The following is a 72,089-nucleotide window of genomic DNA, read 5'->3' as shown; positions in this document are numbered from 1 at the left end:
AAATACTTCTGTTAGTCTTAAAGGTGCCACAGGACCCTCTGTTGCTTTTTACCATAGGGATAATTACTCCAGCCAGGACAGGTTAGGCATTTTAGAACTACTCAAAGAATTAAATGTAAGTGTAAGAGAGAAATAAAAATTATGAAATGCACAGGCCAGTCAAAAAACTAAAATAATAGAACTTTGAAAGAATAAAATCACAGAGAATATATGTGCAGTGCAGGAAGTAACAACAACAACAATACAAGTATGTGTTGGGAGGTGTGTGTGTGTGCATGTGCATGAGAGAGACACACAGTGTGGTGTGTGTGTGTGAACGAGAGAGAAAGACATGCACTGTCCCTTTAATTCAGTGGCTGGGAACGGCGAACCGCAGACACTGGTACCTGCGGGGGGCCATGCCTGTGGACGGTCAACATCAGCAAAATGTCTCGCAGCCCGCAATCAGATTACCCTGATGGGCAGCAGGTTGCCCGCCACTGCTTTAAGTACTCTGCCCCTTTAAGTAGATCTGCACTCACCAGTCTGAAGCCTGTTTGTTCAGACACAGCAGCAGCTGCCAGCAAGCTCCATCCCATGTCCCACTTCTGAGCCCTGTCATGTCCCTGTCCCCCCCACCCCCCGCTCTGCGAAGATGGGGTAGAGAGGCAGGGGGCATGGGGGGAGGGAGACACACTGACATCAGCACCCCTCCTTCTCCCCCACACTCTGCACAGCAAGCAGGAGGCTCCTGGGAGCAGCCGGCCAGGGGCTCCAAGGCAGAGGGCAGAAGCAGTGCAGCAGTGGGGGGAGGGGCACCTGAAGTGCACTGGTGGGCGGCCATGCAGCTTAGAGGGAACGTATGCCCTAAGTGGCTTGTCCAAGACCACAGTGAATAAAGACCAGAGCCAGGGCTAAAATTCAGGAGTGCAACAACAACTTCCTTGAATCAATTAACATCTGAATAATGCTACATATTGTTACGTCCCAGGGGACGGTGATAACAGCTGGTTTTAGGAGCGGGCGAGCAGTTCTGATTAGCTTTTTTATGTTTGCGGGGCCACTGCAGGGGTGGGGGGGCACCGAAAATGTTTTCCACCCGGGCCGGCAAAACAGCTAGTGTTGGCCCTGATGGTGCTCTTTATATTAACTAGCCATCTACATACACCCAGAGAGATCTCTTTTATACAGCACTCATGTAACATACACTGCAGTTTCCCATGATGTATCAGTTTGGTGGATAGATGACTTTACTCCCTAGGTGTGTAGCTCCAACACTTACAATAATATGAAATTCACTTTAAAAATATTACATAGATTTTTGTGGGGGGTGAGAACCCAATAATTATGTTGGCCCTTCAGGGAATAAGTGGAAACCTTGGGAATTGGCTCTTATAAAAGTTTATGGGTAGGTCACGCTGGGAGCATTAATATGGGGAGGGCTTCAGGCAGCTGGGAGGTAAAGCTCACCTCACTCTGCCTGCTCATTACTAGAATACCTCCCTAACCCCCGGCATGCCCTTCCCACCACCCCACTGCTGGCTCCTAATGTGAATGCAGCTCAAGTAGGCAGTTATTTTGGGAAAGGTGGGGGAGCCACTGAAAGGAAAAAGAGGTGGAAAGATGGCATCATGGAGCTGGGTGGGACGAGGGGGAGGAAATTAGAAACTAGTTGAGGAGAGACGTGACAGCTGGGAGAGGGGGAATGGAGAGAGATCAGTAACTGAAGGGGGACGGGGAGTGCCTCGGAGCAATTTACAGAGAACAACGTGTGCTTTGAGGGCTAAGAAACCATTAGCTTGCAGACGGGCAAAGGAAGAACCACTCAAAATAGACACAAACAGTCCACTACTAGGTCTAAATCAATGCCTGAAAGGTTTGCTGGCCTTCCTGGACTAGGGGAATGGGGATGAAGTTCTTCTTTTCCTGGGTGCCTTCCGCACAGATTATCACCACACAAACAGCCTGTGTTTCAACCTCTGCGGGGCTGCCAGGTCCTCCTCCTGAGCCTGCCGTCTGAGCTCTTAAATGCCATTACCTCAAGAAAACTGACATTTCTAAAAATAGGCTTTTACCTATCTTGAGATAATTACAACCCTGGAGAATTAGAAGCATTAGGCATATGTGGAGCCTCATGAAGTCCTCGGGGTATGATTCATTTCCTAACCACGCCCCTGGCCTGTCTCTCCTGGCTAATTATCAGCTTTCCTTCCCTGTGTGGGACATTGAGAAACAGAGGGGTAATACAAAGGAATAAGAAAGAGAGCTTTCAACTTCCCAGGGTTAAGTTTCAGTGGGAAGAGGCTGTGGGTCTTACAGCGTGTGAGAAAAACCAACATTTCTCTTGCTCCCTGTCATCAACTTCATAGTGTTGGCAAAAGTTAGGTGCTGCCGGAAATAAACCGTAAAGAAAACAACAGAAAATGAAATTAATGTAATAACACGGTGACCTAATGAGGCATTAGCTGCAGTTCCCTTGTACGTGGGGAAGGGCAATGGCATCAGTGGGAAACACCTCTCCAAAGGCTCGATCCTGAATGCTTGTGTGAGGTGCTCTGCACCTTCAGCACCTGCTGAGATCAAGGGCTACCTAGGTACGAGCTGGTATGGTTAGACCTTTTAACAACTGACACTCATCAGCCCCTTTGACTGCAGTTTCAGCAGGGACAGGAGGATGAATTACCTGCTCACCTCCAGGGCTGGGGTCCCTCCAGACACGGGCAGGACAGGGTAAGGAACCTCACAGAGATGCACAGGCAGGACAGGGTAAGGAACCTCACAGTGCTGGGGCCTGTTCAGTCCATAGCAAACTTTAATTCGGCAATTTTCACAGGTGCCAAATTCACATAAAAAGCTAAGGCGTAGAAAACCCATGATGCTGCTTGTAGTTTCCAGTGTGCACCCTCACTACAAACAATATGAGTAGTTTTCTCAAAATTATTTCATAGAGGTTTAGTCAACTGCCATAAAGCATTACTGGAGCTAAGAGCTTGACATGTGTGTTGGGATGTGCATTGTAAGAATAGCTGCAGTTACATTAGATAGGATAACCATTTGTGTGGGATAAAAACCTGTATGCTTCTGGACAAGAGCCATTAAAAAAGTGCCTTAATTAGAAGGTTGTAATTGGCTATTATCATGATTTTACACCTTCTTCTAAAAGAGCTGTTCCAGGCCACTGTTGGAGACAGGATATGGGCTAGATGGACCATTGGTCTAATCCAGTATGGCAATTCCTTTTAGGTTGTAGGCTCATATAATTTTTTTCAATCCTGATAATTGTGAAAACTTGAGATACGAGCACAGTTTCTCTGATATGGGAAAGCAGTTAAATAGATTTACCCATTCTTTTTAATATGGCACACATTTATAGGGCATTAAATCTATATTTACATGCCTTCCATCTAAAAGACTGTTTTACATTTCCCAAAAAACCCAAGCCTTATGTGGAGAGTTATTGCCGAAATAGATCTCTAAGTTGTAATTAGACCTGCACACAGGCAATTACACTAGGCTTCCTTACAAGAGAGAGAAGAATATGTTCGAAGAGTCCCACCCATTTCAACTGACCCAACAATGGCGTTCAGAACATCCAGGTACTAGGTAGTGGGAGTATTGATATTGCAATAACTATGCATTTCCCCTCACTGGGAGCCAGCCAAACAAGTCTAAAATCCTGGTTACTGAAGTAGCTTTTTGCTCCCAAGGAAGCCTTTTGCCATTATTGAATTCGAATTGAGCTTTTTGCAAAACTTGCTCAACAGGCACAGTTCAGATGATTTCCTTATATTAATATATAAACTCTCCTGACTTTTACCCAGAACCCCGGATTATATCACTTTCTTGAATCACAAAGAAGACAGTCCATTCCTGTTACATGACTTCATGCCCCAGGGCTGAGAACCATGGCTGTGAGAAAGCAGCCCTGAAACACTGGCATTGTTGCTCACAGCCCAGTAAAGAGAAATAAAGTGAGAGCAATGAAGTCTTGTGGGTAGCAAGGGCACTGCCAGCATGGGTCATGAGGCACAAAGCTACTGGATATGTGAGATGCTGATTTCTTAGAATTCTCAAACATGTCTGCATCAGTGGCTGGCCCCTGTTCTCATTTTCTTTACCTCTGAGCACCTCTGTCATGGCTGCTCTCTGTCACCATAGCTTTCTCTTCTCCTCAGCTGTGGGCAAGTTAGCACAGGTACTGATGCTTTCTCACCTCGTAGAGTGCTATACACATTGGCGGAAGCCTGTCTGCATGGATGAGGGACAAACACCAAAGCCCTTGCCCTTTACACGTCTTTCAGCACCACTGAGCAGCAGGCAGACAGAGAGTGATCAGAAGTTTGCATTCATTTTCACACATTTTAGTAAGATTATAAAGATGCCTCTGGAACTGAAATACCGGATAGGCTTGCTTTCAATGACACTTGTTCAGTTTGAATATCTGCTCCTAGGATTCACTAACTCTCCTCTCCCCAAGTCGTTGTTCCATCCAACTGTCCATTATCTAAGTGTTTAATACCTGTTAATAGTACAGATCAGGTGCCTGGTGCTGCCAGAGCATTTCTGAACTGAAATCTACTGGTAAGAGAAGCAGTAATAGCCCACTCCAGGAAGTGCAGACCAAGGTATAGTATATTCAATGATCACTGGGTAACAGTGTTGTCATCTCTCATAATTTTATCACAAGTGATTAAATATTTTCATAAAGCCCCAGCTCCTGGAGTAAAGTGATTCCTGTTATGGGAGAACATATCTGTAAAAAGTTATGAGATCAAGTGCCAATAGATCACACTCAAGAATATATAGCATAGTTCCTGGGTTTTGAAGGACCAATAAAACCTATTGTTGTGCACTGTAAATGGCTTCCCCTGGGAAGAGTTTTACATCAACTCTTAAGAATTACATGAGAATCTCACTTTTCTTTCCCCTCCCACACACTTTAAAAAAAAAGTTTCTAGCCCTCTGTGACATTATTGACATAATCTGGGACCATATAGACCATTGTTGCAAACAAGGTCCTGTAGTGGCACCAAATCTGGTATAAAGGGGGTCAAATGAGGTGTCTAAGATGAGGTTATGGTTTGCTGGTTATGATTATGCTCTCTTTGTGTGTGTATCATTTTGTAGTTGAAGTTATGAATGTTGGCTCTGTACTTCAAACTTATGCTATGTTTCTGGGTGACATCCCAGACAAGTTGGTGTTAGCTCTGCCTAGCCTGCTTGATGGCTTATTAAGGATCATCAGCCATACAATTGACCCATTGAGAGAAGGCAGATATGCCTTGTGACTCAGCAAAGTATGCAGAAATTTGCCCATGTGACTCCAGACTCCGTTTTGCTGTAATTTTCCACAGTGAGAACAAAGATGTGTTCTTGCACCTGGAAAAGACTGTAAAAGGCTGATGCCTCATCTCCATCTTGTCTTCAATCCTGCTTCTTACCTCTGGAGGGACTTTGCTACAAACAGAAGCTCTACACAAAGGACTGATGACTCATCCCAGCTGTGGATGTACTTGAGACTTGATTTGAACCTGCAGTTTATTCTATCACTGCTACAAGCCTGAACCAAGACTTTGCCATTGCTATATGTAATTGATTCCATTTAACCAATTCTAGCTCTCATCTATATCTTTTTCCTTTTATGAATAAACCTTTAGTTTTTAGATTTTAAAGGATTGGCAACAGCGTGATTTGTGGGTAAGATCTGATTTGTATATTGACCTGGGCCTGGGGCTTGGTCCTTTGGGATTGAGAGAACCTTTTTTCTTTTACTGGGGTATTGGTTTTCATAACCATTTGTCCCCATAACGAATGGCACTGGTGGTGATACTGGGAAACTGGAGTGTCTAAGGGAATTGCTTGTGTGACTTGTGGTTAGCCAGTGGAGTGAAACTAAAGTCCTCTTAGTCTGGCTGGTTTGGTTTGCCTTAGAGGAGGAAAAACCCCAGCCTTGGGCTGTAACTGCCCTGTTTTAAGCAATTTGTCCTGAATTGGCACTCTCAGTTGGGTCCCGCCAGAACCAGCATCATTACACCCTCATCGTTGTGGAGAAGAACTTGAAAAGTGAACCCTAAGGGTTAATAAACAAAAAGCCAAATAAAACAAACCTAACTTAAGAACACACTATTTTTAAGCCAATCCCAGGATTTTGGGATCCATGATTTCTGATGGCTTGATGCCAGCAATACTAGAGCAGAATAACCTGTATGTTGGACCCTGTGTTACCTGTATCTCATGAATTTTCTGGTGCCTTTTTTCTTCCAGTATTTATTACTATTATTATTAACTATATGATAGCAGTGCCTAGAGTTACCAACCAAGGTGATGTCCCATTACACTAGGTGCTATACAAATACATAGTAAGAGAATCTCTGCCCTGGAATTTGCAATCTAAATAAAGAAGATATGTATAGAGAACAGAAAAAGAAAAAGCGAAAGGTAATCTATTGGTCCTCATTTTATGGATGAGCTACTGAGGCACAGAACAATGAAATGACTTACCTAAGGTCACACAAGAAGTCTGTGGCAGAGGCACTGAGTCCCAGTCCAGTGCCTTATCTACAAGGACATCTCTCTTCTTAGAACAACTTTTCTTAACAGTATTTTGGCATATCCACTTCTGAGCCATGCCATAAATGGTAAAGAAATGTTCTAACTTCTTCACTCTTCACACAGTGTTAAGCTCAGCCAGAAAGTCAAATGCAGTATGACACGCAACTTTACTGAGTCTATGCACTTACAAACAATACCCTATCCTTATATGCCAGTAGATCTTTGTATATATGACCTATTTACATAGGCAGGTTAGTACATAGAACCTGTGTAAGGGAAACAAGAAGTCCATGTGGTGGCAAGGCACCTCCTTCGCCTTGCTGGGCTCAGCGTTTCCCCCTCGGGTAGGGGGGCGAGGTGGGATGGGGGGCTGGAGCAAATCAGTCCCACCCCAGAGAGTTTTTATTCCCCACTCATTTTTATTTTTCAACATTTACAAGGTGGGCCACAGGGTAGGCCCTACCAATACTTTTCAGCCAAACAAACAGAAACAAATTCATAACACAAAAGAGAATAGCTACCCCCACCCCTCTCTGGGGTGTTGTGTTCTTGTGCTGGCCTTTGGGTGTCCGTCCTTCCCCAGTCAGTCAGAGTGGTTGCTTCCTCTACAGGGAGGAGAGAAGCCTTTCCCCCAGGAGAAGCCTTTCCCCCCTGCTGCAGCTTGTCTCTCCTCCTCCCCTCTCACCAGAAGAGGGGTTGTTAAAGGTCACCAGCAGCCCTTAAATGGACTCAAGTGTCCCTAGTTGACTTGAGATAACCTCTTTTCAGTTCATAGGGAAGATAGCCTTCACCATTCTAGGGGTAATAATCCTGTCTTCCACCACTCTCTAGTAGCTGTCTGGTCTGACTTTGTCATACTATAAATGAAAAATAATGGGGAAAAAAGTTAACCAAATAGTTTTCAGAAATCCTTAAAGATGTGCAAGTTACTAGAAGTGTGTTAATGTTTGGAAGACATATTTTCTCTGCGGCAGTCTGCTTACTAAGAGTGCATCATGCTGCTAAGTTCTTAAATTCTGTCCAGCACTGGGATTCCATGATGGTGGGCATGACATAAATAGACTAGTAGACAGATATTTCTTAATTTTTTCCAACACCAATAGTAGTGTGCATTATCGGACTTAGTAGGTTGTACAATTTCAAACAGTGAAGTTGCAAAATTTTGACGGAGGCTGAACTTTATTGGGGTCACGCTCCATTTAGAAGAGACTTAAAATGCAATGGGGCAAGCAATAAAATCCACTGAAAACATGAAAACCAGAAGTGTGTGGGTAGATGGAGAACAAATACAGAAGACTCATTAAAAGAACACCACAGCAGAGAGAATGGAAAAAGAATATTATATAGAGGTTGATAATACATTGTGTGGGCTTCTCTCCATCTTGACTAACACTTAAAAAGTTGAAAAATAAAAAATATGGGAAGAAAAGTCTGAAGAACTTGAACGGGTTTTCTTAGTCCAACAAACCCAGCCACAGGGCCTGATCTAATTTCTGTGGAAGCCAATGGAAGCCTTTAATGGGTGTAAGATCAGTCTGAAAGATAGCATAGTTGGCAAAAATTCTATAGATCGAATGCTGAGAGGTTCACCCATTCCTACTTATTTCTTCATTCTGATCTAAGCCCAGAGGTCAATGAGAACCTTTTAATGGAAGTTAGGGTGAAGTCCATTTTACGCAGCATAAAAAATATTCTCTGTTCCTCGGTGGGTGTTTTTTTGTAAGATCACATGCTAATTAATCAGCTACTAGAGCCCTGCTTACACTATCTGACCTTTCTTTGACATATTGGTTTTCCTATTAAAAAAAAAAAATCAAACTTTTTTATCAGAGATTAAGCAAGTTATCAACCAGAAAAGAGAAAATCATTACAACAGCAGGAATAACTAATGAAGTATAAACAGGGTTATGTGGAGTGGCTGGAAAAAGCGCCTCAGCACTGCTTCAGGGAGCTCTCTGTATGCCTTACACATTCCAAATGTTAGTCCATCGCAGTGGGGAAAATAGATTTAGTACTATACGATTCTGCACAAACTGCCAAGCAGAGGGGAGCCAAGGGATTTCAAGAGAAAAGCAGTCCTAGGAGTTTGTACATTTCAGAGACAACCCTTGTTTTAGACACAATGGCTGCACATGCAAGGTGGGCAAACCCTCATAAGAGTTTTAAGGTGGGATTTTCAAATCTAGATTCAGACACCTGTCAAAATCTCTAAAACAGCTTTGGAAATCTCAGCCTTAATTTTTATGTTTCTTTTTCAGAAGGGTTGTGTGCTGTACTGTGCTTATATTTTGAGGTCATTGATGCAAGAACAGGGTTTATTTTGAGTCATTGTTTAGGCTCTGGTGGTGTGATGACATATTCATTTCCACCTGCTTGATCAGAACACTCTCCTTACCTGTATAATGCAGCCAGAGTAAGAACTCGGATATCTGTAGCTAGTAATTCCACGGAGTTAAAGTACTTGGAATTTGTAAATGATACAATTAGTTGGTAGATGGCAACCACAATTAAACAAAAAAAAATTAAACAAAAGTTTTTCGCTTTGGGAATTTCCCAGCTTTTTGTCTTTCCTTAAATAAAAGGAAAGAAAGGTGCACCAGCTTATTAAACTAAAGGAATGTCTGATGCTAGCCAAGCTAATAATGATTGAACACATCTATATGCCTCTAACAACTTTGAAACGACCGTTGAAAGACTCTGTAGGTGAAGAGCACTGACTACCAGCAATAGACCCAGTAAGTTTGTATGGGCTGTGGAAAGCAATGATCGACGGGAGTGCACTGAGTACAAACAATGTATCTCCCCAGTATTTTTGCTTTGGTTGTTGAAAGATTTAGTCAATGACAGAATATATTCTCCACTGGCTTTTTCTCTTCTCTACCTACAGTTGACACACCGGTGTATGCATTAGTCACTCGTCTGACAACATCTTTCTCCTATCTCAACTCTCTCCATTTCAGTCTATCTTAGCAGCAGCACTGATGCTAAGATTCTATTCTACCATGGCTCTGTTCAGACCGTCCCCTCTTTAAGACCCTGATGAAGGAAAGCACTTAAGCACCTGCTTAGCTTTCATATGCAAGCTTAAGACCCATTGACTTCAACAGGACTTTAAACATGGGCTTTAGTACTTTCTTGAATCAGGACCTTAATCCCTTCATTGGCTCCTTATCTTTCACTGCATTAAGGTCAAGCTCTACAAAGTTTGGTCCTGCTTACACATCTCTTCTCTCCTCCTTTTCATCTTCTGGCTCCCTACACACCTGCAAACCCCCTCACCCCAAATCCTCTCACTGTTCCCTTTGGTCTTCTCCCACTCTTGGATCGGAGGCTTCTTTCATATAATCCCTTATGTCTGAAACTGTCCCACTTCTTGTCCATGAAGCCCCTTTCTTCCTTCAAACTTAATTCTTTTGCAAGGATGGAAACATTCTACCTTGTGAAAGATTCTATGTCAATAAACAGAGGCCAGCTTTGGGTCTAATGTTCTCCTGAGTTTGGACATGTACAAGTTTTGAGCTCATTCGTATTGATAAACAGAGTATTAAAGAGACCTTTGTCCTGAAAGAACTTGCATGGTGGATTTAGGTAGCATCCACGCATGGATCCAAAATGATCCAAATGCAATACAATAGCAAAAATATGAGTTTTTAAAACACACAACATTCTAACCCCAGTACCTGACCTTATGCCCCTTTAAGTCCATGGGAAAGACTTACACTGAGTTCAATAGCTTTTGATCACTCTCCTAAAGTGGAAGGAAGTGAAAGGAATAGTCTATAGTTCACAGCTTTCCAAGTTGTAATAACCCACCGTCTCTTGCCAGAAGAGGCAAGGCTAGAACAAGACCAGCCCAAGAAATGCATTATGATTTCCTTGTTTGTCTACCAGGAACACTGATGGTGTCATCAATAATGTCTGCACTTTAATAGGGTTTGTTAGTTAACTTGTGATTTCTCTGCTGGGTGTCTGGCTCTGCACCAAGAAAAGAAAAAGAGTCTAACATCAGCCATAAAGAGAGGCTATTGACAAAAATATCTTGTTGACGGAAGTGGTGTTTGAAACAGAGGACGACAATTCTCATCAGAATACAGTGTCTGTACTATGCACCTCTTCCAACCAAGCAACCTGGTCTTAAACAATGGCTTTCAAGCATCCCCCAAGATTTCCAGCAAATCTTGTATTGCCTTTAGTTAAAGGTCATCTCTGCTAGGTAACCAATATTTATTGGTCCCTTGAATGGTGGCTTAAGATAGGATTCACTGTATTTCAGTTGGTAGGCCAGATTTTGGGGTCTAAAAAGACAGGTTTTTTTAAAGAAAAGTTACTACCAAGGAATAAAAGGCAGGTTGTAAACATAGCTCGGACACAGCACATTTACTGTTGGTTATTCAAATTAAGAGAGATTGCCTATGCATTAACTGCATACTGAATGTACAGAACAGAAACTCAGAAGCTGATTCAGCAGTGTATCACCCAAAAAAATATAGCACAGTATCTTATTTAGAATATACAAGAAAAACATTAGTCAGAAAACGTCTCTTTCAAGACACACACATGTACATGCTTTGCAAAATCCTACTCACTCATCTCGGGCAAGTATTTTTTTCCCCCTCTGATGGCCAAATAAAGTATCTTTCGTTTTTTCATTATTGTCAATCATCTTGGGAAAGGCTAGGCAAGCAGGGTTGTTGTGCTTTTTTTTGCCTGGCATAGTAAATTGTCATGACCATTTTAAGTCTATATTTTATTTATAATATATATATACATATATTATGTTATATACACACATTATATAAATAGTATGTACTGTTATCATATTTCTAAGACGTTAATACACCCGTATTACCTGCCATTACCCGTAGTCACTTTTTTCTCCACTTAGCTTTGATGCTGCTGGGTAGGAGCTGCAGATGCTATAAAAATATTTTTTCAATAATGTGTCCACTCAGATAGACAGAATTCTCTTGCTAAAATATATATGAGAACATTCCTTCCAACCACCAGCTATGATTCATTTATTACTTGGCTTGCAAAAGATTGGGAAATGAGATCTCTCTTTTATGGTCTTGTTGGCTACTCTGGATTCATCGTTTCCTTCTTCGGAACTGATACTTTAGTTACATTCTGGGATGGACTCAAATATTTTTTTTACAGGTTTGAGAAAACAGTATTGACGTTAAGGAGATACAATAAGATTTTACGGAACCTACATTCATTTATAGCTTTCATAGAAGTCTCTTTAAATTGCTCCTCTCTATGTGTCAGGCATAATTCCAAAAAAATTATACCAGCATTCAGATTTTTTTACTGACCTCCTGTGCTCATATGTTACAATGAGTAATTCCACAATTAACCTTTTATTCCTATTATAAATAATACATCATAGGGCCAACAAAGGATAGCATAGAAAAATAATATTGTTAAGCCCTAGAGCAGTCTTTTTTTTTTTTTTTTTTTGAGCCTTCAGCAAACCTAATTAGGAAAGCTTGGCACAAAAGTGGTTTGTTTATATAGTTCTACATCAAAAGCCTTAGAATGATTCAGAAATCCTGATAAGCTGTAAGATATATTTGGTGAATTGAAGTACAGATTTACATTAAGATTTCATTATGGATCACTGACCAAACGACAAGTGGCCTGAATCTCCTGTCACTTTATGTCAGTTTTATACTGATATAATTATGTTCAAATCAGTAAAGTTATTCCTGATTTATATTGGTATAATAAGAGGAGAATTAATACCGCTCTCTTGCACAACTCTCAGAATACAAAGATGAATGGAAAAGTGGGATTGTAAATTAACATGGAGTGCAAAGCATGAATGTCCATTTATTGCAAACCCAACATTCCAGCTGCTTTTTCTCCCTTTTTTTTTTTTTTTTCTGAAAAGGACAAACTATAAGGTTAAATTTCACCCAGATTTCAGCCTAAGCCAATTTAGTTGTCAGAACTCAGAGCAAAAAATAAATAAAATAAAAGTGTGGCCTTCACAATTAGATTTGTATATTATTAAACAATAAGCACTAACAACATTCTCACCAACATTACTTAAAAATGCTCATCCTTTTCTGGAAGTCCTTACACCAATAATATATACAAAAGAAATATGTATCTTATGACATTCAGACCCACCTCACTGATCCTACTCACACTGAAGTCATTGACACAACTACCATAGGCTTCAAAAAATTGTGAAGAAGGCCTGAGGAACCTCCAGCTTAGGGTGACCAGATGTTCCGATTTTATAGGGACAGTCCAGATATTTGGGGCTTTTTCTTACATAGGTGCCTATTAGCCCCCACCCTCTGTCCAGATTTTCCACACCTGCTATCTGGTCACCCTTCTTCAGCTTGAGTACCTTAGCTAACTTCACATCTCTAGTAGCAGTATGAGGAAAGAAGCAGTCTGTAAGGAATGCAGCCCAGAATCTTTATATACCTGGAAAGGATATAATACAACAGGACACATACTAGCTGTTTCTAGCCCTGGCACGTCCTGTGACAGAGGACTTTAGTATGCAGTGTTATTGTAGCCATTTTCGTCCCCGGATATTAGAGAGACAATGTGGGTGAGGTAATATCTTTTGTTGCACCAACTTCTACTGGTGAGAGAGACAATTTTGCGAGCTCACACAAAGCTCTGAAGAAGCGCCAAAGCTGGTCTCTCTCACCAACAAAAGTGGATCCAATAAAAGATATCACCTCACCTGCCTTGTCTCTAATAGAGGACTTTTGGTACTTAAGGACTATTTGGGATGGTGCGTGATCACTGCCTACAAATATTTGAAAGGTTTAGGCAGAGAGGAAGATTGCATTTAGCAACTTAGACTTTTAAAAACAGCCATTCAATGGTGTGGTTTGATGGGATATACAGTAATTAGGGATAACGGGATGCAAGTTGTGCGTTTGAAACTTTAGGCCAACTGACAATGAAAGCTGCCCAGTTCTATAGAATAGCTTCCCAAGGCAAGTGTTGAGTAATTTAAAACTAAGCTGGAAAAAGAGGAAGATGGGTTGTGGCTAAGACAGTTGACTAATATTCAAGAGATTGGGGTTCAGTGCCCAGTTCTGTCATAGATGCCATGTGATGCTTTGGGCAAGTCACTTTATCTCTCTATGACTTAGTTCAACACCTGTAATTTGGGGAATAATATTTCCTTCCTTCCACCTTCTGTCTATCTTTTCTGTTTAGACAATAGGGCAAGGACTGTTGCTTTTTATGTGCATATACAGCCCCCAGCATAATGACAACCTGAATTTGGTTGTGACATGAGGTGATAGTGAAATGTATTGTTGAGAGCCATCCTACAATATCTTTGTGATGGAGCTAAATCCAGGGGCCATAGTCTGCTCTTAGTTATATTGCTGTACATTCAGATAAATGTTATTGCAGTCAGTGGACTAATTTTGAATTGAAATGAGAATAAGAGAGAACAGAATTTATCAACTAATCTTCTCTTGAGTCAGTAATGACAAATATTGGTTCTAGTCATGCAGTTCTTATTCAAACACAAACCCTTTGGACTTCCCAAAACTTTCATTGAGTTTTGCCTCAGCTAAAATCCCACCACTGGACTCTGATTCTGTGATGTTGACAAGTGGCAACTATATGAATATCCAAATTCCAAAATATATTTCTATTTGGGCACAGAGCTAAGATTGGAGCTGGAGTCTCAATAGTCTATGCTATCAACCAGCTTTTCAAAGATGTTTCTTGTCCGTGAATCACAATATCAGCCATTTTGTATATGCTGCAGATACTAAATTTGTATTACCCTTTACAGTGTGTGTGATGTACTGCATAACATCACACCACATCAAATCACTTTCAGACAGGTCATTTTTGTGACTTGCCAGATGTCATATCATATCAGAGGTTAAAATACAAGAAAAATACACATTTCATGAGGCAACTGGGGTGATTCATGCAAATTACTTGCTACATGAAAGAAGTCCATGAGAAAATGTCATAGCAGTACATAGAATTCGTAAATAAATAATAAAATAAAGAGTAGTGAGTTTTTTGTAAAAAAAAAATCACATGAAAATTTCATGCCTACCTTTTTTGTCAAAATTTAAAACTGGTGAAAAATGTTAAAAAATTCATTTTTTTCCCAATCAGCTCTATAGATGAGCATTTTCTCTTTTAGGTGACTCTCTCCTTCATTGACCTAGACTCAAAGACTATTCAGATATTAAATAATTTGATAATTCCTAATACATAAGGTGGTGGAATGCCAGAGAGAACTTTACAGTAAGTATTGTGCTTGGAAATTTGCCATTTTATAAGAAACCAGTGAAAGGTTTAGAGTAGACTTTACAACAGATACTATGGAAAGAGCCAGAAATCCAACTCACAAGTCCTCTCTTCCACTCTTGAACTTTAGTTATATAAGCCCATCCACGGACTCAAAGAACAGGACTTGGTTTTTGAATTATAATGGACGGAGAATATTGTGACTACTGAGTAATGACCACTGCAGTAATCCAAGTCGATATTTGCAATGAATATTTTCAGTTAGCATGGACCCCCACAGTCTACATATTCCTGAAGTAGCCATAAAGAAAACAAACACACAATTAAATCTGACAAACATTGTTTGTGAAGCTTTTTCTAGAATGGAATAAAACATTGTGATGTTACACCCCATATTCTTCATAGAAATATGGTTATGATATGAATATGACATAAATATGATATATTTTTTGCAAGATGGCTTATGTAAGGTATCATTGGAAAGGTTATAATTTACTGAATGTGTTTATCCAATTTGTATGCAGGTATCATTTCTGTATCTGAAGTTAGAAATATTGACTATGTAACAATTACAGCTGTAACTGTACTTGTGTGTACTTGGGGAAACACCCACCAGACACAAGGAAGAAAGTAGAGCAGCAGAATACGGACCCTGGACTTCAGAAAAGCAGACTTTGACTCCCTCAGGGAACAGATGGGCAGGATCCCCTGGGAGAATAACATGAAGGGCAAAGGGGTCCAGGAGAGCTGGCTGTATTTTAAAGAATCCTTATTGCGGTTGCAGAAACAAACCATCCCGATGTGTAGAAAGAATAGTAAATATGGCTGGCGACCAGCTTGGCTAAACAGTGAAATCCTTGCTGATCTTAAATGCAAAAAAGAAGCTTACAAGAAGTGGAAGATTGGACAAATGACCAGGGAGGAGTATGAAAATATTGCTCAGGCATGCAGGAGTGAAATCAGGAAGGCCAAATCACACTTGCAGCTAGCAAGAGATGTTAAGAGTAACGAGAAGGGTTTCTTCAGGTATGTTAGCAACAAGAAGAAAGTCAAGGAAAGTGTGGGCCCCTTACTGAATGAGGGAGGCAACCTAGTGACCGAGGATGTGGAAAAAGCTAATGTACTCAATGATTTTTTTGCCTCTGTCTTCATGAACAAGGTCAGCTCCCAGACTGCTGCACTGGGCAGCACAGTATGGGGAGAAGGTGACCAGCCCTCTGTGGAGAAAGAAGTGGTTCGGGACTATTTAGAAAAACTGGATGTGCAAAAGTCCATGGGGCCAGATGCGCTGCATCCGAGGGTGCTAAAGGAGTTGGTGGATGAGATTGCAGAGCCATTAGCCATTATTTTTGAAAACTCATAGTGATCGGGGGAGGTCCCGGATGACTGGAAAAAGGCTAATGTAGTGCCCATCTTTAAAAAAGGGAAGGAGGAGGATCCGGGGAACTACAGGCCAGTCAGCCTCACCTCAGTCCCTGGAAAAATCATGGAGCAGGTCCTCAAGGAATCAATTATGAAACACTTAGAGGAGAGGAAAGTGATCAGGAACAGTCAGCATGGATTCACCAAGGGGAAGTCATGCCTGACTAACCTAATTGCCTTCTATGATGAGATAACTGGCTCTGTGGATGAGGGGAAAGCAGTGGACGTGTTATTCCTTGACTTTAGCAAAACTTTTTGCCGCCAAGTTAAAGAAGTATGGGCTGGATGAATGGACTGTAAGGTGGATAGAAAGCTGGCTAGATCGTCGGGCTCAACGGGTAGTGATCAATGGCTCCATCTCTAGTTGGCAGCCGGTTTCGAGTGGAGTGCCCCAGGGGTCGGTCCTGGGGCTGGTTTTGTTTAATGTCTTTATTAATGATCTGGAGGATGGTGTGGACTGCACTCTCAGCAAGTTTGCAGATGACACTAAACTGGGAGGCGTGGTAGATACACTAGAGGGTAGGGATCGGATACAGATGGACCTAGACAAATTAGAGGATTGGGCCAAAAAAAACCTGATGAGGTTCAACAAGGACAAGTGCAGAGTCCTGCACTTAGGACGGAAGAATCCCATGCACAGCTACAGACTAGGGACCGAATGGCTAGGTAGCAGTTCTGCAGAAAATGACCTAGGGGTCACAGTGGACGAGAAGCTGGATATGAGTCAACAGTGTGCTCTTGTTGCCAAGAAGCCTAACGGCATTTTGGGCTGTATAAGTAGGGGCATTGCCAGCAGATCGAGGAATGTGATCGTTCCCCTTTATTCGACATTGGTGAGGCCTCATCTGGAGTACTGTGTCCAGTTTTGGGCCCCACACTACAAGAAGGATGTGGAAAAATTGGAGAGAGTCCAGCGGAGGGCAACAAAAATGATTAGGGGGCTGGAGCACATGACTTATGAGGAGAGGCTGAGGGAACTGGGATTGTTTAGTCTGCAGAAGAGAAGAATGAGGGGGGATTTGATAGCTGCTTTCAACTACCTGAGGGGGGGTTCCAAAGAGGATGGAGCTCGGCTGTTCTCAGTGGTGGCAGATGACAGAACAAGGAGCAATGGTCTCAAGTTGCAGTGGGGGAGGTCTAGGTTGGATATTAGGAAACACTATTTCACTAGGAGGGTGGTGAAGCACTGGAATGCGTTACTTAGGGAGGTGGTGGAATCTCCATCCTTAGAGGTTTTTAAGGCCCGGCTTGACAAAGCCCTGGCTGGGATGATTTAGTTGGGAATTGGTCCTACTTTGAGCAGGGGGTTGGACTAGATGCCCTCCTGAGGTCCCTTCCAACCCTGATATTCTATGATTCTATGACAGTGAGCAATCAGACTTAATGGCCCATTAGAAAAAGACAGTGAGTCTTTGGAGATGTGGATCTCCCATCTGTGGACATTGCAAATAAACCCGGTTTCATAGTTGCTTTGACACTTCCAGGTGAGGTGATAAGAGCACCTGATACAAAATACCACCTTGGATACTGCCAGTACTTTTCCTCTGTAGGGCGATGAGGATCAGACAAAGGTTTCCCACCTCAGGAAAATCCTTTTTAGGGTGGGGAGGGGGATAATCTGGACTCTCCTCCATTGCCTACCCAAGAAGAAAGACTGCTGAAAGTACCTGAAGGGACAAAGGAACTAACCTGAGGGGAAAGGCAGGGGTGAGTCCAGACTGAGACAGGGGTCCAGTCTGTAAGAAGACATAACCGGAACTCTAAACTACAGAAACTCTGCATCTTGCCTAAAATAACATTTATGGTAATAAATTACTTCTTGAAACCAGACTCTTAAAGATCTTAATCTTAGTATGCATCTTTTGTTTTATTTGCTCAGTCATCTTTTTTGTTCTGTTTGCTATCACTTATAATCACTTAAAATCTGCAATTTATAGTTAATACATTTAGTGTGTTTACTATTAAACCCAGTTTGTGAAATTTCTAACTGCGGGAGGCAAGAAGTTGTGCATATCTCTCTTCACATTGAGGGAGAGGGTGAATTTTTATGAGCTTGTGCTGTGCAGATCTTTCTATACAGCGCAGGACAATATACCTTTGGGTCTTCACTCCAAGAAAGGTGGGCACCTGAGTGCTAGGGCAAATCCATTAAGCCCTGCCTGTGTGTGTGCTAGAGGAGACTTAAGAGCCTGGCTCAACAAGACAGGGTAAAGGGGGCCCAGGCTGGCAGAAAAGGAGGGCTCAGTGGTATCTCAGTACATCAGCTGGCACCTTAAAGGGTGGCAACCCGTCACAAACATATCCCACAATCCAAGGAGGCTGCAAAACATGAAGGTAGTTGCAGATGAAAAAGGAAGACAGTGATTGGGAAGAAATGTAGAAAATCTGCTTGGTGATCCCAAACTGCCATATTTTCAGGGGCTCTACAAGAAAGTCATCAGATCAAATACCATGGTGATGGGAACAGTGTAAGAACTTCAGTAGAAGAGAACTGAATTTACTGGAAAATACCAAATGGAGAAAATATTGGTCAGGGAATAATACTATTACCAAATATCCAAATTCTTGGAAATTATTTTACAAGTCAGAAGTGGCTAATATTATTTAGAACTGAAAATTAAGTTGCAGGACATGTCACATGAGAGTATCAGATAGACTCACCCACCAGTAGATGTGTTTAGTCATAATAGTTCACTCCTTCAGTTTAAAACTTTTCTTTAAGACATGCATCAAGAATAATGGGTAGAACTGATCAAAATATGGTATTTTCTGCGAACAATTTTGAAAGAGATGAAACATTTTTGGTTTCTCTGAATTTGGTCTGCAAATTTTCATTGGATCAAAATTAAAAGTTTTAAGTTTTTGTTGTTCTCTTCCCTCCTCCCCTTTCTCTTTTTTTTCCACTGCAAAAGGGAGAAAGAGGGGAAGGGGAAGAGAGAAGAGGGAGAAGCCCCCTGAAATCTAAAAATATTTTATTATGAACCTATACTACTTTTTTATTTTGCTTCAGTGAAAAATTGAAAAAAAAATTCAAACCATATAATTTTTTCCCATGAAAACTTTTGTGTTATTCAAGGAACCATTTCTCGTTTAAAAGATTGATACAAATAGTTTGGCCAGCTCTAATAATGGCTGCACCATGGGCATGGACATCAATTTTGCAGTCTATTTAGCTTAACAAAAAGAAGGTTAAGTGGTGACTTAATTACAGCTATAAGAACCTACAAGGGGAACAATATTTAATAATGGGCTCTTCAGTCTAGCAAAGAGAGGTATAACACGATCCAGTGGCTGAAAGTTGGAGCTAGACAAATTCAGACTGGAAATAAGGTGAGAGTAATTAATCATTGGAACAATTTACCAAGGGTTGTGATAGATTCACCTTCACTGACAATTTTTAAATCAAGATTAGCTATTTTCTGAAAGGACGTGCTCTAGGAATTATTTTGGGGCAGTTCTACGGTCTGTTATACAGGAGGTCAGGCTAGATGATCACAATGGTCCCTTCAGGCCTTAGGCTTTGTCTTCACTACCCGCCGATCCGGCGGGTAGCAATCGGTTTATCGGGGATCGACTTACCGCGTCTAGTGAAGACGCGGTAAAATCGATCCCTGATCACTCTGCCGTCGACTCCGGAAATCCACCTCGGCAGGAGGCGGCAGCGGAGTCGGCGGCAGCGCGGCAGCGGTCGACTTTCCCGCGTCCTCACCGCTAGGTAAGCCGACCTAAAATACGCAACTTCAGCTACGGTATTCACGTAGCTGAAGTTGCGTATCTTAGGTCGGACCCCCGCTGTAGTGTAGACCTAGCCTTAGAATCAATACTACTTCAGGTTCTGCCACAGGCTCACTGGATGATGTTGGGTAAATCACTTAAACCCTCTTTGCCCCAGTTACCCATCTGTGAAACAGGAAGAACAGCACTTACCTATCTTTCCTTAGAGGTGCATGGAAGATACAATTGAGGCAACATGTGCAGTGGCTAGGGCACTGTTCCTGATTTTACTATTGACCTGCTGTGTGATCATGCTGTTGCCAATATCCGAACATTAAAGTCAATGGGCTAGGATTGGTTCCTGGCAAAATGTTGCTTTGAACCAGAGTTGTTAATATACGGGTTCCTATTAAGCAGGGTCAATCCTAAATGTTTGTAAGGGGTCTTGAGATCTTCCAACAGGGGGCCACTGTAGCAGAGTTATTTTTTCGACATGCTATGAAGAGCAAACCTTCTACCCTCATGGCGTAGCACTCACAGACTAAAGTTCACAAGCAGTAAGGAACTACTTCATTTAATCTTGCTGACAAGATGAATTACTTGCTATAGGGGCAGCCACTAGCAACCATTGCAGCTCTGTTCTATCTCTGTTGGCCCCTAAGCAATGTGTTAACATGTGTATCTGGATACAGGGGTAGCAAACAATGTAACAGCCAGTCCAATGCTGCCATAATGGTTCACTCACCGTATGGTGTATTACGTAGACACCTGCTAGCTTTGCTGTACTTTTGTTTTATCACAAAACCCAGGGAAATGCACCAAATAAAACCTTCATTAAGTTGCCATTAAACAGACTCCAATGATGCCATCACAGCAAGGCGATTCACGCAGTCTGCCACTAAACCTTTAGTTACTAAAGAGCTTTAGGGCATTCACTTACCATCTCTCAACTGCCACCTATTATGCCACGTTATTGGCTGGTATTGACCTGTCATTTTTCTTGTCTTTTCACAGCTTGTTTTATACACTCAACGCTATTTTTATAGAGTTTTTTTCCCAGTGAAAAGAGTAAACAATATGAGCCTCAAAGGGAGCACTGAGGAACACCACAGGAGAACTATAACTGACAGAACATTACTGTGTGGAGCAACGCTGGAGGACAGCTGGCTTCTGATGTCCTTTATTTTATTCTCAAAATGAGAAACAAACCACTGGCCAAGTTCTCTAGGTGGTAGAAGAGCCAACTTGGATGGCTTTCCTGCATGAAAGATGTTGCTTATGGCATGAAACAGGAAAGCAGGGCAACTGGCATGCTCTATAATTAAGTTTGAACAGTAAACAGTTCTGGCTTGATTCAAACCATGTCTATATAAATGAGCAGGTTTTGTCAGATTTGGAATTTGCCATAAACTCAAAAGCCTTCCAGTGTTGCTTCAACTGTGAGGAATCTGCTTCTGTTAGGGTTTGAAAATCAGACCATCTGCACCAAAGAATAGATGGTCAGCTTCCCTGCTGGCACAAATCCATTAACTTCAGTGAGATCATGCCAAAAGAGATTTGGTCACGCAGGTCTAAATGAGAATCATCTTTATTAAATAAGAGTTATAACGACCGCTTTATATCCATTTTTTCAGTCCTCTAGAAACTAGGGACAGACCCTCAGCCTGTGTAAATTACGGAGCTATGACAATTTACATAAATTTAGGATCCGGTCCTAGATTACAAGAGTTCCTTTTTAAGACAGCGGAGTCCATGTCAGGATGTAGGGAGACGCTCTGTGGTGATAACAACACAACTTGTATTTGGTTAATCCGGGATATGGAGAGCAAGATAGTGCTACAAATTCTGTTGGTGTCTAGGATCTTCAATAAATCATCTCAGTTACATGTGTTGCAAATGAGTTCTGTCTCTTCTTTACCCTATGGTTAAAAAGAGTTAGATTCTCCTCTCACTTGCTCCAGTGTAAATCAATGGAGTTGATTTCAAGATTTCTGTCTCTATGTCTGATTTCAGTGGTGTAAATCTGGTGTGAGTGGGAGGAGAATCTGGCCCACAACGTACCTCTGGAGTTCATACTCGACAGACTGATGAATGCAAAATATAGAATTTATTCCACAAGTGCAACACTATGCATATTTTTAACCCTATATTTACCAGTGATAGCACAGTAACATAGGGAAGTAATACGGGTAACTACATATGCATAACATGCAGCATATGGGTAACTGAAACCAGTCTACACAATGAATTAATAGCATTGATGGGTGTGAACAAAAACATGGGATCTGAGCCCCACTGAACATTGGAAACATTTTAGTCTAGATCTGAACGTTGTCCTTGCTCTGTATTTGTATAAAAAATACAATAATAATAAACACTCGAGCTTTGGGAAAGTTCAGATTCAGATGCAAACTTTGAGGCTCTAGCGATTATGTACTAGGTGAGTGGATGCTAAGGTTAACTTGGTCATTGTAAAATGCAAAATGCACAGTAATAGAAGTAACACCATCAGTGAACAGCAGCTGCAAATAATGATAAGAAAAAGAAAGACAGTATTATTTGAGATTGCCATTTTGCAAGTGACTTTTTCAGGGGAGATCTACACTTGAAATTTGTAAAAGTTACGGGGGGAGGGGGGGGAAAGACGCCATAATATGTGAATACAGACTCACCCCAAGTTGATGGCAATTACATTTAGAACAAAACCCCAATTGTTTATTCATACAGTGTGTTTTCAGACTGTGGAATTCACTAGTGCATCTGGTTGTGACAGTGCCATAAACAGAATATTACCTATGATGTGCCATGTGATTGGTTCCTCTGACCCCCTTAGCACAGGATATTGCAGGAGTCTTTACCACTAGCACCTTTGTTGATCACCTCTTTGGCACTGTCATGGTCTGTTTCTGTCCACAACATAGCCTACCAGCTAAGTTATGTCAAATAGAATCATAGAATATCAGGGTTGGAAGGGACCTCAGGAGGTCATCTAGTCCAACCCCCTGCTCAAAGCAGGACCAATTCCCAACTAAATCATCCCAGCCAGGGCTTTGTCAAGCCTGACCTTAAAAACCTCTAAGGAAGGAGATTCCACCACCTCCCTAGGTAACCCATTCCAATGCTTCACCACCCTCCTAGTGAAAAAGTTTTTCCTAATATCCAACCTAAACCTCCCCAACTGCAACTTGAGACCATTACTCCTTGTTCTGTCACCAGGTACCACTGAGAACAGTCTAGATCCATCCTCTTTGGAACCCCCTTTCAGGTAGTTGAAAGCAGCTATCAAATCCCCCCTCATTCTTCTCTTCTGCAGACTAAACAATCCCAGTTCCCTCAGCCTCTCCTCATAAGTCATGTGCTCCAGCCCCCTAATCATTTTTGTTGCCCTCCGCTGGACTCTTTCCAATTTTTCCACATCCTTCTTGTAGTGTGGGGCCCAAAACTGGACACAGTACTCCAGATGAGGCCTCACCAATGTCGAATAGAGGGGAATGATCACGTCCCTCGATCTGCTGGCAATGCCCCTACTTATACAGCCCAAAATGCCGTTAGCCTTCTTGGCAACAAGGGCACACTGTTGACTCATATCCAGCTTCTTGTCCACTGTAACCCCTAGGTCCTTTTCTGCAGAACTGCTTCCTAGCCATTCAGTCCCTAGTCTGTAACAGTGCATGGGATTCTTCCGTCCTAAGTGCAGGACTCTGCACTTGTCCTTGTTGAACCTCATCAGGTTTCTTTTGGCCCAATCCTCTAATTTGTCTAGGTCCCTCTGTATCCTATCCCTACCCTCCAGCGTATCTACCACTCCTCCCAGTTTAGTGTCATCTGCAAACTTGCTGAGAGTGCAGTCCATGCCACCCTCCAGATCATTAAGGAAGATATTGAACAAAACCGGCCCCAGGACCGACCCCTGGGGCACTCCACTTGAAACCAGCTGCCAACTAGACATGGAGCCGTTGATCACTACCCGTTGAGCCCGACGATCTAGCCAGCTTTCTATCCACCTTATAGTCCATTCATCCAGCCCATACTTCTTTAACTTGCTGGCAAGAATACTGTGGGAGACTGTATCTGTCTCATCCAGATCTTTTCCAGGGTAAGGAAAGTACCAACAGAAGTTCACATGAACAGAAGGTTTCTCCATTCCTCTTGGGCTCCTCTTCAGCCCACCCTCCAGCCTCATTTCTCAGTCCTTTCTGGGCTACCTTTAAGTCTCTTTGGCTTGAGGATAAAGCCCTGACTCATAGGCGCCTTCCTTGAAGTCCCCTGGAAGTCTCAGGCCCTCTTCTAGACCTTACTTCAGAACCTTCCACAGGAGCCCAACTTGCTCTCTATGGTTTCTCCTCCAAAGAGTTTTCTCAGCCCTTTTATGAAATGCAGGTATTTCAGGTTGCCACCTGCTCTGAATTAGTCCAGACCCCTTTTGGGGGCTGATTATGATAGTGGCGGGCTGATTCAATAGGACTGGCTAGCCTCAGGCCTCCTGGCTCTCAAAGGGGTAAGCCAACTTGTTACCTCTTCCTATCTCATAATGTCTCCCATTAAAGTAGCTGTCATTACTCAAGTGCTTGTATATTTCTCAGTGCCTTGGTCTTCGAATGCCTTCCATTCAATGATCTCAACAAGTGTATCTAACAAATACGAATCACAAATAAAACTGTGCAACAAACTCATGCCTTGATCTGGTGGTGACAAATAAAATTGTTTGAACAGGTATGTCTGCGTTAGGTGGTTCTAGGGCACGTTTCACCGTGGTATGTGAACACTGTCTTACATCAAAGCCTGAGGCCTTCCAAAGTTAAGCAAACAAAGGGTAGGATTTTCAAAGAAGTTCAGTGTTGGCAAAACTTTGCTAGTATAGAAGACAAAAGCTCCAATGACAGCAAAGTTAGGGCAACTCTGAGTGCTTATGAAAAAAATCACAGCCAAAAAGCATTATTGCAGTTATGGAAAACACAGATTTGTTAGACAGGCAACTTTTCCATAAAACAGATCTAGGTAGAAGTGAAAAAGGAGTGTATTATTGTTTAGTGGCACGTGACATTCTGCTATGATGTTCATAGTTGCTATACAACATCGTTACAATTTTTTATTGTTTCCGGACTCTTGATATGCTTACCAAAGAGTACTTTAGGATTAAGACTTTTTCATGTTGTTCCAACTAGTTGGATTAGCACATAATTTTAGTCTGAGAGCCTGAGATTCATTATTTAGGTAGTAGTGTATCCATAAAACCATTTTTCCCTTGCTCAGAAAGAAATTCCCTCTTGGCAAGTATAATTTGTCTCTGGGCGATTATTACCATCAGCTGTTTTCCTGCTGAAATAAATGAAAAGTTCATTGCTGACTGGAAGGACCTTGCATTTAAAGGGTCTTAAGCGCTTCGGTGAAGAAAATAGCTTCCTTTGGGAGGCTGGTGAAGGCAGCAGGAAAATGAGCATGCTGCTGTTTGCCATGTTATGAAGTTCTATTTGTGTTTTTAAGACTGTACAACAGAGCACAAGATATTACATTTAATCAGGCAGAATATAATTAAAATTGGTTTAATTGCATAAGACAATTGCGTTCGCTCATGTTCAAGAGGAAAAAATATATAAAATGAACCATTGTAAGGGCCTCATTGATTTGCACAGTGACAGAAGTCATTAACTGAGCTATGGTTAAATAGCACTCTGTCTGCTCCCTGAGGAAATGGGCCTGTGTTGTAGGTCTGTGATATATTCTAAAGTATTCTGCTTTTCATGCATGGTGTGCATGAAATGTGCATTCCGCTGACTGGTAGCACAATCAGCAGGACTTATTTTGACAGCTAAATGGCAAACTAAAATGTGACTTTTCTTTTTAGTGTACTGAGGATTTTTTTTCCCCCATATGTGCTATATGTTCTTATCTAAGATTTTAAATACTTCAGGCTACCTGCCCATAACGTATCGTTCTTTAAATTTAGATAAGTGCCTCCGTGTGCATTAAGCGAAGGCTACAAATGCCGCATTGTGATGATGTATTGGTTCATGAATGTCTTTAGACTTCTTCACACAGCAATTATCATAGGATCAGTAGACAGAACACAATACAAGGATGGGGGATTTTCCCTTCTCTGAGAGAATACAACATGTTTTATTTTTAAAAGGCGTAGTCAGTTAAAATGTTTAACTTTGCATGAAACTTTAAGGGAAAATATCAAACTCTAGTCTCGGTGGCTAATAAAAAAAAAACACTAGCTAACCTTTTGCAATTTTATAGCGTTCATCACCAAAAGATTTTGAAACACTTCACAATTATTGGGCTGGCTCCACAGCAAGCAGAAACTGGTGTAACTCCATTGACTTCATGAAGTTATGACTATTTACCCTAGCGGAGGAGCTGAGCTCACCCCACAGTGAGATAGGTAAGTATTCCTATATTCGTTTTACGGAAGGGTAAAGTGAGACACAAAGAGGTTAAGCGACTCACTGAAAACCAACAAGTCAGTGGCACAGCTCTTCCTGAATGCTCATATCTTCTCTCCTGCACCCAGTGTGAGGAGACAGACTGAGCACTGGACAGATGAAGAGGTGAGTGCCAGTATGGAAGTATACCCATTGGTGGTTACACAGCAACTGCAAAACAAGGCCAGAGATGCAACAGCCGCCCAGTGGGTGAAGTAGCTTTATACGTGCATAGCAACTGATCGTTCAGCCCTGCAGCAGCTTGTCCCCTTTCCTTGTTTGCCTGCTCACACACCATTGACAGGGTTGCCAAATTTGGTTGGATGTATTCCTGCAGGTTTCATCACATGACATAATCTTAAATTAAAGATTAATCTTTAATTCCTGGAGACTCCAGGACAATCCTGGAGGGTTGGCAACCCTACACAACCAAGCTGTGACATTATTAACTATGAGGCAAAGAGGGAAGGGAAAACTCTTAGAATGCTATGGGAGAACAAAAGAAATGATCAATATTGGCAGTAACTGTTTGCTTTGTAAACAGCGAGGATACTGATTCAGACATAATTACACACAGCTTCTCATTCCACCTTTAAGAGCGGACAATATAGGACCTTTTATTCACCTCATAGATTCTTCAATCTATCCAGAAAGGTGGTGAGCATCTCTTGAGAGGTGATGAGCACTCTGACCTCCTCTGAATATCCCTGGCACCTATGGCCCTGCTCCTGCCAAGACACACACACTTTATGCACATGAGTGCATGGGTCATGCTGACAGGATTTGACCTTTATATTGTAAGGTTTTCAGGACGGTTGTCCTGGGCCGGTTTCTCCTCTCACCTTGATGTATATCTGGAGTAATTCCATTGACATCAATGGAGTTACACAGTTGCAAAACTGCTGTGCGGGGAGAATCTGGCCCTTGGCCTGCATATTTTCCTGTAAAGTGCCTAGTACCTAGGAGGAACTACATAAACTGATGATAGACAGGAATGTTTTATACCTGAATTTGCTCTCTAAAATGGAAAAATCACATCTGCAACACTGTTGAGAGGTGCCAAACAGACAGCTGTGGAGACTGAAGGTCTCTATTTCCTGTAGCCATGGAATGGGAACATCATAAATTGGCTCAGAACAATTTGATTTTGTATATATAATTTCAATGGATAACATCATGGCTTATTTAAGTCTTTTTTATTTTTAATCCATTTAAATTTTCACAGTTGTAGAAAATGATGGTGTGTGTGTGTGTGTGTGTGTGTGTGTGTGTGTATGTGTGTGTCTGTGTGTGTGTGTGAGACAATGATTATTTAATGACAGTAGACACCGAGATTCAAAAAGTTAAAGCTTTATTACCATTAAAATACAAGATATCAATATAAGATGCCAAAATATGCAAATCAAATATCCTTAAATCAAACTCTAATAAACTTTCAAGTAGCATTTTTCTTCCTTTGCCTATCTGTACATTTCTATTATCATAGATGAAAATATTTTTTTTGGTCACTGCGTGTGTGTACGGTGAAATTGACATTTACTGACATTTACATTTACTGATAAAAATCTAATCCTTCCAAGCCTAATCATAAGTAATGTCAGTGCAAGCTTCCCCATGCTGTTCTGCTAATGGGATCAATCCAGTGATAAACAACCTCAACTCTCATTAAAATCAATGGGTATTGAGGACATTCAACATTGTACAAGAGGCAAAAATATAGGATTGACCAGACAGTCCAACCAACTGATGGAGAGGATGTCTCTAAGTATCTCATAGCTTACCCTAAAGATTTTTAGGTATTTGTTGAAATAAGTGAAAATGAAGAGTCATCATCTGAAATCCACAACATTTAAAAGGTTTGGAAGCTTAACAGTTTACTCAATGCTGAGAACTTTAAAGCCTGCCTAAGAGTGAAAGCCCCATGACCCTTATTCAGACTTGCCTATCAGCCTTAGCATAGAGGCTTCTTGATATGAGAGTACGTGACATTCTTTTAGCCAGGGCCGGCTCCAGGCACCAGCTTGGCAAGCAGGTGCTTGGGGTGGCCACTCCGGAGAGGGGCAGCAGGTCCAGCTATTCGGCAGCAATTCGGCGGACGGTCCCTCACTCCCGCTCGGAGCGAAGGACCTTCCGCCGAATTGCCGCCGCAGATTGCGATCGCGGCTTTTTTTTTTTTGGCTGCTTGGGGCGGCCAAAACCCTGGAGCCGGGCCTGCTTTTAGCAACACTTTTTCCTCCTTCCCTCAGCAATAAAAAAGCTGAATTGTAGCTGGCATGTGAAGACAAACATAATGTCTACAATCTTTTTCAATCTTTTCCTTCTAATTATAATTCAGATCTTAGACTTGCCAATGTTTGGAGGACGTGGGGGGTGAGCGGGGAAGAGGATAAGTTCTCAAAAGTAACCAGCAGTCTCCGACATGAAAATGAAGAACTTTTTTCAATCTGACCTTTTGTTTCACATCAAAGTGATAGTAATTACATTCTTTTCCATTTATTCAAAGTACCGACTTGCTCTCACAATGCAGTACACCTTAAAAGACTCATCACAGAGTTTATGTGAAGTTTGTCTCTGAGGCAAGAAAACTACAGAACATTTCTTTAAGGAATTTAAAATCCTCGATAATTTACACTCTGGCAGACAAATATCTCCAAAGGCTTGCAGTTCATTCACTGCCCTGTACTAAATCACATAGAATTTACTTATACCTCAGTTATGTTACCTCAATCAGAACTCAAATGGATATTACCAGATCCTTAATGATGCTTTACTTTCCCTGAGGACAGTCAACATAAACACAATGTCTCGCAGCCCACCAGCAGATTACCCTAATGGGCTGGGTGCTGAAGGTTGCCGACCCCTGATCGAAAGGTTATCTTAATGTCTCTGGAATTCATTTTTATTTTCCCTATAGATAATGTAGGAAATGTCTTGAATACTGACAATGCTGCATTACAGTTATTTAATTATATCTAAGGTATTATCTCATAGCTCAATCCTGGGAAGTTGTGGGTGTCCTTGACTCCCTGCATCTTGCCAAGCGGGGCCCTGCCATCGAGACTGGGTCAGCTTAGAAAGAAAAAGGGCACTCCAGCCCAGCTGGGATAAAAGAATTTATGACTCCTCCCCCACCACGGGGAAAGACACACACGATGAGGATTAATATGAATAACAGTATAAGGATCTTAGCCCCGTGTAATATGATGCTCACTGGCAAGTCCTGAACGAGCTCCCTTGCCTAGCCCACTTACTCCTGAGGCTTTTGTTTGCGGATGTTATTTCCTGTCTCTCAGGTTCTCATTAGTTAACCTACAGCGGGACTTGGCTAATCTGGCTCTTTTAGACATTAGCAGCCCAACAACCCTTCACAACAGCTTTTACACTCAAATATATGTATTTGTCCTTTTCCTTGTTCTCTGGGAAGGATTGAAAGGCAGATAAATGGCTGCAGTGACTAACAAAAAGAAAGACAAAAAGCAAAAGAAGAATGTGCTAGAGTTCCTACTTCATTTATCTCTCACTTAGTCACACACTGCTATCCTGAAAAACTCAAACCAGGAAAGAGAACTGAATCTCAAAGGGAAAACCCCTCCTTGTAGGGGAGGGAAACGCCCACGCCCAGCCTGTTAAAGAGTGGACTCCCCGCATCACTGGCCCTAAGAAAACTGGCATGTTTTGAAGGACGTCACTGTATTTAACTACGCAAAAGTTTTATCATCATCACCTTAGACTTCTTAGAGAATGATAAGGAAGTTATTTACTGTGCACTGTCAACATTTGCAGGAGCAGCATGGGTATTAGCCTAAGGATAACATTTTTAAAAGCACCTAAGTGGCTTAGGAACCTAAGTCTCATTTTCAAAAGTGACATAGCAGCCTAATTCCCAAAGACTTTCAATGACACTTGGGCTCCTAAATACCTATGTCACTTTTGAAAATGAAACTTTCATAGAATATCAGGGTTGGAAGGGACCTCAGGAGGTCATCTAGTCCAACCCCCTGCTCAAAGCAGGACCAACACCAACTATTTTTTTTTTTGGCCCAGATCCCTAAATGGCCCCCTCAAGGATTGAACTCTATTTTCCATAAACCCATGTTGATTTGCATTAGTTACATTAACCTCCTTTAAGTTTTTTTATTAATTGAGTCCCGTATCAGCTGCTCAATTATCTTTCCTTGAATCAATGTCAGGCTGACAGGCCTATAATTACCTGGGTCATCCCAACTGCCGTTTTTAAAAATTGGCACAACATTAGTTTTCTTCAAGTCTTCTGGAATTTCCCCAGTGCACCATGACTTATTGAAAATCAACCTTAGTGGTCCAGCAAGTGTAATCCATGTGCCTAATAGGGAGATATTGCTTTAAGAGACCCATTGTAGGGAGGTAGGAGAGAGTTGTGTATGGGTCATTGTTGCTAGGCAGATTAAGCACTCCACTTCCAGAAGCTTCTGGAATTGGGTGTGGTAGTTTTGGGTCTGTTCCAGTAGGTTCCCTGTTGCTGGGGTCAGACTCCATGAGGGCAAGCGGTCAGGGCAGCTACTTTGCAGAAGGTCAGGTGCCCTGTGTGAGTTGGGAGAAGCTGAGCCCAGGAGCAGAAAGCAGGCTGTTGTCCCTAACTCTGAAGCATTTTGCAGCAGGTTAGTGATATTGCTAACCTTCTAACAAGGCAGCATGTGCAATTCTAATTATAGCAAGGAGAAATTGGGAGGGAAAAATAACTTCTATTTTAATTGTAGGCTTTGAATGTTGTTTTCATTTTAGCCAAACTGCTCTAGTTAAATTGTCTCAATTCGCCTGATTCACCAACTTTTCTTTAAATGCAGTAATGGGGAAAGTCAATTATATTTTGCTATTCTCAGTTTTGTATTTCCTTGTAACAGGGTTTTCTTTAAAACTATACACATAGCTGAGTGATTGGTTAATCAGTCAGCTGACTGGCTAGCAGTGATTTCAGCAGAGGAAGATTCCTACACACAAGTGGAAGGAAGATGTTGTTTTAGACTTAGCAGATTGATCACCAAATCTATACAAAGACTCTAACTGAAACTTAGTTGAACTAAACCTAAGCTTCTGGGAACTCTCAGTTTCTTCTCACTGTGTTTCTGTGGGGACTGAACTGTTCAGATTTTAATTTGTTTTCTTTATTTAGGTTTATGTATAACTGTGAAGATAATGTCTGTGGATTATAAAATAGCCATGTCATGCTGTAAAAATTAGATTATTATTTGTTTCTTTATCATAAAAATTATAAAGTTATTTAATTAAATTAATTTCTTTAGTTCCTTTTGGGACTTGAATGTGGGGAGGTTGACCCTGTGCAATCCTTGCTGAAAATCCTTACAGACTGAACTCTGGGTCTCCAGCTACTTTTCTATGGGAGTTGGGTTTTTTAAGGCACTGTAGAAGGGCAATGACGTGCACTCTAGCCCACCCAAAAGTTACACAAGCTCCTCAGACAGCTCTTTTAAAATTCTTGGACACAAGTTATCTAGACCTCCTGATTTAAAAATTTCTGACATTCTCCTGAGACGCTAGTGGAATGGAAAGTGTTATTGTCACCATATGATAAGACTACATCATCTGTTTTTCCCCCCAATACGGAACAGAAATATGTATTGGACACTTCTGCCTTTTCTGCATCATTATCGATAAAACTTCCATTTCCATCTAGTGATGAGCGAATACCATTGTCAGATTATTTTTGTTCCGAATATATTTTAAGAACTCTTTCTTATTGTCCTTAACTTTGCTGGTCATGGATTTCTACTTGTGTCCCTTTGCTTCCCTTATCAATTTTGTGCATTTCCTAACTTCTGATTTATACTCATTACTATCAACTTCCCCTTTCTTTCATTTGTTATATATTTTACAGCTACCTTCACTTCCCCTCTGAACCTGGTCAGTTTTTTAACCGGTCTGGCTTTCTTTCCTGATTGTGGCTTTTTGGGCATCTAGTAAGATGTTCTTAAATGATTCCTAATTATCATTCACATTTTTCTGATTAAATTCTTCTTCCCAGCTGATCTGGCTAATTGTTTTCAGCTTTGTGAAATTGGCCCTATTAGAGCACCAAGTATATCTATTACTGGTCTGGATTTTATTCTGCTTGTACATTACAAATTTGATCAAGTCATGATCACTTGTACCTAAGCTACCATTAATTGTTAGTTCTGTGAGCAGTTCCTCTTTATCTAGTAAGGTCTAATAAAGAAGTCCACCATGTTGGCTGCAACACTTTTTGAGTTAGGAAATTTCCATCTGTTAAATTTAGAAATTCCAAGGATTAGTACTGGTAGCATGATACTTCCAGCAAGTGTCACGCAAATATATACATGTAGCTTTTTTCCCTACTCATTACAGATAGGTGTGTAAAGAGGCAGTCATCCTGTTCTCTAATGGGATTTGGTGGTTTGTGGCAGACATCAACTAATAGCCCATCTTGTGCTTTATCTGGTAGGATATTGATCCATAAGCATTCAAGATCATTTTCTTTGAGTTATCAGTGACTTGGAAACAGGTAATACCATTTTTGACAGAGTGCCACTCCCCCTCTCCTTTTCCCCCACTTGATCCTTCCTAAATAAGTTATAACCACTGATTTTAACATTCTAATTGTATGAATCATCCCATCAGTAACACCAACCAGATCAAATTTATGCTAATAAATGAGCAATTCCAATTTCTCTTGTTTGTTACCCAGGCTCCTAGCATTGGTGCATAGGCAATTCAAGAATTTCTTCTCCTTGTGTCCTTTGGTCCCTTGATTAATTTTGTTCTCAGCATCTCGATTTCGTGCTGACTGCTGGTATCTGACCTCTTTTTTACCCTCGCCTTTTGCTATTAGTTTAACTCCCTCCTGACCACTCTAGACATCCTGTTTCCAAGGAAATTGATTCCCCTTCTACTGAGGTAGAGGCCATCCAAACTATACAACCCCTTCTCCCCAGAGAAGGTGGACCAATGTTCCACAAAACCAACCCCCCCCCCAACCTGCACCACTTACCGAGCCAGCATTTTACTCCCAGAATCCCCTGCCTTCAGTCCTCCTTTGCACATGGGACAGGAAGGATCTCAGAGAAGATTGCTAGGACATTCTTCTTCAGCATGCGTCCGAGTTCCCCGACATCATCTATTATCCCAGAGACATCCCAGAGAGAAAGACCCACGCCACCTCATATCCCAGTGATTAGGTCATTCACCTGAGAGATAGGAGATCTGGGTTCAAGTCCTTGTTCCTCTCAGGCAGAGTGGAAATTTGAACCCACATCCCAGAAGAGTGCCCTAACCACTAGGCTATAGGACAGAAGATTAATAGATTCTAGGACTGAAAGGGACCTCGAGAGGTCATTGAGTCCAGTCCCCTGCCCTCATGGCAGGACCAAATACTGTCTAGACCATCCCTGATAGACATTTATCTAACCTACTCTTAAATATCTCCAGAGATGGAGATTCCACAACCTCCCTAGGCAATTTATTCCAGTGTTTAACCACCCTGACAGTTAGGAACTTTTTCCTAATGTCCAACCTAAACCTTCCTTGCTGCAGTTTAAGCCCATTGCTTCTTGTTCTATTCTTAGAGGCTAAGGTGAACAAGTTTTCTCCCTCCTCCTTATGACACCCTTTTAGATACCTGAAAACTGCTATCATGTCCCCTCTCAGTCTTCTCTTTTCCAAACTAAAGAGGGGCACCTGAAGCAGCACCAACTCCTCCAGCTGTGTTGTGTGGGGCCTGATCCAACAGGCCTGTTCTTACACATGTTCAGAGAATATATACTAGATCCAGCCCTGCAGGTGAGATAAATGGGCGAATATCTAGTCTAAGAATCCTGAGAATCCTGACAGGGCTTACCTTCGAGCTAGGTATCAGGACTAAGAGGGCTATGGGCCTGCCTACCAGCAGACACTTAGGCATCTAGAGAATTTAGGTATTAATAGGGTTAGGAAGCAGCTAAGTGGAGTTTTAAGGATCTAAATTTTGGACTTAGGTACCTAAATTGGCAGTTAGTCACTTAAATCCCTTTGCAGATCTTATCCTGAGGGGTTTGATTTTCAGAGGTGCAATTCCAGTTGAAACCAATATTGACTGCATGTGCTCAGCAGCTCAAAAAAAAAAAAAAAAAAAAAAGTCAGGCTCATTATCCTGTTACAATCCCAAAAACATGGTAAAAGAAAAATCTAACAATGTAAAATCTAAGGCTCAAACACATGAGGAATTGCCAGCATTCTTCATGATTCTGGTATGTCTCTTTAATGTATTCTTATGCATCTATAGAGACAGAGGTCATTATAAAATGATATTAAAATTGGCTATTCTTCTTGTCTTCAGATAATAGAAAGTGTAAGGTCTAGTACGTGCTACATAAAATACCTTTTAAGGGAATCTCAAATGGATATTGCCCTTAAAGCGATCTTTCAGTTTACAGATTACCTGCTACTAAAGTCTCAAGCATTTAAAGTATTCTGTCTGCATCTTGATGGCCCAATTCCGTAATATTTTATTTCCCAAATTTACTGGCACCCATTAGGAGATTATCATCTTTCCTGCTACTATGGAGGCAGTCAGATACTATGGTGATGAAGACGACATAAATAGCTAGCTAGGTAGAAATGCCTATCATTACCATGCCTTTAATATTCAGTTCCCATATCCTCCAAGCAGTGCAATTTACTTTCTAATGCACAAATATAAAATTCAGATCTTATTATTGTAATGTAGTAAAACTTAAAACCCAATAAACATATGGATGCTAAGAATGGGGAACCATAGCTTCAAAGCTAATGGAAAAAACTCTGTGCAAAGCAAGCATAGCCTGAGCTTTTTAGGGTTTGATTTTGCTACATGCTGGGAAAGTCTTATGGAGTCCTCAGCTTTCGAGAGTGCTGAAGGAACTAAGTGCAGTTAAGCAAACAGGAGTTCCATTCCTTTTATTTTATTAAAAAGTAATAACAAATGCCTAAAATGACCATGTTTTTCCCCCCCCAAACTTGAGTGCTTGAAGTTAGGCACTGAAAGCCATATAGCCACATAAATAAACCTTCTGGTTCTCAATCCACACTTAGTGTGGCATTCTGTCCCTCTCTAGTGGCTGGAGTCTGCTATCGCCTTTGAACTTACAGAGCTGGGTCTTTTAGCTCACTCAGGCAGTGGAGGTTCCTGCTTTTAGCTCCAGAAGACATGGGTTCAAGCTTACCTGTTGACAACTCACCCAGGGATATTTCACATGAGCACCCTTAACTCTTACTCAAGTCTCTGGGAGCTCAGCACATATAGAGGTGAATGGCTGAGAGTTCCATTACCTGTCTTAGTGTCATCTAGTCACCAGCATTGTCCAATCCCTAGTAATCCCTTTTATTAAGAAGTTTTAATGAGTGATTCACTAAGTAGCAAATTTATGGAAACGTGTTAGCTAATTCTGCAGTTTCTATTTTTATCTCATTCTTAATTGGATTATGCAAATAACAAATCAACTGTAGAGGTAAAAATAGAAGCAGATTAACCTTTGAATGCACAGTTATGCAATGATATTTACCTCAGTGAGTACAATCAGTCACCAGAACTGTATGTATTTTGGGATTTTTAAAGTAATTTTACCATATTATATACAGAGACATGTAATATGTACATATACATATATGTAGATATCATAATGTAAAATGTATATATGATCACTTAGTAGTCACACATAAACATGTTTTGCATGATAGTCCCACCAAAGCACTGATTTAAGTAAAATAATGTTTCCCCTTTTTTATTTAATTTTAATTTTCTTTTAAATACAAGCACCTCTTAGGTGATCGTTCGGACAAGGTCTTTTTCTGTGTTGCAGTCATGATACACAAATGTCCTTTTCAGCTTCCGCGAAGTCTGCAAAATGTAATTACTTATTTGACTACCCTTCCCAGTGCCATCTATGTCAAATGACTTCCTATAGCTTAATAGGAATGAAACTGAAGTGCTGATTATTAGCCCTCATGCTAAATTACAGCTGACTGACTCTCCTTTTCAATCAGTCTTTTTTCACCTTAAAGAGTTGCTGATGAGGCCTGACGGAAGACTTTGACAGCCATTCTATTTAGAAACAATTCTATTTATATAACGTTTGATTACCTGTAGGGGGAAGTGTGACGGAATCGGCTCCTTATGATTACAGATGTCTGCTTGAGAACAGGACTTTACAGCTCACACATTTTGCTCCCTACCTGACAACATAGACACAACACAACACTCTGTTTCTGACGCAACAGCCATTTTTAATGTAGCGAACAGTTACATCATAGAGAATGGAATATGGTTTTAGGTCCTGTGATAAGAGGAGCTTTAGAAATGCAGGCACAGGATGGATGGGCAGGCAGCCAGGAAATAAGGGGTAGCAAATTAGTATTTTCAGAATTAAAGCTTGTGGTTTAGTACAAATTTGCTCAGTAATACAAAAAGAGGGATGACTAATAGGAACTAAAATAGAACAGATAAACAGCTTAAGAACGGAGGGCATTGTTTTCAAAAGCACCTTAATGACTTAGCATCCTACATCCCATTGACTTGCAATGTGACTGTGGCTCCTAAGAATACATCTGTACTGCAAAAAACTCCCTGGCGGAGAGTCTCAGAGCCCGGGTTAACTTGCTCAGGATCATGGGGCACATGCTATGTGGCTAAAAATAGCAACATAGACATTCCCGCTGGGGCTGGAGCCTGGGCTCTGAAACCTGGCGAGGAGGGAGGGTCTCACAGCCCAGGCTCCAGCCTGAGTGGGAACGTCTACACTGCTATTTTTAGCCCCATAGCAGTAATCCCATGAGCCTTAATCAGCTGACCTGGGCTCTGAGACTTGCTGCTGTGTTTCTATTTATTTATATTTCTTGCAGTGTAGATGTACCCATAAGCGGTGGAATTGACTAAGTAACTTTATTATGAGATTTAGTTCTCTTAAGTCACTTAGGTGCTTTTCAAAATTGTAGATCAGAGATAAAATGATCAAAGAATCTAAGGGAATTTGGGGCACTACTTCCATGGAAAGTAACTAAGAACCAATTTTTGACCATATTTAGGCACCTAAAGATGTACCTGGGTAACTAGTGGGATTTTCAAAAATGCCTAGGTAACTTAGGTGCTATTGAAAATCCTACTATTTGCATCTTTAGGTGCCTAAATACCTTTAAAAACAAGCCCTAACTCACTTAGACCCCATGGCAAATCCCAGCCTAAAGGCCCAGTTTTGTGCAAGTTTACTGAGTAACAAAGAGCAAAGGAAAATAGATGTATTTCACAAAGGAATGTACAATTATTTTACTGCGCTAGATTCTGCATTCTAACCCCACAATGACATCTGTGAGGTTACAGGGGTAGAACCAGTATGTTTCCCTGAGTCTTAAATCATTCTTTTAAAGGAAACTTTTACAAATTAATGTTTCAATTTAGAACGATTAGCCTTGTAAGGCATAGAATTTCTGCACAGATCCAAATGCAATATCATAATCCAATATATTAACAAGCTAATAATATAAACAACATGCTATTTATATCAGTTCAAGCAGAAACCCTATGTACTTAAAATGCGACATGAGACATTTGCACTAGTTTAGCTAGGTTGATTTTAAATCAATGTAGTTAAACTGACACAATAGGCTACAAGCACACACATTTTAGTTTAAACCAGGCTTATTTAAGTTTATCTTAAATCAACTAGGAATTGGTTTAAAATAAACTGAATTAAGACACTCAATCTGAAATAAGAGCATCTACAAAGATTTGCACCATTTTAACTAAATTGGTTTCAACATCAGTTGCAACTTTCTCCTGTACACAAAGTCTGAGTTCCGGAGCTCTGTTTGATGAGTTCTCACATAAGGCTTACTCCAGTTATTAATGAGAAATCCTATTATGCTGCCCCCAGAACACTGTGTCAGATCTCATGTGAGCAATAAAAATTACTATTTATTGTATTGTGGTACCACCTACAGGCCTCAATTGGGGATTGGAAATCCATTGTGCTAGGCTCTGTATACCCACATTGCCCCTGCCTGAAGACTTTACCATCTACGGTCTTGATACTATAAGGTTTTTTGACCACAGCGCAGGGAGAGACTAAAGAAGCAATCTAGTTATCTTAATAAAGAGAAGGTTAAGAGGTAACTCGATCATGGTCTATAAGATTCATAGATTCATAGATTCATAGATTCTAGGACTGGAAGGGACCTCGAGAGGTCATCGAGTCCGGTCCCCTGCCCGCATGGCAGGACCAAATACTGTCTAGACCATCCCTGATAGACATTTATCTAACCTACTCTTAAATATCTCCAGAGATGGAGATTCCACAACCTCCCTAGGCAATTTATTCCAGTGTTTAACCACCCTGACAGTTAGGAACTTTTTCCTAATGTCCAACCTAGACCTCCCTTGCTGCAGTTTAAGCCCATTGCTTCTTGTTCTATCCTCAGAGGCTAAGGTGAACAAGTTTTCTCCCTCCTCCTTATGACACCCTTTTAGATACCTGAAAACTGCTATCATGTCCCCTCTCAGTCTTCTCTTTTCCAAACTAAACAAACCCAATTCTTTCAGCCTTCCTTCATAGGTCATGTTCTCAAGACCTTTAATCATTCTTGTTGCTCTTCTCTGGACCCTTTCCAATTTCTCCACATCTTTCTTGAAATGCGGTGCCCAGAACTGGACACAATACTCCAGCTGAGGCCTAACCAGAGCAGAGTACAGCGTGTCTTGCTCACAACACACCTGTTAATACATCCCAGAATCATGTTTGCTTTTTTTGCAACAGCATCACACTGTTGACTCATATTTAGCTTGTGGTCCACTATAACCCCTAGATCCCTTTCTGCCGTACTCCTGGGAAGACAGTCTCTTCCCATTCTGTATGTGTGAAACTGATTTTTTCTTCCTAAGTGGAGCACTTTGCATTTGTCTTTGTTAAACTTCATCCTGTTTAACTCAGACCATTTCTCCAATTTGTCCAGATCATTTTGAATTATGACCCTGTCCTCCAAAGCAGTTGCAATCCCTCCCAGTTTGGTATCATCCGCAAACTTAATAAGCGTACTTTCTATGCCAATATCTAAGTCGTTAAGAACCTACAGGGGGAGAAGATTTCGGATAGTAGAGGGCTCTGAAATCTAGCAAACAAAGACACAATAAGATGCAACAGCTGGAAGCTAAAACTAGACCAATTCAGACTAGAAATAAGGAACAAAATTTTAACAGTGAGGATAATTAGCAATTGGAATAATTTAGGGATATGGTGGATTATCCATCCCTTGGAGACTTCACATCAAGTTTGGATGTCGTTCTAAAGGATATGCTGTAGCTCAACCAGAAGTTATGGGCTTGAGCTGGAATTACTGAGTGAAAAATCTACGGCCCGTATAAGATGGAGGTCAGACGACATTTCCATAATGGACATTATTAATGGCCTTACAATATATGGAATCTTCACCTTATTGAAGACAATGGAAGTTTTGCCATTTACTTCAACGTGGCTGGGATTTCACTGTATGAATCTGAGTCATGCAGATGACTGTGCTTTTGTTACACCCTGAATCACAAGATGCAGCTTTTTAGAGCAAACTTTGTTTATTTTGGGGATTCAACCCTTTTTTTTAGGAGTATTTTGCAGACCTAGACAGAGACCCCCTCAGCGCACAACTACAGGCCAGCTGCCTCCAGCAACACCCCCACACACTTAGCACACACCTTTAGCTCCTGCAGTAGCTCACTCACTGTGCTCCACCATGTTTTTTAAGGGGCAGCTCCTATTTCTCTTATTATAAACTTTATATCACCATTAAAATATATACAATAGTAAACAAATATTCAAAATTATTACTAAACAATATACATCTGTTTTGAAAACATCTACTCTAGGAACCTCACATCTGGACAGACACCCACTGACTACAGGGCCAAAGTACAACAGGTAGATATTCAAAAAGGGATGGAGGGAGGAGCACAAGGTAACAACAAGATGTTTATAATTAGCATCAAAAGCAGCAGTTGCAGCACCCCAGCTGCTAAGCATTGTCAAGCATGTTGTGGGCATCACAGCACAGGTGAAGTAATTCAAAGAAGGTTACTTTAGTGGCTTTGCAGATTTTTATGGGGAACTCCTATGCATAAGCAGCACCATGGGAAGAATCGTGTCAGTGTATAAGGGAAAATTGGACTAATTTAGTAATCTAAAGTAATATTCGATTTTCACTTGGCTACTCTCCGTGTTAACGCCAAAAGATGCCAAACTGGGAAACTTATAGTAAGTAGTGTTTTTTAGTATGTAAACAGTACCCCAATAGGTTTTCTTCTTCTAAAGGCAATTAAAAAAGGAAGGGTCTTGTGGTGGTGGTGGTTATTTTGGACTTATTCAAGGTCCATGGTCTTATTCATGTGTGTCCTTTCTTGCTGAAGCAGAATTGTCCACAGTTAAGCATTATTGTGTGAACCTTAATAGGATTTTAAATATGCTTGGGTAAAATTCTTTACAGATAAGTCTTGGATTTTAATACATGAAAGTCTCAGTAAATTCTAAAATGTAAAAATATATGAGTGGTGAATCTTAAATACACCCAGATACAGTAACAAATGCATTTAGTTCTGTTTGGGGGGAAAACAGCTGTTTTCTACGGTCAGAGACAGGGAACATAGGGAGTCAGTCTTGACATGCATACTGAAAATTCTGTACATCCAAACAAGTAGTATATAAATTGTTTGAAGTTATATCAGGAACCAAAACACTAATGTGAAACTCTGTTCCTCCTCCATTCAGCACTAGATCAAAATACTTCCTGGCTGAAGAGCATTTATAGTTACCAGATATTAAAGGGATTTTTGGTGGTGGTGTGGGGGGGGTTGTTTTGTTTTTTTCAGGTTTTTTTTTAAATTATAGCTCGTTGACATTTTTTGACTGAAAAAAAATTCCCATTTGAAAAATGTGGTTATAACAAAATCAGTAGGGGTTTTTGCTTTTCCTGTGATTCATCTGGTGTTGCTCCTATCAGAGACAAGATACTAGACAGACCATTGATCTGATTCAATATGGTAACCCCATGAAATGCCAGAGGACATTTAACCTCTATATATAGAAGATGTCTATTTTCTAGAGTCACTCATTGTATATGTCCTGAGTACGTTGAATGGTTTTGCCCAGGTTCTTGCCTGTTTCTCTAGTCTTGGCCTTTCATACACATGAATTCCCCTATCACAAGCTGCACTTCCAGTCCTTTGCTCTATCGCCAGAGTGCAGTATCTATAAGATGTGAATATTAAGCACTGAAAACTTTCCCAATTCCTTTCTCCAGTACTTTCTGCAATGTTCAGTTGACTGTCTGTGCAACTGGATCTTGGTCTGACCTCTAGGCCACTGCAGCAAAAGTCTGAATTGCCTTCTGGTGCTGTTTAGGAAAAGACCGGTTGCGTGCTGTAACCACGCTGCAAACATGTGGGCCGGAGAGCTAACGTGGGTGAGATACGGATAGTAAACTGTACTATTTCTTGTGTTGTTGATGATATTTTCACGGTCCAGTAGCTCCAGGAATGCTTTTAGCGTATCAATTCATTTTACATGGCTTAGCAGTAAGGCTCATTTTCAAACAACTATTTCCCAGAACACTTATCATGTAGTGACTTCTGACTAATGTCGGAAAGTGTTCAGACCACGGGTCTGTCAAGTTAAGAGATGGTGGGCAAAGGAAAATAGTTAACGTTTTATGGACAACTATGGTAGATCCGTTTTGCTAACATGGATCTTTTTAAACAGCATTCTTCCAATGCTTAGCCAAAAAAAGCAAACTCAAAGCCTGAACGTAGATGCAACATGACCCTGATTATCCATGGGCATAAACCACAGAGTTCTTGGGGGAACTTTAGCCACCCCTCCTCCTAAAAAATAGAGATTCCACTAATACAAGAAATAATGAGTTTGGAACAGAAGCTCATTTATCTCACTTTTATTAATAGTTTTGTACCATAACTAAATTTGTCCAGTTTTAATAAAGTGATATTCAACTGCTGTTTTAACGCTAGCCCTCCCCTCATAAAAATAGTTGTTTATTCCCCTGTTTTCTGAAGGTTCAGAGGAGAGGACAGATAAGACCTTAGGATAATCAGGCATTCAGTAAATTGGGGAGATAGTCTACTGTGCGGGCTTTAATGGTGTACAGCTTCAAGTAACGTGGGTCCTTTAAAGGTAGCCAGTCTGCTAGCTTTTCACCGTGTGTCTGCCCTCAGGTAACTTAGAATGCAGCTATCCTCCCTCAGTATGGATGACCATGGGGAAAGATGGCCATGATTCTCCTTTTCAGGGGGCCAACCATGGGCTAACTAGCTGTCATCCTATTCTTCATTACGTTCTGGGAATGTGGAGCTTGGTGAAGAGAACAGTACAACCTCACGGGATAAACCACAGTTCAGTTAGCGCAGAGATTTATTATGGTTTTATTACAGGTCAGAACCTTAAATCCTTCTCAATAGGAAGGGAATTCATTGAAGTGTTACTCAAAGCACAGGTATGTCACTAACCATTATCTCTTCCATTTTATCCCTTACAAGACTCCACTGTGTTCTTACATCATCAGAGGATATTAAGTTTGGTCAAAAGAGGGTGTTACACAATTAAAAGAGGAAAAAAGCATAGTTATGACCTACAAATAATTTCAGAAAAAATAATGCTTCCATTTTATTATCATCATTATTTATTATTTACATTACAATAGCACCTATAAGCCCAAACCAAGGCCGGATCTCTTTGAGCTAGGCATTGTACAACACGTAGCAAGACACTCTCCCTCCCCTGAAGAGTTTACCATCTACATAGTCAAAGTTTCGGGATGGGAAAGAGGTGAAGTGACTTGTCCATTGGTCATCTAGAAGGTCAGTGGCAAAACCAAGAGCAGAAACCAGCTTTCCTGATTTACAGGACTGTAATGCTATCCACTAGACCATGCTGCCACTTATTTTCAGCATAGTCAGTTCAAAATTCTAAATATTTCCTACAGCCATTAATGGCCGGGTTACGGTCACGTTGTTTCCATTGGAGAACAGTTCTTCCCACCAACCGTCCTACAGTGCCTTCATTGGGATTTCTAGTGAGTAGATGCTCACCAGGATAAATTCTGGCTCTAGGTAAACTGGAATTTATAAAATTCCACAATGATGAAGGGAGGAGGGACCTCCAAATTATATTCCTTACTCGTCATTAATTGTCCATAGACAGAGAACATGCACAAGAGAGGGTGAAACTTTTTAAACTTCTCAATCATAGAAAACAATTGACAAGTCTACATAGAAGCTCTTTGAATATAAGGTCTGTGAGATATAGATCCTAAATTATTATGCAACAACATTTTTGTCTCTGTAAAGGAAGCCTCTGAGGTTTTTTTCCTTCCAGATGGTGGGAGAACATGACTGCACCTGGTTATTTATTCTGGGTGACTCTGTTACTTTAGAATTTTATAGTACTGCAGTCAGCCACTGCATGTTCAGCCACTGCCAGCTGAAAACCAATCGTTGCATGGCTAAGAAAATCTTAGGTCCTGAAATGCAAGGCCAAATATCTGTTTGCAGTTACTGCTATCATAGTGGGAGGTTGGGACAAGAAGTGAATGTGTTGTGAGAATAGAAGGAGTGTTTGGTCTCAAGTGCCTCTGACACTTTTGATATGTAAGTCTTATTATTGTTAGGAGTAGAAATGTTTTGATAAGAGATAATGAGTAGCTTTGCTGAAAGTCGGAGAACTGGTGACCCATTGGGGTTACTATGGTGACCCACTAGGAGTCACTATAAGTTATGTGCTTTGTTTGACGTTAACTATAAAATATTAGGTGAATAATTCGTTTTGGAGCAATCAGAGGAAGTTTTCTTTGGTCAAGGCTCTGGCATCTAAGCTCTCCAGCAGTCAGACGGAAGGAGGGGCCCCCTGAAATCTGGCCACTGATCTCTCAGAACCATTTCAGACTTTTGGGGTAACTATAAAAGTTTTTTAAATGCTTTAAACCTATTGCTACAGCGTTTCTCTCTCTCTGTGTGTGTGTGTGTGTGTGTGTGTGTGTGTGCGCGCGCACACGCTTGAGACCTAATAAAAATGTAGTTTTAGGTGAAAGCACTCTGGTTTGTGCCAATTATTTATCAGATGGACGTGTGTGCCCCCGTTGATTTATTCCTGACACCGCCTGGAGAGAAACAATAAAAGTTACCCCGGCTCCGGGTTCTGAAAATCCTGGGTAACAACTCCAGCGCAGGTCACAGTCTCTCAGTACTTACAAGGGAGCCCCGCCCTTTGTGGACTTTCTTAAGTCTCTCTGGACAGGGGATTGAAAGGCAAGTTAAATGCCCCAATGCACTTCAGGGTACCCATTCCATGGGGCCCTTCAAAGTGGGGAGGAAGTTCCACAGCGCTGCCAACAATAGTGCCCACATGGTGGGTTTTGAGAAATCTCTTTGGCTGGGTTACTGAGTTGGGCTTACTTGGTCTGGCTGATATGTGGATCTGTCTGTGATGTGTGGATACAACTCAAAGTGGACCACATTTTCCATGGGTCCTTGATGAGATGTGTTTGTTCAGGGTGCTGGCATCCTTGCTTGCCATCGATCTTTGGAGGAGAACCCCAAGATTTCAAGCTCTTACACTAACTGCCAAAAAGGTTTTTTAACTTGAGTCGGTATTGCAGTATGTTATTTAGTCTCTTGTATTGGAATATATACTTTGCTCCCTCTAATACAATGGGAGTCCTGAAGGATTCTCAGGTCACAGCAAATTTGGAATGGGTGGATATGCACCAATATGGGAAGCCCTGATTGTGGCACTGATTTTACCATGCCTGAAATGGTTGTGTTAAATTGAAAGTCGACAAGTGATGTGTAGGAGCTCTGAGTCCAGATGGGTGAGCTCTGACACTGACTGCTGTGTGAACTTGAGCAAGTCACTTCACCCCTGTTTCAGGCTCCTCCTCCTCACCACCTTCATGCCAGCTGTTTACTTGTTTTGTATCTGCAACTACTTCAATAAATAATAGTAAAAAGAGAAAAGTGTAGGCCTCAAGGAATGAAATGTACCTTCCTGCAATAGGCTATGAACCCCTTATGTCCCATTTAAGCACCTATACAGTGTGTGTGTGTGTGTGTGTGTGTGTGTGTGTGTGTGTGTGTGTGTGTGTGTGTAAACATTTCTGTCTCTTTCTCACACACACACATGGAAAGTAAGAGACAGAAGTTTCTAGATAATGTACACATACAAATGTACTTAATGTCACTTTTAGGATCTAAAATTAACTCATGTTTCATTAAACATTCAAATGGTTTGAAAGCAGGTATAGCACAAGCAGTATTTTGCCCACATTCCCTTCCGTGCCAATCACTCAGAAGTGCATCATTTTCATATGGTCTGTCTTGTCCTATTACTTGTTACCCTAATCAGCTTGTTTGTTTCATCTACCTTCTTGTTTTTTAGACTAAAATGTTGGAGGCAGGGATTATCTTTTACTGTGAATTCATACAGTGCCTAGCACCTTGAGGCCCTGTTCTTATGGGGTGCCTCTAGGTGCCTCTGTAATACAAATACTAAATAATATTAAAATCTACACTCCTAAATTAATCTCACACCAGGATTAGCACTTTCAGCCTCTGAAGGTGGCCCTCATAATAGTTCCCCTTGCTGCCTTTTACAACCGTTATAATTAGCTGCCAAAGCGGTTATAGCTACTGACTGGAAATCCCCCAGCAACATCCCTAGAAATGAACAGTTTAATAAATCATAGGATCTCCTCTCCCATGGAGAAATTTACCAGCATGAGAAATGATACCGATGGCAAATATCTTGAAAACTCATATCTGTTTATTACATTTATGGAAGACAAAAATGTGTTTAAGCTATTAAATATTTTTTTTTATAAAAAAAACTTCATAATTAATGTTATTCTTTCCTTTTCCTGTTCAGAATTACACTGTTCTTCTTGAAGATGCATAGTGACCTTGTATTTTCTATGTGAAATGTAGTATTTTTCTTACAGTGGTTTATTATTATTATTTCAGTTTTTAAAATCCAGTGCTGAGGGTGCCTCTCCCATAAATTAAAAATCACAGCATAAACAAGAGGGCTGCCCCTATCAATCTCAGACCACTCCTTCCTTCACAGCATTTGCAATATGGGGGAAAAATGGGCCGGGGAACATGCCTGCCCGGAAGTTGACCAAAGCTGGGCTCTGCCAGACCAAGGAGTGGACAGCAGGTTCCGAACTCAAGGAGCCCTCAGAGATAATGTCCTGCCAGCTGCAGGCAGAGTGAAACAACGTGTTCAACCTTTTTATTTATGTTGTATCTGCAACTGCTTTAACGAATAGTAGTAGAAAAAGAAAACTGTTGGTATCAAAGGATGAAATTCACCCCCTTGCAATAGGCTATGAACTACTTGGGTCCTGTTTAAGCACCTGTATACTGTGTGTGTGTGTGTGTTGTGCATGCATATGTGTATACACATTTCTCTCTCTCACATGCGCACACACATTTTAGGAAAGTAATACACAGAAGTTATATATAATATGTACATACACACACAAATGTACTTAATACGATCACTTTTAGGGTTCAGAATTAACTCATGTTTAATTAAACACGAAAGCAGGTAGAGCAGAAGCAGTGTTTTGTCTTGTTTCTCTTGCATACCAATCAGCCAGAAATGCATCATTTTCATATGCATTTTATCAATCTTTTGAAAGGTGACTGGAAGGGTGGGGCAGCCCTTCTCCGGGGAAAAAGTGTATTTTATTACCAGCGTCTCTGTCCAATAGGTAAAAAGCAATTTTTACATAGACACTGGGCACCGTAATGAATATCCACTAAAATAAAATTGTGGTGTAAAGTGCACAAGCAGATATGTGGAGAGGCTCTGCGTGGGCGGATACCAGCCAGGAGCAAATCACAAAGGGAAACAAAACACCCCATGATCCTCATATGAAGTACTTGTGCGGAGTTGCCAGTTGAATTCGTACTCTTATGAACAGACGAAGAACTGCCACTGTGTCAAACTCCCTGCAGCTGCAAAAAGCTGATGGCATGAAAAGGTACTGAGTGCGCCCAGTGTCGATTCCCACAACCTCAGCTCATTATTCTGCCAATCAGTCAGACGCAATTTACAATCAGTTTTAAGCAACTGCACATCATTTCCCATAATTGGCATGCTGAATCTTTGACAGAACAACAAATTATGGCTGATGCCAATCAATATCACACAGAGCTGGCTGCTAACCCTCTCCCTTTTTATTATCATCATCATGGCGCCTAGGAGCCCAGACACGGATCGGGGACCCCATTGTGCCAGGTGCGGTACAAATACACAACAAAAAGATGGTCCCTGCCCCCAAAAGAGCTTATGGTCTAAGTATAAAAACCGAGATGACAGATGGATACTGACCAATGGGGGAGGATAAGGAAACTATGAGACAATATTGGTGATCGCCATTGATGCAAATACTATCCTACACTATCTGTCTACCAGCACCCCTGGCAGCTTCCTCTGAAGGTGAAGTGGAGAGACACCACAGAAGTGTAACCCTTCTGCCAGGTGGAGTCGGCAGCGACACTGGCTTGGTTTAATGTCTAGGGGTTCCTCTTAACAATACAAAACAGAACCAGCTCAAGCCCCAATCCAGTAATCTGGGAAAATTTAACACCACCCCTGGGCCCCTCAAAGAGGCAACACTTCCCTTCTCGCAAGCACTGAGCCTGTGTATAACAAAAGAGAACTTTTATTAATTTGAGAAAACAACACAAGCATATTCAAAAGCATGTGACCATAAACAAACCCGACCCCACAGTGTGTTGGGCAGTGTCCTTTGCCTCAGTTTCCCACCTTGAGATGGGATAGTCCAACAAATGAATGTCCCTTTAACACAGCACTCTCCTGTCCCTCTGCTACATCCCACCCACAGTTGGTTGTCCTTGGTTAGCAAAGACCCAGAGTTCAGAAGTGTATTCATGGGGGTTCACCTCCCCCACCCCGATGGTGGGCATTTAGCAATGCCTCTGCTGCCACCTCTGCAGCTGTCTCACAGATGCTACTGTTTCTCTGCCACGACTAGCCACTGCCTTTCTACTGCCACTAGCCACCACTGCTTGCTGCTCCTGCGACGTCAGGTTTTCAGGTTCCACCACATAACCCAGCTCTTCGTGATTTCAATTCGCTGTGATTTCAGCAGGTAGTGGGGAACCTCCCAGCCAGTGCAGTCTCTGTGTTGTCTTTCACTGTCCCCATACCAGGTCTAAGGCTTGGCGCCTAGACCTGCTCAGCCAGGTTATCAGTTCTAGGAATCACCAATCAGAAACAAGGACTCTCAGTTGAGTCCACTCAGCTCTATCAATAAATGCTGAAGAGGAGCAGGTCAAATAGCATCTAGGACTCATCGGGCAGAGTCTATACCACGCAAACAGAGCAGTGCAGGGCACTTAGAAGGGGAAAGAAGCCTCTAGAGCAGTGGTTCTCAAACTAGGGCCGCCGCTTGTTCAGGGAAAGCCCCTGGCAGGCCGGGCTGGCTTGTTTACCTGCCACGTCTGCAGGTTCGGCAGATCGCGGCTCCCACTGGCCGCAGTTCACCGCTCCAGGCCAATGGGGGCTGCAGGAAGGGTGGCCAGCACGTCCCTCAGCCCGCGCCACTTCCTGCAGCCCCCATTGGCCTGGAGCGGCAAACACTCCCAGTGGGAGCCGCGATCGGCCGAACCTGTGGACGCAGCAGGCAAACAAACCGGCCCGGCCCGCTAGGGACTTTCCCTGAACAAGCGGCGGCCCTAGTTTGAGAACCACTGCTCTAGAGGAGGGAGTGTGCTTGTTACAGGGCATACTTGGCAGCTATCTTGGAAGTTGTGCAGAGGGTTTCCATTAAGGACAAGCAGTCTAGCAGGTCCCATGCCTCCACCATGCACCATCTGACAGCTAAGCCACTCAGAGCTCAGTGGGGAAAAGGTTATAAATATGGGATGTTGGAGATGACCCTGTGGATTCAGTGGCTGGACAGTGCAGGACCAAGATGTGTCTGCTGTGAGAGGTGTGTCCCAGAGCCTGTGACACTTTGGTTCCACACTACAGACTCCCTATTTCTCTGGATGCTGAGGAGACAGATAGCTATTGACTCCAGGACTGGACTTGTTGCTGGCTGGGAGGATCTTCAGACTGCTTTGCTGAGGAGATTTTGAGAAGTTTGGAGAGGAACTGTGGGGCTGTCATTCTCCTCTGACTCTGAGGAGTCCAGGTGACAAACATAAACTTCTGATGCCCCACTGCAGAGACTGAGAAGTCATCTCTGTCAAACGATGAGAGGGAGTGTGTACATATGTGTGTGCACTAAGATATCCCTTTCACTAAAACTTATGTAACAACAACAAAGTGGGGAAACCTGCGTAGGAAATCACAAATAGTGACTGAATAATAGTTGCTTAATAAAAGTGTTTAGCATTGTTCCAAATGCTGGTTACAGATGTCATATAGTTATTCTTTAAAAATGTGTATGGCACTCTCTCCCCATGGCTTAACTCTGTGCAATACGCCTTTAAAAAAATCCTGAAAGACCTGAGCTCTGGCCTGTGCTTCAGCAGAGAAGTAGGTGGAAGTGCAGTAAAAAGGGAGAGTTAATTATACATAATATTACCGCAGCACCCCCCATCCTTGTACCTAATCAAGCTCCACTGCGTTGAATAGGCCCAGACATTAAATATCTGCACTGGGCCAGCTTGCTTTTCACTGCAGCAGGAATTGGGCAGAAGCAAAATATACAGATAGCTAGTCCAAGAATTCCACCAGCTTACAGAAGTGGATGCTGATGATTTGCTGAATGCTCTAACAACTGCTGAGCAATATATACTAACGTGTGTTTCTGCTACTGCAGGTAGAATATCTTCAATGGCTACCTAGGGTAGAGTGCTGTGGAGTCCCTGCTGTAGTACACAAGTCAAAACATGAGGCACTAAATTGTGGAATGACATTGTGAGGACTGGCTGAATGGGCTTCCCATATACACCGGGAAAAAAGTGTGGCACACTGTACTGATTCAGCCAGACCTGAGCCAAAGACCTCTTCCCAGGCATAACAAGAAATCGATACTCTTGTAGAGTACCCGGACAGCTGTTTTCTGTGATACAGGTGCTCCAAGCTGAAGATGTTCCAGCTAGATGTCTGTTGTAATGCCTTGTTCCCCTACAGCTGAGAAGGCCTCAGACTTTCCCTCAACTTCACTTATATATCTGGGATGTTCAAAAAAGAAGCATCAGTGAGTCCAGATAGGACACAGGCAATAGCAACAGCAGCTGTGCCTGTGGTCAATAAGACATTTGTCGAACAGAATGTTAAACTGCTTTCCTTTACATTCATTATGCAGTTGACTGATTAAGATGTTTTAGTGTAATTGTCTTGCTTGTCGAAGAGTTCTTTCTTGTCTTCACATTTAAGATAATTTCTCTGACAACCATATGGACAGGATTTGTTTGAACAAAAATCCTTATATAGTGAAATGCTTTTTTGAAACAGCAAGGGGTTTTTTTTTGGGGGGGGGGGGGGGGGACAAGGAGGCAGGTGAAAAAATACCATTTTAGTTACTGCTGATGTGTCATCAGTTTGATCACAGAGATAAACGTGTATTTTTTTTATAACAGCGGTTACGAGTTGTCCTTTGTCAACAAGATTGACAGTGGGGACTAACACTCACAGGTCTCTTTTCCTGTCTCTGATACTGCCCTGTGGTATGACCTTGGGCAAATCAGCTGACATTTCTGTGCCTCAGCTTCTCATCAATAGAATAGAAATAATGCCGCCAACATCACAGGGATGTCATAAGAAGCTAAATTCATTAATATGGGCTCGGAGATGCTGTGATGGGGGTGCCTACCCCACACTGGCATAGAAGGGGTTAATCATGCCCTGTCCTGAAAGAAGCGATGGGGGTGAATCCTCAGAGTAACCCAGAGAGACTGCACGAAGCACAGCCAACCAGGGAGGAGTTGCAGGGAGCAACCAACCTGGGTCCGGCAGGCTCAGATAAAAGGGAGCTGCAGGGCAGAGTAAGATCAGTTGCTGCGGGGATCCCAGGGAGTAAGGACTGCGTCCCTGGAGGGCTGAGAGAACTGTAAGAGCTTTGGACAAAGCAGTGACAGGCTGCTCGGAGGGCCCTGAGGTGAGGGCGAAGAAGGTGCTGGGGCCATGGGGAAGTCGCCCAGGGAAACAGAGCAGCATTGACAGAGGTTACAGAGGAGCAGCAGGAGGCTATTTACAGGGTCCCTGGGTTGGGGTCCAGAGTAGGGGGCAGGCCCGGGGCCCCCCACTTGCCACTGGGGAAGTGGCTGGTCTGTTGGACAGAGATATCCCTCCAGAAGGGGAAAACACAGATGCCAACCTAGCCAGAGGGCTGAGTCACAAAGAGGGCTCCTGCGGTTCTGGGAGCTGAGAGAGGAGCCGTAGGCGGGAGCAGAGACAAAAGTGCTGGTGTGCAGACTGCGGATGTGGGCATTGGCCTCAAGCTAACCCCAGTACGACCAGGAGGAGGCGCCAGTCTGGCGATGGGGGCTGTACCCCGTGACAGATGCACAGATTTATGGTACGATTTCGAAATTGTATTTTTGTTACTCAAGTGTATCATTGTAGTAGGCCAAATTACCTTTGAAGTCAATTTAACTCAATGGAGTTTCCCCAGCAGAGAGTCTGGCCCTATGTTAAATGTAAGAAGTAGTCTAAAAAGAGAAGTATATTTTTAAGCAGTACATCTTTGCAGGGATTTTTTTTAATGCTGTTTTTTTATTGCTTGAAACAATGATGCAAAAAGGAAAGGGGAAGGAGGCAGTTTTGTTTTGCAGGCAAAGTCTCCTGGTCCTCATTTGCAAGAAATACTGGTTTCCAAGTATCTACTTCCAGGGTGGATTTCATGTGGCATGTTTTGCACAGTTCTCTATCATGCATACAGAAGACAGACTGCTGGCCTGGCCATCTCAAAACAAGAACCCCACTGCCAGTATAAGGTAAGTATTAAAAATGCATATGTTTAAACCATGGTTTTCCAAAGATTACATCTTCCACATTTCCAGCTTGCCATGACCAATTACACCCATATCAGGGCCGGCTCCAGGCACCAGGCACCCAAGCACATGCTTGGGGCGGCACCTGGTAAGGGGCGGCGGGGGGAGCGCGGCGCGGCCTTCCGCGAGGGCGCTCCGGCGGCGCGGCACTCGGCGGGAGGGCGGCGCTCGGCAGGGGGTTCCGGTGGGAGGCGGGGGCGGGCTCCGGCGGCACGGCGCTCGGTGGGGGGGGGGGGCAGCGCGGGGCTCGGCGCTCGGGGGTTCCGGCGGCGCTCGGCACGGGGGGCGTGCTCCGGCGCGTGGCGCTCGGCGGGGGGGGGCGGCGCGGGCGCGGCACTGGAGGGGGGTTCCGGCGGCGCTCGGCAGGGGGCGGGGGCGGGCTCCGGCGGCGCGGCGCTCGGCGGGGGGGCTCGGGGGGCGGCGCTTTTTTTTGCTGCTTGGGGCAGCAAAAAAGCTAGAGCCGGCCCTGACCCATATAAGGTCGCAGTCCGTTATATCAGTTATGTGGCACAATGTGCACGGATGTGCATGCATAATTACCAATTACAGCAAAAATCTGATCATTAGTGTACAATCCCACATCCTAGCAGATGCTCCAGAAGAAGGTGAAAGCTCCCTATAAAGACACCTGATTCCACAAAACTGCAATAGAGGAGGTCATTTTTCCTGACTCCAGGTGATGATCCCTTTATTCCTTGGAAAGTATGATGAACCAGTGAGTCTTCTACATTATTCTACCTAGTCTAACTGCAGATACCAGTCACATTAAACATTTACATGGTGGTCGATGCTCTAGTCAAGACAGCAAAATAATTTCATGTTAACCCCTTTACATCATACTTCTATTTTTTTGAAATATATATTGTTTGGCTGAAATTCTAGATGGTTGATCTAAGTGCATTACTTTCTCTGGAAGGCGTAAGTAAAAAGACCATGCTAATGGCTGAGTGCCACTGTTCAAGATCATTGAATCCATCTGCTACTGGGCATTCGGTATCAACAGATACTACTACTGTTGGAAAGCATATCTAAAATTTGTTACAGGAACTAGGAATGGTGCACATGCAGACAATTTCCATACTCCTTCTGAACTGGAATCACATTAGATTCATACATTTTAGGCTGCTGAGTAGAGAAAAGGATCCCAAATGTGAAATCTGACATTACCATGCATTGTCGCTAAAAGGCCAGTCTTTCCTATCACAATTAATTGCCGTTATCTGCGTATTAGAAGATATGAGGCACCCTGTCTGGACCAAAAAAAGGCAGTCGTGCAATGCTTGAGAACAAACTGTAAAGGAAAGAATCATTAATTTAATGGAGGTAAACAGTAAAGGAGATGTAATAAAATATGGGTTTACCAAAGGGAGATAAATGCCAGACTAGCCTTATTTATTTCTTTGAGGAAGATCTGATTTTTCAGATAAGTGAATTCAGTAAATCTAATATACCTGGACTTCAATAAAGCATTTGAAATGGTTCCACATCAATATTTTTATTAATGACCTTAACAATAAAAAAGCAGGAGTGTGATAATGAAATTTGATGATAAAAATAAATGAAATGTCTGGTATAGAATTGTGTCTAACTTTTGTTAATAGAGCTTTTAATCTGCTGATCTTAAAGTATTTAAATAAGAAGGGGTCAGTATCATTATTCCCATTTTACTGATGGGGAAACTGATTCAAATTTGGGAGACATCTTTCAATGCAAAGCAGGATCGGAATATGATACAGGAAGATCCAGATGACCTTGAAGACTGGAGTGAGAGAAATGGGATGAAATTCAATATTACAAGGTCATACATTTAGGGTCTAATACTAAGAATTTCTGCTACAAGCAGGGGGTTCATCAATTGGAAACAACAGAGGAGGAGAGGGACCTGGATTTGTGGATTGATCAGAGGATGACTATGAGCCACCAATGTGATGTAGCTGTGAAAAAGACATATGCGACTCTAGGATATATCAGGTGAGGCATTTCCAGCAGAGAAAGAGAAGTATTCATGCCATTGTACAAGGCACTGGTAAGACCTCATTTGAAATACTATGTACAATCCTGGTCACCCTGTTCAAGAAAGATTAATTCAAATTGCACCAGGGCAGAGAAGAGGTCCTAGGATGATGAGGGTCTATTTTATGAGAGGAAACTGGGAAAGCTTGGCTCTTAGTTTAGCAAAAAGAAAGCTGAGAGGAAATAGGATCGCTGCCTATAAATGCATCAAGGGGTAAGCCCCAGGGAGGGTGAATATCTATTTCAATCCACCTAGAGAGGACAGCTGTCACACCACTGGGGGAGGAGGGTTCGCCTTTGTCACAAGGAGGACACTGGCTGCGGGTTACTTCTGGAAGCAGGCAGTGCTCCGCCCTTGCTCCCGACCCACCAACCATAGTGATGAAGAATTATTATGCTGCCCTGGCAATGAGGCATGAAGAATCACCCCCAAAGGTGGAGGAGGAGAAGTTCTGTAACCCCAAAGCTAGGAGAATCATGGCCACCACTCCCAAGAGGAAAAGGAGAATAGTGGTGGTTGGTGATCCCTTTTGAGGGGAGTGAAGGCACCCATCAGTCAGCTTGACGTGGCATTCCGGGAGGTATGCTGCCTGACAGGGGTCCATATCTGAGATTTACAGAGGGATTGTCGAAGATCATCCAGCCCTCTGACTGCAACCCCATGCTGCTCAGCCACTGAAGATACTGTGAGATATGACCTGTAGCAGAGTAGACTTGACTGGTGGGCTCTGGAATAAGAAAGAAGGCGCTGGGGGCACAGGTGTTGTTCTCTTCAATCCAGCCGGTCCAGGGTAGGGGCCCCGGCAGAGACAGATACATCCTGGAGGTGAGTGCATAGCTGCACAGATGGCGTCGCCAGGAGGACTTCGGCTTCCTTGACCACAGGATGCTGTTCTGGGAAGGACTGCTAAGCAGAGATGGGGTCAATCTATTGAGGAAGAGGAAGAGCATATTTGGATGCAGACTGGCTAACCTAGTGAGGAGGGCTTTAAACTAGGTTCGATGGGGGGAAGGAGACAAAAGGCCACAGGTAAGTCAAAAACATGGAGACCTGGGAGAAGGTCATAATTTGGGGGAAGCATGGGCAATTACAGCAGGAACAAAGGAGAGACAAGAGGGAACATAGAGGAGAAATCAAATCAGTATCTTAGAGGTCTGTATGCTAGTACGAGAAGTATGGGGAATAACCAGGAAGAACTAGAATTACTAGTGAGTAAACACAACTATGACATAGTTGACATCACAAAGACTTGGTGGGATAATACACATGATTGGGATATTGGTAGAGATGGTACAGCTTGCTCAGGAAAGACAGGCAGGGAAAAAAGGAAGGAGGTGTTGCCTTGTGTATAAAAGATATATGTACTTGCACTGAGGCTGAGATAGAAATAGGAGACAGACTTGTTTAAAGTTTCTGGGTAAGGATAAGAGGGGTAAAAACTGTGGATGATGTAATGGCAGGGGTCTACTATAGACTACCTAAACAGGAAGAATAGGTGGATGGGGCTTTTTTTTTAAACAACAAACTAAATCATCCAAAGTACAGGATTTGGTGGTGATGGGGGACTTCAACTACCCAGACATCTCTTGGGAAAATAATATAGCAGTGCTTGGAATGCACTGGAGACATTTTTTTTATTTCAGAAGATGAAGAAAGCAATTAGGGGAGAAGCTGTTCTAGATTTGATTTTGACAAATAGGGAGGAATTGGTTGAGTATTTGAAAGTCTAAGGCAGTTTGGGTGAAAGTGATCATGAAATTATTGAGTTCATGATTCTAAGGAATGGTAGGAGGGAGAACAGCAAAATAAATATAATGGATTTCACAAAGGCAGACTTTAGCAAACTCAGAGAGTTGTTAGGTAGGATCCCATGGGAAGCAAGTCTAAGGGGAAAAACCATTCGAAAACGTTAGCAATTTTTCAAAGTGACATTATTAAGGGCGCAAGAGCAAACTATTCCACTGTGTAGGAAAGATAGGAAGTATGACAAGAGACTAGTCTGGCTTAAACCAGGAGATCTTCAATGACCTGAAACTCAAAAAAGAGTCCTACAAAAAGTGGAAACTAGGTCAAATTACAAAGAATGAATATAAACAAACACAAAACACTAGCTAGAGACACCAAGGGTGGAGAATAAAACATTCTACCAATACATTAGAAGCAAGAGGAAGACCAAGGACAGGGTAGGCCCATTTTTCAATGACGGGTGTGGGGGAGACAATTACAGAAAATGTGGAAATGGCAGAAGTGCTAAATGTCTTTTTTTTGTTTCAGTTTTCACCAAAAAGGTTAGTAGTGATTGGACATTTAACGAAGTGAATGCCAGTGAAAATGAGGTAAGATCTGAGGCTAAAATAGGGAAATAAGTTAAAAATTACTTAGACAAGTTAGAAGTCCTCATGTCACTAGGACCTTGTGAAATGCATCCTACAATACTCAAGGAGCTGACTGAGGAGATATCTGAGCCATTAGTGACTACCTTAAAAAAACTCATGGAAGAAGGGAGAGATTCCAGAGGATTGGAAGAAGACAAATATAGTGCGAGTTTATTAAAAAAAGGAGAATAAGGACAACCCGGGGAATTACATACCAGTTATTTTAACTTCAGTACCCAGAAAGATAATGGAGCAAATAATCAAGCAATCAATTTGTAAACACCTAGAGGTTAATAAGGTGATAAGTAACAGTCAGGTTGTATTTGTCCAGAACAAATCATGTCAAACAAACCTAATAGCTTTCTTTGATAGGGTAACAAGCCTTGTGGAGGCGGGGTGGGGTGGAGGGTGGAAGCAATAAATGTGGTATATGTTGACTTTAGTAAAGCTTTTGTTATTGTCTCACATGACCTTCTCATAAACAAACTAGAGAAATATAGGCTACATGGAACTACTATAAGGTGAGTGTATAACTGGCAGGACAACCATTCCCAGAGAGTAGTTATCAGTGGTTCACAGTCAAGCTGGAAGGGCATATTGAGTGTGGTCCAGCAGGGATTTGTCCCAGGGCTCTGAGGTGCCTACGAGCAGTCGCTCAGCCATTTCCCTTCCATTTAGGGGGCCTCAGGCATTGGTGCGCCTCAGTCCTTCCTATTCTCTGCCTGTGGCACACAACAGACTAGTCTCCTGTGGGCTGTAATAATTTAATTAATTTCAGTTGTTGGATTTCTTGTGTTGGGTGGTGTCGGTGGCCTATGCTATACAGGAGGCCAGACTAGATGCTCTGGTGGTCCCTTTTGACCTTAAAGTCTATGATTCTATTAAACTAATTCTAGTTACTCGATTTTAGCCAAGAAAGTTGCCAAAGGCGAATGAGAGGAATGATGCTCCAATGGTTACAGCAGTATTCTGGGACGCTGGAGACACAGTTTCAATTCCCTGCTCTTCCACAGATTTCCTGTCTGACCTTGGGTAAGTCACTTAGGCCCAGATCTTGAAAGGTATTTAGGTTCCTAACAGCCATTGATGTCAATGGGGATAATAGCACTTTAAATGCATTAAAGATTGAGCAGCTGCCACGGCTACAGAGGCCATTAAATATCTCGGATTGAGAGAATGCACCTTAGTGGCCAGTGCTGACGGTTATGTTTGTTTTGTCTACCTGTTCCATCTTTTCTTTTAGATCATAAGCTCTTTGGGGCAGAGGCTATCATTTACTATATGTCTGCAGAATGTCTAGAACAGCGGGTTCCCAAAATTGGGTCAGACTTTTAGGCTTCTGCAGTGTAAATGAATAGCAACCAGACTGGAACCTAAGACACCAGACATCTGAAAAAAATAAGAAAAGGAAAATGCAGCAGTCCGGAGTTCAGTTATATTCAATTATATTACTACTGCAATTTGGCCAGAAATTCAAGGAGAACTGTACCCAAAGTGCAATTATAATATATTTTCCACTGGAATTAGGAAAAGATTTTTCTACTGACAATTCACCTAGTGGGAGATGAATCACTTAAAAAAAAAAAAAAGCAAAACCAAAAAATATCCTTCGCAGATAAATGAATAAACAGAAAAAATGCTAGAAATGAATTAGCAAGAAATTAAACTAGTTACAGAATGAAACATTAATAGGAATCAATATGTGGTTTAAAAAAAATGTTGGAAAGACCCAAATAATTACAACAATTAATGATGTTATCTTAAAGGAAAGTAGAAAGGTCAACTAATTAAATTGTCTTAATGTGAACAATAATGACTAAAAGCTACACAGCTTTCAAATGCACTAGAAAACAGCACAGACAACTACTAGGGAGTAAGTTACTCAATGCCAAGAAAATTTAAACTTAACCCCCCCCCCATATAAATTAACATTACTTGAAGGCACTTAATGTAAACCCTTAACAAAGCAAATTACCTATAAAATGAAAATGGATAATTTACTTGGCTCACGAGCGATTTTCAGGTCCAAATATGTTGTGAAAAGATTGTATCCTAATTCACACAGTGCACTGGCAATTACCAGAGACATAAGACATATTGATTTGCAGGAGGAAAATAGTGCATACTCCCTAGTGGAAAAACCAACTTCCTTTATTCTTGGGGCCACTCTTTTAACTCTGCTACGGAGTAATAAAAGAGAAGGAAATGTAATTACTTCTAAACGAGGTTTTTGCTTTCCAGGCTCAAGCCTTCTTTTGATATTCATCCATGTACATGACGTCCTGCCACCTCCCCTAACATTATTTTTAGGGGATTAATGTATTCCTGCAAATACAGGCTTAACTTGTGTGAAAATAAAAAAATGCCAGCATGAGTGTTTCGAATGCCTCGAGTTGGTGTAATCTCTGTCGCTGTTCAATTATATTCCACCAAAGGACTCTGCTGTGTTCATTACAGGAGCAATGGCATGAGACCTGGAAAAACTCTGTAGTGTAAACTGAGTTTTCTGAGCACCTTTATCCCTCCTGCAACTTTTTCCCCAGGGGAGGGCATGGCCTGAGCCTTATGACTGACTTTGTGACTTGTGCTATTACACTAGATATCTTCCTTCAGCCAATTGTTACCAAAATATTTCAGGAGAGGGGTAACATTCTTCATAGAATATCATAGAATATCAGGGTTGGAAGGGACCTCAGGAGGTCATCTAGTCCAACCCCCAAGATAGGGATTGTGTATAGCTCTGTTTGTATAGTGCTGAGCATATTCAGGCCCCAATTCTAAATGGGCACTACCATATTACAAGTAATAAATCAATAATATTGCTATTCTGTGGAAGGAATGTAGCCCTTGCTTGTTTCACTGGGCACGTGCCAGAGGCATCTTTTTTAATTTGTCTTTAAATCTCTTCCACTGGCTAGGGGTTGCGGCACTGCATAGATCAATTCCGTGGAACAACACCTCATCAATTACAACTCGTCAGACACGCGACGTGTGCAGGTGGTTATTTGGCTAGAGGGTTAAAAGCATGTAGGGACCGATACTGCTCTTTGAAATCTATGACAATGACTGGTGTAGAGCTTTTAATCTGCAGATCTTAAAGAGCTTTAACAAGAAGCTCAGTATCATTGTTTCCATTTTACAGATGGGGAAACCGAGGCATAAAATGGTGAAGTAACTTCCCACAGTCACTGAACAGGCCAGGAACAGAATTATGATCTCCCAGATGTTAATTCAGCCCTGTCTACTGGACCACGCTGACCACCCCATGCTCATGAATATGTAGTAATAGTGTGTGAAAATGACACTTTTGCTTGAAATTTGGAAAAATAGTCACTATTCATAGTTGAGAAATACTGCTCTTTCCATAAAATGGTTACGAACCCTTCAAGAACATACACAAATTTCATCTTAAAATCATATTTAAACAACATTTTTGTTAAAAAGATTAAAATTTAAAAAATGTAGGGCCAGACTGGTAAAGGTATTTAGATGCCTAACTCACACTGACTCTAATGGGAGTTAGGCACCTAATTACCTTTAAAATTCTGGCCCGTACTATTTACCGGGCTCTACATTTGAACAAGAAAATACAAAATCTCAGTGCGGTTTTTCTCTTTGCTAAATTGGCCCATTTTGGTAAAAAACGTGAAAACTATTAATTAAGATTTTTTTTTAATACTTCACACAGCCCTAATCATAACACTCTCTCACAGGCTGTAGATATCTGCTATAACTACCGTGATAAAAGCGGCGCTGGAATGAAGTGTTCAATTATACCAGATAACCACTTACATACGAGGGACAGGGAAGGGGAGAGGGTGGTGGTTAATGAATGGTTATTTAAGAGGATCTTCTTTCAGTGCGAAGACATAGAATTGATCTATATGCTGCAAACCCCTGCCAGCAAAGAGAACAAGAGATTTAAAGACAAATTTAAAAAAAGGCCTGTAATTCATCATTAATAAAAAACACATTCCTTCCCCAGCAGAAGAAAACTCAAGCACGTTTGATGTGATGGAAAATTAAATAGCTTCAGTGACAGTGAGGCAGTATGGCTCAGTTGATAGAGCACTGGATTGGCAGTCAGTAGACATGGATTTTCACTGCCCACTGTGCGATATCTGACAAGTCACTTTACCCCTCTATATCTCCGTTTCCGCCTTTTGTCTGCCTTCTATTTAGGGCCAGATTGTGACTTGTCCTAACTTGTCGCCCTGTGTGTCCTAACTGCCCTATGTGGGCATGAAGTGGGCACAAGGGGCCTGACCCCCTATGCTAGCTACCCATACCATGGGTAACGGTGGAACAAAAAGTAATCTCCACAGCAGGGACATAGCCACCGGTGGGCAGCCCACCCACTTAGCATCTAGGCCCAGCCAAATCTGAGCAGGGGTGCAGTGCTGCCACAGTGGCCCAGAGCGTAACTCGGGCACCTCAAATCCAGGACGGAGCTATGCACCTGCTCTTCAGAAAGCTACACTCCGGCAGCTCTGCCTTGCCATTTTCTGAGCCTCCCCAGGCACGTGCACAACCCAGCAGGCAAAGCTTTGTATCTGGGGGCACCAGGACTAGGAAAAGGTCATGGTGTCGGGAAAGAAGCTGAGCTAGTGGGTACTCGGGGGCTGCCTGTTGGCCAGCGGCGCGCTCCGCATGGCTCATCCCCTGCCAGCTGCAGGCAGCGGTGAGGGTGGTCTCTCTGCAGTGCTCCCAGGAGAGAATGCACTTTGCTGTGCAACTCTGTACAGAGTCCAGGCCAAGTTGTGCACACAGGCAAGCCCAAGTTCATGACCCCGCAGCGCAGACAGAGCCGACCCCGCTCAGAGGGCCATACAGCCCGTGAGCCCCCAGCTGACGGTCAGCAGCCCATACCCCGCAACGAGGCAATGGCTGCCTCTCTTCCTCTGCTGCAGAGTCAGGGCGCAGCCAAGGGGATCGGCGCTCCCTGCCCCGGCCAGGCTGCACAGCCAGCCAGCACAGCAGTGGATAGCAGAGTCTGTCATTGCCCGTCCACCCAAAAGTTGGGGCCCACTCAAATTTCCACTCCTAAGTACGCCACTGCTCCACAGGGCTAATATGCCCCGTAACACCCCATACATGTGGACAGTGAGTGCGTAGGAAGGGGAAGAGATGTACTCTGCACCAGGTATAGGGTCAGATGGGTATAATGCATGAGAGCAGGAGGAAACTGTGACTCAGCTACGATCTGTTTCCCAATCTGCTTCCTGGGCATTGTAGCTATGTAAAATGACAGTCCTGCCCTTAGACGGTAACCTCTGGGGAGCAGGGACTGTCCCTCACTATGTCTTGTGCAATGCAGCTCTGATCTCAGTTGGGTCTCTAGGTACTACTGTAATACAAACAAACAACAATGGCCGTTCTTTCCACATGAAGAATCAAACAAAAAATTCCATGACCGATGTGAAACAACATGCAGAAGTCAAGGCTACATAGCAACATGGACAAGAAAACAGCAACATCAAGTATGTGCAAATTATGCAATAGTACAATAGAAAGATTTACTGGTCTGTGTTTGGCAGAGACATGTTATTCTTAAAGCCATGAGTGAATAATGTAGGGCATCCAAATGAGTGCCAATAAAACCTTTATGCCATGTTATACCATCCTGTAATCAGTATATGCCACATATTCTAGAGGGGGGGGAATCTATTTTAGAAAAGTATTAAAGAATTTCTAAATCTTTTATTCAGACTATTTTTGTCTCTCTTTGCCTAACACTGGACACCTTAGCTACCCAGGTGGGGTTTCAAAAAAAAAAAAAAAAAAGACTTAAGTGATTCAGGAGTGCATTCTCTTTCATAGGGATTAGTGTTCCTAAATCACCTAAGTGCTTTTGAAAATCACACATCCTAACTGAGCCTGATGGAAGGAGAAGAAAATTATGTCTAATTAAAACACTCTAAAAATGACTTATTAGCATTTCTGCACATAACAATTATTAAGTTCATAGTCCAATCTGTCAGACCTTTGAGAGATGGAAAAGCAAGGATTTCTCTCCCCCTCCAATGAAAAACATTTTATTGGTCATGAAATACTGAATCCAAACCCTGCCAGTGATACATGATTGACAGTTTCCTGTCCAGGGTTTTGGGGCCAATGTAATTTTGAGGTAGAAAATTTCACATTTTGTGGCGCAGGAGAAAAACCATTCCTTGCTTAACAGAAAAATGGCAGCTATCCAAAGCTACTCAGAGGCTTGGAATGTCAGAAGTTGTCCTGACTGAGAAGGATTAGTGGGTAAAGTGAGGTGGTGAAGTGCACAAGAAAAATACACTGTATAGTATAGGTCCGTGATGTATCACAAAGCCATTCTCACCACATATTTTAGATGTGTGTGTATGTATCAAAACACAGGAGTGCGGAAGCAACGAAAGCTGAAAGGGATGGGTAGGAGAACTCCCTTCCTCACTTCACATACCCTTGCATGAGTCCAGGACACCACAGGAATCTCGAGAAAGAGTAAAGAACTTCCTTCTTTTCTCCCCAGATCCCAATAGGAAGCAAGAGAAGCTTGGGGTTGGAGATAGCAAATGGGGAGGATTCTTAAGTCTCTGGGACTCCCATGCATGTCCTGAAAAGAGGCTTAGAATTTGGGTGCTGCAGCTTCTTTGGGTGCTAGAGCAGGTAGGCAGCTGTGTGCACACTGGAACGGAAGAGAGAGGGGGTGGGAGACAGGGGCAAGCTTAGCACATTGGACGATGTGGCTGAGGCTCACTCTTTCTTACTGAAAGGACTCTTATAAACAGCAGGAAGGACAAAGAGAAAGCCCTAAAACTCTTTTTTTAAAATGAATCAAGGATGTTCTATCAGAAACTGGAGTAGCTGTGAATTAGTTTTAACAAATTAAAGTTGACGGCATCCCTTTTTAAACAAAGACTTCCTTTGGGTCTTCACATGTTTGTCTGTGAGCATGCATGTGTGTTGGAATGGCATTGTCTGTCCATCCAGTAAGCTCTATGGAGAAGGACTAAGTTGTCTTCAGTGCCTAGTACAGGGTCAAATACATTGTCAGAACTTTGCAAATTGATAAGTAAACTCTAGCTTTGAAATATAACATTACATTCATGTACATTATATGTGTAAACACAGACACATAGAATCTTACAATTGCAAATGGCAGGCAACCCTGATTTTAGACATTGCTGCCAGCTCTTCTTGTAACACACATACATTTTCAGTGCCAGCTGCACCCAAGCTCTGTAAAAGAATGTCAGGGAAAGGATCTCCTGGCCTTAAATTCAGAAAAAGCAGCAAGCTCAGATCCTCTTTGTGGGTGGAGGTGGCCTCCCACTGACCTGATCCTGGGGGATCTACAGAGTGGAGAGGAGGTGGTGATAAATTCCAGCCTCAGTCAGAACAATTTGGGAGGAATTCTGTGAGATCCTCACTAACCTTCCTTTCCCTCCATGAAAGGCAGCAATCCAGTGGTTGAAATAAAAGACCAGAAACAGAAGCTAGGAACTGTAGAAAATTGATAACAGAAGCAAAAGGACACAAGGAGAAATCTATGGCCAACAGAATTAAGGACAATAACAAGGAATTTTTAAAATTTATTAGGAACACAAAGAATCCTAACAATGTATTGGTTCATTACTAGATGGAAATAGTAGTTATCAATAATAAAGCAGAAAAGGCAGAAGTGTTCAATAAATATTACTCTTCTAAACTAGGGGGGAAAACAGATGATGTAGTCATATCGTATGATAACAGTTGGATGGGAAGAGTGTTATTTCAGGAGGATGTTAAACAGTAGCTGCTGCACCCAAGTAGTTAGACACTTTAAAATCAGCAAGTCTGGATATCTTGCATCCACGAGTTTTAAAACAGCTGTGTGAGGAGCTCTGTGTTGACTTAATGTTGACTTTCAATAAGACTTGAAAAACTATGGAAATTCCAGAAGACTGGGAGAAAGCTAATGTTGTGCCAATTTTTAAAAAGGGTTAATGGCACGACCCAAGTAATTATAGGCCTGTCCACTTGACATTAATCTCAGGCAAGATAATGCAGCAGCTGATATGGGACTCAATTAATAAAACAATTAAGGCGGGTAATGTAATTAATGCCAATCAACATGGGCATATGGAAAACAGATTCTGTCAAACTAACTTGATACCTTTTTTTTTATAAGGTTACAAGTTTGATTGGTAAAGGTAATAGTGTGGATGTAATATACTTAGACTTCAGTAAAGCATTTGACTTAGTACTGCATGACATTTTAATTTAAAAAATCTAGAAAGATATATCATTAATATGGCATGCATCAAATGGATTAAAAATTGGCTAACTGATAGGTCTGAAAATATAATTTTAAACAGGGACTCATCAGCAAATGGGTGTGTTTCTTGTGGGGGTCCCAAAGGGATCGGTTCTTGGACCTATGCTTTTTAACATTATTATCAATGACAGAAGAAAACAAAATCATCACTGAAAGTTTACAGATGACATAAAAATTGGGGGAGTAGTACATAAAGAAGAGGTCCGGTCACTCAGACAGAGTGATCTGGATTGAGCGGTAAACTGCATGCAAGCAAACAATACATATTTTAATATGGCTAAATGTAAATGTATACATCTAGGAACAAAGAATGTAGACCATATATATAGGATGGGGGACTCTATCCTGGGAAGCAATGCCTCTGAAACCGCTGAACATGAGCTCCTAATGTGACACTGTGGCCGAAAAAAGCTAAGGTGATCCTGGGATGTTTAAACAGGGAATCTCAAGTCGGAGTAGAGAGGTTATTTTACCTTGGAATTTGGCACTGGTGAGACTGCTGCTGAACTACTGTGTCCGGTTCTCGTGTGCACAATTTCAGAAGGATGTCAATACATTGGAGAGAGTTCAGGGAAGAGCCATGAGAATGATTAAAATATTAGAAAACATGCTTTATAGTAGTAGATTCAAGGAACTCCATCTATTTAGCTTAACAAAGAGAAGGTTAAGAGCTGACTGGATCACAGTCTACAATTACATACATGGAGAACAAATATTTAATAATGGGCTCTTCAATTTAGCAGATAAAGGTATAACCCAATCCAATGGCTGGAAGTTGAAGCTAGACAAATTCAGACTGGGAATAAGGTGTAAATTTTTAATGGTGAGAGTAATTTACCATTGGAACAATTTACCAAGGGTTATGGTGGATTCTTCATCACTGACAATTTTTTTAAATCAAAATCATTTTTGGAATTATTTTGGGGAAGTTCTATGGCCTGTACAGGGCGTCAGACTAGATGATCACAACACTCCATTCTGGCCTTAGAATCTATGAAAATAGGAGAGCAGCACAGTGGCCACAACCCAATATCTAACAACAGGACATACGAGGAAATTAGACAGGTGAATGGATATGAGACATTCTGAATCGTCATCTCAAGGCCCAGCAAACATTATGGTCAGATCATTGGTTTTGGGATAGCAGGCTCTGCCTGGTCAATGCTGTGTTGTATATTTTCAGTAAGAGCGGAAAGGGCATCCAGAGCTTGCAGTAGAAGTGAATGTGGACAGTACAAATAGGAAGAATTAATATAGATGGGTTTGAATTTCTTAACATTGAAACTTTTATCTTGAAGTTCAAGATTGGTTAAAATTCTACTCTTTCATGTCTAGCTCAAAGCTATTTGTTTTAATGTTACACTCTGTCTATATCATTTGTCACAATCTTTACACTTAGTCTATTTATTTATATCTGACAGTACATCTAGATATAGATATGAATACATTATTTGATCTGTAGATATACACACAAAAATGCAATCTCAATGTAATATTAATGACAGCTGTATTCAACTGTAACAATAGGCTAAACTGTGACCCTTTTTAAAAAACAAACCCAAATACTTAGTCTATTAAATTCATTAAATGAGACAGATATAGTGCTTACATATTTTTTTCTTAATCCTTTGCATTTCTTCTTTTTAGTTTTTGAACACTCTTTCAGAGTAAGAAAGGCACATGTTATTCTGATTTCACCCTGTAATAAATTCCCAGAATTTCATAAAAATATGTGCCTGCTTCTTTCATTGGCAAGGAAGCTAGGATTTATTGGAGGTTGTTTTATTTATTCTCACTCCTCAGGATAATTAACTTTGAAACTCACAATCATGGCATCCACACTAATGAGTTATACTGTATGTACATATTTTTGTAGGTGCTAAATACATTACCCTGCAGTCGTCGTTGGCATTTCAACAGCTGACACAAATTTACACTTACTGTATATTAAAGCAGTGTGAGAAAAACCTATATAGTAGATAATTTGTTTTAAAATGCCATTGTGTTTAAATTCCAACTGGTGATTTTATTCTGAGAGCCATCATTCAGAGTCTTTATCCCCTTCCCACATCCCTATACACCATGGTGCAAAAACTACAGAGTATGGAGTCAGGACCACATCTTGATCCCCATGAAGTTTTGCCATTAACTCTGGTAGGGCCAGAATTTGGTGATATGCTCATAGAAACACTGGGAAAAGATGGTCTTGGGGAGGAGAGAGGGGGAAGAGGCTGAACAGGGAAAAACCCAGAACTTGTGATAGATGTCAAGTCAGGAATGGAATTCAGAAAGAGAGGCATTAAAATTAATGGACACTTGAAAAGTTTGACCTAAGGGTTCTGGGTGAAAATCTGGACTGCACCTGTAAGAGACACACCACAGAACTCAACTCACCACCCAGCGAAAATGGGAGCTAAGGCTTTAAGATACCTTTGTGTCCTCCTGATACTCAGCTGCTTTAGTGGCATGATATCTGTCATAATTTAGACAACTCTGAGATGCTAAGTTATGGCAGCCTTCCTGGACTGAAGTAGGGGCACCAGTGCCACCCAGAATTACAGTAGCGCTGCATGCTGAGTGACCACATCCAGCACATCCATCTTGCTCCCAGCTCTGTTCCTGTCTTGTCCCCTTAGCCAATGCTAGTGAAGGGTCTTTAGGAGGCAGCCTGTGGTTGTCTGCCTCAGTTCCAGCACCAGGGGAATTCTCCAGTGACCAGATCCGGGGCTTTACTGATCTGGCCCCTTTACTGGCAAAAAGAAGACGGAGCAGTTTGAGATTCTTACCCTCTATGTCTGAGAGCAGGTGCCCGGGAAATGTACCATTCAGTTAACTAATTCTGACAATACACGATACTAGACTATCACAAGGCACTGTCCATGGGGAAACATCTTTAATCTGTTCGGAAGATAGTCATCACACAATGCAGCAGCCTGCTGGGTAAGTGGTGTGTCTTGCTGTGGATATATTCAACTGGTACTCCAAGACTAGCCTGTATTTCAGTCGTAGTTTCTTGATTCACACTACCAAAAAGAACAACTCTGTAAGATGCTCAGCTCCATCAGAAGCCATTAAAAACTTGGAACATACAAAAATCCCTAGTGTATGAGAAAAGCCTTACGGGAAGTTCTCTCTAAGTCTAAGACACGAGGTCAGTAACAATATTCATGCTTAGCACCAATGTAGCTCTTTGCATCTTCAGAGCACTTTACAACAATCAATCAACTCCTCCTCTCCAGTGAGGAGAGGTGGTTAGGACACCAGCCTAGGACATAGCAGAGATGAGCTCAAGTCCCTGCTTTTCTACAGACTTCTTGTGTGACCTTGGTCAAGTCACTTAGCCTAACTCCTTTCAAGTATTCAGCCCTCCTAATTTCCATTGATTTCAATGGGGGCACTGAAGCACATGGATTTCAATGGAAGTTAGGAGCCTAACTCCTTTTAAGTCTTTACTCTCTCTGTGCTTCAGTTCCCCATGTGTAAAATGGAGATAATAATACCTCCCTACTCACAGGGGTGTTGTGATGATAAATACATTGAAGACTGTGAGGGGCTTAGATACTATGGTAAAAAGAGTCATATAAGTAGGTATGTTAAATATTACTATCCTTCTTGTACAGACAGAGAAACTGAGGCAAACAGGTTAAGGGATTTTTCCAATGTCACACGGGGAATCAGCATGAGAGCAAAAGTCTAGCGACTGGGAATTTCTGGCTCCCAGGTCTATATTTACACCATGCAACATAGTCAAATATATTTAGGAACTGTTGGGATCCTTGCAGAGAATTCCACTGGTGGCACATCTCTGGCACTCTGTACAACATCATGCACAGCTGTAGAAATTATACTAGTATTGTTGTTCCAAATTCTAATCAAAACACATCTAGAGAGTCACCCACAACCCTCCTTGCTTATATCTGTGCATTTGCTCTTTCTGGCATCACGCACCAAGAGACTAAGATTGAAATATGAGCCTGCACCATGTACCAAGGCGCGGATGTCATAAAATGGGCATAAAATAGTTCATAACCTCCATTAGAAATATTGACTCTGTAGAATGCAAACAGCAAAATCATTCTCTGCAGGGTAGTGAAACCATTTGTGAAAAGGGAGAAATTAAAAAAAAATAGGATGGGCCCTGAAAACGGCAGGATTAATCACAGAATTAGCATGTTATTGCTTGGAAAGCTCAATGTAAGTATTTGCAATTCGGAACAGCTTGTGATAGTCTACTAAATTCACAGAGATGCTGTCAGGTTTGGTGAAGGCTTAAAGGAAAATTTTATAATAAAGAAAAGTCGGCTTGTTCTGTCACTTTCATGTATTTTTATATCTTTCCACACAGATCGCAAGAAAGTGGACATCCAAAATAAGTAACTCTTAACACTGGAGATATTTATTCATTTATATTACAAGACAGTCCTGGGGGTGCGGACCTAGGCTGTAAATGCTCACAAACGCAAGTATTTTTATGAAATTTCCTTGAGTAATCTCTCATAGGAAAATATTCTAGGTACAGAAATGAGTATCAGGCTGATGGACAGTGGCAAAGAATCAGGGGGTAGCCATGTTAGTCTGTATCTACAAAAACAACAAGGAGTCTGGTGGCACCTTAAAGACTAACAGATTTATTTGGGCATAAGCTTTCGTGGGTAAAAACCTCACTCTACATCTGAAGAAGTGAGGTTTTTACCCACGAAAGCTTATGCCCAAATAAATCTGTTAGTCTTTAAGGTGCCACCAGACTCCTTGTTGTTTTAGTGGCAAAGAAGTGACACACTTGTTTCTAGGAGCCAGACAGGCTTTAAGGCACAGAGGAGACCCTCTGCCAGCCTATTAAGAGAACTGGGTTGAGTGGAAGCTTGCAGTGGAAGAAGCAGTTAGAAAGATTGGTGACTGGAATGGGAGCAGGGAGGGAAGTCAGGTGAAAGCAGCAGCAATGTCACTAATATATTTGGATATTCACTGTAATACCCATCAGATATAAGAGACCTTCCTCGCTTCCCTCTGCCCCCCCAGTCAGAAATCAGGGCCTGCAGCAGAAAGCAGAGCCTGTCTCCAGGTTTTTTAATGAGTACAGCTAGCCTGCAGGAGGCTACCTCATGGTCTACAGCACCTGATCGGTTGGAAGAATCAGCAGACTGGCTCTTCAGCCCAGCAACGGTTTGGTAGCTGCTCAAAGCTTTTGCCCATGGCTGTGATAGCTTCTGCTTGTTCCCAGCTGTGCCCCTGCCTTGGACCCAGCTTTACCTTGCTCCAGGTAACCATGTCTTGACCGTTGGCTTTGATTTTGAACTTGGCTCTGGCACCTAACCTCTGATTCTGGTTCTGACTCTTGGCTCCAATTCCTGGCTACTGCCTCCTGCTCTATCCTCAAGGCCTGACTCCTGCTTCACCAGCTAGGCACAACTGTCCACATCCTGGTCACTGGCCATTCTCCCCACTCCTCCAGAAAAACCAACAACAACAACAACAACAAAAACCCAACCCCAAGTCTAACAAAAAGCTGTTTGCCAGGTAACATCCCTCTTCTTTTCAAACCCTTACAGGAAAAATCTCATAGAAGTTAGTAAATAATGATAGCCTTTCTATAAGTTTTGTTTTGTTTTAAACTATCTTGTAACATTTAATTGATTACCTCATCCCTTGCTATACATTTCCTTTGTATGATTTTATATTATACACAGACACTCTGTTCTCTGTTAAATTCTATAGGTTTTAAGAGTAATTTTTATAGCACCGTATTGCATTTCTGTAGGGTTTCACTCCTATTACATTCTATATTACATTTCCATGAGGCCTGTGAAGTGCCTACCAGCACAACGGAAATGGGTTTTTAAGAGACGTAAATGTAAATAGGGTACAGAGGCTTGTGGATGAACTTGAGGATGCCAGACTATGCATAGGGGGCTAATACATAATAATCGGGGCCACATGAACGTCACTTTTTTGGATGGCATTCCCAACAGTAAGAATCCTGGGGAAATGACATTTCAAGAAGCGAGGATACAAAGCCAGCCAGTCCATGAATGGGAATGATGAAAAAGCAAGCTTGTGGTGTTAGTCCAAAGCAGAGAACCTGGCATTTTGCAGGTGTCCATACAGAGTGAAAGCTATTTGGCTGATCAGTTCTCTAGAGAGTTCAAAAATGAGTAATAGAAGACATGGTTTACTGATGGCTGACTCTTAGAAGGCAGCCAATACATTAAAAAAAAACTCTAACTCTGATTTGTCATTTTCTCTCTTCGTTTTCATGAGAAAGTCAGTATAATGGAAACTGATAAGAGAGCCAAGCCACTGAAATATGAAAATCACAGCACTAGCATTTATCCAGATTCTTCAGCTGAGCCTATCAAGAAAAGAGCTAGTTTTAATCACCTCAAGTAGATGCTTCGTGACTCCAGAGTTCGTTACAAGCTAAAACACCTACTATTCTTCTAGTCAAAATTAATGGTTCGACCAAAGAATTAGATTAGCCAGAGCAAGCAGCCTTTGAAGATCTCCGAAAAGACCTACTCAACATTTTCAAGTTGTCACCCCATGAAATAGAAACTTAAATGCTAAATCCCTTGTGAGTTTATACTCTTGCCTGAATTACACAATCTAATGATAACCTCCTTAATGCTTGATATTCTAGGACAAAATATCTGAGTATTCATGTTTAAAATCCCATGCCTCTGAAATCTTATGTTTAGTTTAAGCACTGCTGCTGTTTGCTTATTTCCATTCTCTCTCTGGAGTTAACACTATAAAAGATAAATGCAGCCAAATAGTTATATACGACCTACTTTAAGTTGAATGAATTGTGCTCATGTTCCTGATCTTCAAAAGTTGCTTTAATAGTGGATTTTGGACTGCTTTATACATTGCATAAGTTATGTGACATTTAACTCTTTTCCGATTAAGGGTTAAAGGTAAATTTCATTCTCATGTGACCCCAGGAAGACGCAATCATCATCAAGGTGCTTAGTTCGTAGCTCATAGGTTCTTGAATCTCATTATTAGTCCA

Source organism: Emys orbicularis, chromosome 1 (assembly GCF_028017835.1).
Source record: "Emys orbicularis isolate rEmyOrb1 chromosome 1, rEmyOrb1.hap1, whole genome shotgun sequence".
NCBI lineage: Eukaryota > Metazoa > Chordata > Testudines > Emydidae > Emys > Emys orbicularis.
Note: the sequence above shows the minus strand (reverse complement) of the source record.